Here is a 62,761-nt window from a genome sequence, read left to right as displayed (position 1 = left end):
AGATGCTAGAGCAAGATCTAGATAAAATCCGGTGCATGCTTACTCAGGTTCAATTGGGTTTACTCTCTAACAGTGGATTTAGAGAGTGCAGCCTTTAAGTAATCAGATATATCCAACATATACTATGGCTAGCCCTGGACAAACACCTGACATATAAGGGAAAAGTAATAAGATAGCTTTAGCTAAGCTGAGAAATTGCAGAAGTGTAGACCATCGTAACAGTTTAAACATCTCTAAAGGATTACTATAAAGAAGAAGAAAACCACCATTTACCATGGCGCCTGAGGAAGGAAATAAGGATTACTGTACGTACATAGCACCACATGTCCAAACTTATTCCTATAGTCAGACATTTCTTGAATAACAAGGCATTATTCTTAACTGTTCAGTGTAATCCTGAGCAGCTGGCTAAATTAGAAATCTCTTGAGTTGCAGGTGCGAGAGTAGCCGGGTTATCACCAACGACTGAATTCAAGTTGCCACAGAGCAGATTAAAGTTGGAGATCAGCCTCCGAAAAGAGATGGCTAATAGAACAAATTGCCCAAGGAAGTTGTGGACTTCATGGATATTCTTAAGTTTAATGTAAAGTCCTGCTGTCTTGACCACTTTAACACTTTGCGGCTGTGGGAAATCTGGAAGTCAACATGGACACTTTTTGCTGTAGTCACCTGCCCTGAATGTAGGTAATTCTACCATTGCAAGGATTAAGTGAGCCAGCTCTATGATTAAGTGATTGCAAATAGCTGTTGTTGTTGTTGTTTTTCAAATGAAGGCTAAGACTGTCACCTTAAAAACAAAATGGGGTGAAAGCGTATAGATCTGTAAACCTTTAGAAATATTTTGTAAATAATTTACGGTAAATAATTTGGGCACTAAATTAGATGGGGGTTTAAAATGTTCGATGCAAATATAGCAAGGCTGATATGCTTGGTTTTATGGGTTACACCAAAATCCTATACCTACTTACCTGGAAATAAGCCCCATAAAACTCAGTGGCACTTACTTCTGAATGGACATTGTTAGGAATGCACTGTTAGTTTCATTCTTATTTATTATATTTCTTAGTAGCTTTATACAAAAAAAGCAACTTAATATTATGAAATGCAACCCAATAAAATAAGCTAAAACCTGCCACCATCATTTTATTTCAACCCTGCCATATTTTGTTTTCCATCCTAAACCCTGTATCTTTCATGAGGCTGCATAATCCCTTATGCCAATAAAGATATAAAAAAAGCAAAAACAAAACAAAACACCATGATCCACAGCAGAAAGAGGGTACAGCCATAAATTTGTCAGAAAGAGTTAGATACCTGGTTGCTTCAGGTAAATTTAATCTTCAACATCCCTGCAACTTTTTGAGCTACTTTTATCCACATCAGTGTATTTGTGCCACGAAAGATCATATGCAGTGGTTAAAAAATGTACAAAAGTCCAGAAGCTGGATTCAAGTAACTGTTCCAACTAGCAGAAACTCATGCAAGGACTTCTGCTAATGCAATAGGGCTTTCTCCCCTTTCATCTTCCCATGTACCCCCCAGCACCCAATCGGCTCTGAAGGGGTTGGGAGAACTGTAAAACAAATGTGGAGAGGAGAAGGGGGTTGTTCTGTAAAGCAATTGGAGGTGCTTCTGCTGATGAAACATTTGTAACAACTTCTCAGGTCACCTAATGTTCCTATCGGACAGCCATAGTTAAGTACGGCAATTTGTTCATTTATTATTAACTGAATTTATATAGCCATCCCATAACACGAATTCTCTGGGTGGTTCAAAATAAATACAACAGTTGAAAAGCTATCACAATAAAAGCTGTTACAAATAAAAGGGACATTTTTTTTTTTAAAAAAAAAGATGAACATATTTTAAAATGAGCAGAACAATCCCAAACTCTAGATTCACTGACTAAAAGGGATTAGGACTGGAGAGAGGCATATCTCTGCCTGCTGACAGGAACTCCACTAGTGGAAAAGCTGTATCTGGCACCCCTCTAAGCTCACAGAAAACTCTTGGGGCAAATATGGTCTGCTGTTGGGGTTCCCACTGGCTCCAGCTAGTGCTAGACACAAAAAGGAGATGTTGTAAGGACAGGGCAAAGGCAGGGCAGGGATTCAGCGGCCTTGGATCCAGTGGAGAGTCCCCAGGAATGGACCCCCAATCCACACCATCCTGGAGTCAGTGAAAAAAAATGCACTGGGACAAAAGTAAGGTAAGTCCCCAACCCGCTCAGCTAGTGCAGAAGCCAGGATGACTTGGGAAGTGGGAACCAGTCCACTTGGCACCTTGCAAATACCCACTGTAAGAGGATCAGGCCATATGACGTAAGGTAGTTAAAAGGTCTGGGTGGACCAAATGGTCTTCATCTGAAAATATTTTATTTATTAGCTGAATTTATATAGTCTATAGACACGTTTATAGTTTATTTTATTTATTAGCTGAATTTTTATAGTCTATAGACACGTTTATAGTTTAGACACATTTTGCAAACGTAGTTGGGGAGACAATGATCTAAGGCAGGGGTCAGCAAACTTTTTCAGCAGGGGCCAGTCCACTGTCCCTCAGACCTTCGGGGGGGGGCCTGGACTATATTTTTTGGGGGGAATGAATGAATTCCTATGCCCCACAAATAACCCAGAGATGCATTTTAAATAAAAGGACACATTCTACTCATGTAAAAACACGCTGATTCCTGGACCATCCACGGGCCGGATTTAGAAAGCGATTGGGCCGGATCCAGGTTTTAGTTTGCCTACCCATGATCTAAGGATTTTAATTCAGGATATAATAGTCAAGGCCCCAAATATTCAGTAAAGGTGATGTGATTATTTGTGGGTCAGCAACAAGATCCTTAGGGTTTAGACACCTGCTGGGGTGCCTAAATTTCACCAATTTCCATTTCTAATGGGGATAATGAAACTATGGATAAAAACATGTTGGAAAGGTTTTAAAATGTGCATCCAGGAATGGATGAATGTGCATGTATGTCGGAATTAGATGTAGACTCATTAAGAAGATGCAACTTTCTCCGCCCTGTATGTTCTTGGCATTTAGGAAGATTTGTTTGTTTGTATTAACTCTGTGTGGTTGTTGAGACCTTTCTGTTTTCTGAAATTCAGATACAGTGAGCAAAGGGTGCACTCTCTGAACTCAGCTGCAAACGAGTATTTTTGAAAGTGCTCCTGATTCATTGGAATTTTAAAGCCGTTAATCATAAACCTGATATTTGCATATTAATACCACTGTACTTTGTGTTGATATTAGAGATAGGATGAACTGGTTCCAAAGTATTTGCCTGTGGTAGCTGTAGACAAAGGTGTATTCACAAGCATGCAGAGGGCTGAACAATTCAGAGTCCAAAGGTACTGAGCGAAAAATGAAAGCGAGCGACAGGCAGGTATGTTTGCGATAAATACAAAGAAGGTTATTGATTTGCAGGTGCTTGACTCATTTTAAATTTTTTTGAACATATCCATTTGTATGTAAAGGTAAAAAAAAAACCCCCAAACCTCTTTTACATTGTAACCACTATGCAGCTGCACCAAAAATTGGAGATCCTAAGCAGACAGAAGGCAGAATGAATTTGTTTGTAGTCTGCGTCACTTTTGCCTGCAGACATCCATAAGTCAGGATCTTCTCTGTGATGGTCTCTGGAATGGTCTCACCCTAGAAGTAAGGCACGCACCAACCGTGATGCAGTTCCAGCGCATGCTGAAAACTTTCCCTTTTATTTTTACCATGGCTTTTACAGGCTACTGATACCAGCTGTTATGGAATTTTAAGGATATTTAAAATTCCTGATTTTTAATTCCCCCCCCCATGCTTTAGAGTTTTTTTATTGTATTTATATCATATTTTGTGCAATTGTCATACACCACATTGAGATGTCTGCACAACAATCAGTATATAAATATTTACACCAATAAAGTTGTGGCCTAAATTTGCCCAGTAACCATTAACCTAATATCCGTGTCCTTGTGTCTTATTCGTCAACGAGGGGGCGGCTTCGGGGTCTTGACACGCAAATATTTACACAAATAAATGTTTCTTTTCCTTCAATTCTATTCCCTTTCCACGAAATTTTGCAAATTTAAATACCTATTGTGGCAGCGCCACTGCAACTGCCCAGCCCCAACCTTGCTGCCACCCAGTGCTGCTAGTGTCTGGAAGGTGCCCCTTTACCAGGGTACCCTGAGATATCATACCTGATCAAGGAAGTGATGCACCATCACTCACCCCCCCTCAATCTGGGAGTAAACAAAGCATTCAACCCAATACCTCATCTACCACACAAGCTACCGCTACCTCACTGGCTCACCTCATTCTACAGCTACAACCAATTCCGCAGACCCCAGTATACATCTAGCAACCAAGCCTCCTTGCCAACAGATGATAAATGCACACCATCTGATTGATATCAGTCCAAATGTAATGCCTGCATGCCGCATGACCCTACCACCCAGACGCGCCACTGCATACTGCATTGCCTGATCCACTTTCCATAGGACATGACCGATACGCGCTGGCTCCCTTGCACCATGCCAGTGCTGCTGCTATGGAGCTCCCCCCCCAATTATGGGTAAACATGGATGCACTGCCTGCAAGGAGTCAAAGTCAGAAGCCGCTACCAGGATAAGATCAATGAATGCACTCCTCATGCTGATGCTGAATGTCTGGTCACTGTGTGTGTGTGTGTGGCTGGCATGTATCACTATCCAGGGGGCCTGGCTTGCAGGCACAACCCCACTTTTCTTCACCCTATTGATGAACGTCCTGGGGAGTCTTCTGTGAACAACCCCACTCTTTGTGCCTTAATGCTGACCAATGAGAATGCACATTTGGAGGGGCACAGCAATAAATGGGACAACAGCATCTATGTTCTCATTATGTACAAAATAAGTGAACTATATTAAGTTAGAATCTTGTGGCATATTTCTCAATCACCATTTGTGCCCCCTCCAATATTTAGAACAGGAAGAAGAGCGTAAACCGTTCGTCTCCATGTTCATATTTTCCTTCTTTCCACGATCATCATCATTCTGTCAAAGGTAGTTGGATGCTAATATAGTGCCTGTGCAAGTTGTTTGTACTTAATTGATCATATTTACTGGCACAGGTGAGTCACAATATTGTAACTATATGGCATGGTGTATGCATATGAAGAAATCTTGTGTATTTTTGACCTACTTCTGGAAGCAGAGCTGGTTTGAATTGCATACCATCATGTGAAACTCACAGGTGGAATCTACTGGAGCTGAGGTCAACACTGGTCTTTCCTGCAGCAGACACAACACATAGTACTTACCTGAGCAACCCACTAGAGGCTCAAAAGTAGAATCCGCCTACCTATGGGATACATCTGGCTTATTTGTTCTAACAATTAGAACTGCACCTTGGCCTCATGACAGCAGTCAAACATCTCTGCTGCTGTTGCCATTTCCAATTGCTCCAGCTGTCCTTAATCTACCCACTGTGCCTAGTCAATTTCCTTGCCTGCAATTCAGATTCAGGTAGCTAGCCACGTTGGTCTGACGCAGTAGAAATAAATAAATAAATAAATAAATAATGTCCAGTAGCACCTTAAAGGTAAAGGTAAAGGTACCCCTGCCCGAACGGGCCAGTCTTGACAGACTGTGGGGTTTGTGCGCCCATCTCACATTTATTGGCCGGGGGCCAGCGCTGTCCGGGGACACTTCCAGGTCACGTGGCCAGCGTGACATCGCTGCTCTGGCGAGCCAGAGCCGCACACGGAACGCCGTTTACCTTCCCGCTGGTAAGCGGTACCTATTTATCTACTTGCACCCGGGGGTGCTTTCGAACTGCTAGGTGAGCAGGCGCTGGGACCGAACAGCGGGAGCGCACCCCGCCGCGGGGATTCGAACCGCCGACCTTTCGATCGGCAAGCCCTAGGCGTTGAGGCTTTAGCCCACAGTAGCACCTTAGAGACCAACTAAGTTTGTTCTGGGTATAATCTTTTGTGTGCATGCACAAAATCTGAAGAAGTATGCATCCACATGAAAACTTATACCCAGAACAAACATAGTTGGTCTCTAAGGTGCTACTGGACATTTTTTTAAATTTATCTTGCCTGCAATGTTGCATTTCATAGCAACCAGAGAAGATAGACTCCTCCATGTCCTTCATAGCCACCTAGTTGGGATTGGAGGAATGGTCACTGAGGGGAAAGGAAAACAACGATACAGACCTTGACCCATGTCAAGAGCTACAGCTAGTCTTGCTTAAAAAACACTAATGTTTTACAACCGTGATTTATGGCATTCTGTCACAAATTACAGCCCCTTGTGAGAATTGGTGTATCTCAGTATAAGAAACTGAGCAGCAGTCCTGGATCAGATATTGCATCCACCTTGAATGGATATTGATCCACCTGGATCAGATATTGCATACACTCCCTAGGTTGCCTTAAGCAAGTCAGTGCCTCTCAACCTCCTATAATCAGGACTGGTTTTGTTTGGCATCGTCTCCCCCTCTGCAGCATGAACTCCTCCCCTTCCCTCGACAGCAACAGCTGACAGGTGTGCAGCATGACAGTTTTATTCCACTGCTGTAGCTGAAGTGATGGTAGCAGTAGAAGCAAAAGGCCACTCTAGCTGTCAAGGTATGATGGTAGCAGTGCTGGCTGAAGGGGGAAATGGTGGCTATTCAGCCCTGAGAGGAGTGTCAGGCCCAGATAACTGTAGCCACCATTTTGGGTTGACAACAGGGTCAGGGGTGGGCTCTCAGCAGTTGTTTGATAGGGCTGACCTCTGATGTAGAGTCTGCTAACAAGTATTGGTAAAGATACAATAAATGACAACATAATCTGCTCAAGCAATATATGCTAGTGGTGTATTCTTGACGTGCAGGGCTGGAAATTTGGTCGGCCCTGGCGCATGTTCCCTTTGTTGGCTAGGCTGAGACAGCAACTTGTCCAAGGTCACCCGGTGAACTTTATGGCTGGTCAGTAGGGATGGGGAAGAAATTTTATTGACGTTGCATTCAAAGGTAAACTTAGAAATATGTGTATGCTGATGAATTTTCATATGGACTTGAATTTTTTAAAAACCCCAGGTTGATGTGGAAATATGGAGAACTGAACTTACAAATGGAAAAAATGGTAACTGAGAGTAACCAAAATTGACAGATTTTCCCAACCCTACTTGTCAGAGATGTGAACCCAAGACTTCCTTGCCAAAGTCTAACATCCTAACACCGTACCACCCTTTGACAAATTGCTATTCTTTGACCATCTGCTGATACAAATAAAACAAATGTCATGCTTATTTTGGGAGTATATAGCTGTACAGCAGTTTTCATTTTGGGACATATCTTGGGTATATGGGTATGGACTCTGGGTATGTGGCTATGGAGGCTGCACAGATTAGCACTTCAAATTTTACGACAACACCACTGAGAAAACCAAACCAAAACATGCTCATAGCAGCCTTGAACCACGACCAGCTGCTCTCTTATGCATGCAGTACTTGGAGTTCTATGTACGCTACTCCCACCACGCTTTAGCTGAGACCACAACAGCATGGAGAGTAGACAACAAATCAATAACATTCCAGGGATTTTAAGTTCTGAAAGCAAACGTGAATTACATTCGTGAATAGAATTGAGGAGTCCAGATTTGTAGACTAGATCTCCCACCCAATGGAGTCTAGTTTCCAGCCTCATGGGTAGACTAATGGTCAACAATGGAAAAGTTGTGTTTGGTGTCTCTGCGACAACTGAGCTACACTTTCTAATAGGGAAGCTCTGAACTCTTTTTATCCTGTGATGAGGCTATTCAGTTACATAGACCTGGCAACAGAATTTGGCATCTCTGTCTGCAGGCATGTGCAAAGGTGCAAAATTGTGCTACACCAGCCCACTCCTTTTGACTAAATGCAAAACTAAGCCCCCCCTCCAATACCCACTGTCGCTGTTCTCTCTTATTAGTTTATATCCAACCCCCAGCCATTTTCCTGAATGTGTCAGTCCCATCTATCTCTGATACTCTGTTCCTCATCCTAGTCAGGTTAAAGAGGTGCAGGAATTAAAGCTACGGTTTGCTCACACGTGGTTTCCTTCACCTGGAGCCAGTTGGCACTGCATTCTTCTGTACAAAGTCTAAAGCACAGCTACTTCTAAATCCATTTGAAGAGTCCCAATTGTGTGGAGCTTCTCATGGACCCACTGCTGCATGGCTTGGCAAAGCAATGTACAAACTGTCTCTGTTCTGAGCAGATAGCAGAGGCTGGGTAGAATCTGAAAAGCACCATGGACACCGACACAAGTCTGACACTCTGGCTGCCCCTTTGTGCATTGATTGCCACATCCACAGTCACTCCTTGTGCAGGTATGCAGTTTTCGGTTTGTGCCAAGTTTTTGTTTTGTTCTGTTTTCTACCGTGCCTTTGTGGTGTGCGCACACAGAAATAATATGGGGAAAGGGAAGGCACAGAGACAAACTCTCTAATATATGACTTAGTTCAGTGAGGGTAAGTGAACACCAGGGAGGATAAAGTTAATCCTCCAGTGCTGGAACATTTGCTTGAGCTTGCAGTCAATGCAAATCTATTCCATACTGTTCGTTTTCTGGTTATTTCCCCCACCCACCCCCAAGCCGGTTTGAGCTGTCAGAAATGATGGCCACGTTTCTGGAGTTTGCTTTTCTTTCTTCAGGTTATATTAACTGCCTGAAATAACTTGTCCTTAGCAAAAATAAAATAAAATAAATGGGATCGTCTTAAACACACACACACACACACACACACACACACACACACACACGAAACCAATGCCTCATCCATTAACAGGGCTCTTTCTCTTTTGTTCTTGGGACAGAAGTGTAACCTGGTTAGACTTGTTTTGTTTGTGTGGGAAGGTGTGAGTTGGCTGGCTGTATGCAAATGTTTGCAATCCCTGTGGGGTTTTTTAAAGTTTTATTTTAGACGATCCAATCAGAATAACAGGAAGTGACCTAAGGAATTCCACAATTGGCCAGCTAAACATTCTAAAATATGTTTTAAAATTCATATCACAAGCATCTGCCTTCACTGCTGTTTTTTGAAGTGATAGCCTGCCACCTATGTGTACCTAACATCTGGCATAACATCTGATCAGTCTTTTCGCTGCTGCAGCTAAAGGATTTCCCCAACAGAACCAGCAGCTAAATGAGGTAAGGGCTTTGAACGGCGTGCTGCTCAGCTCCTTTTAAACAAAAAACTCTGCCACTAGGGATAAAATCTAGAGGTGCACAAGTATGAACTAATCTCTGGCATAATGATGACGTTCCAACCCTTGCCTTGAAAAACGCAACTAAAATGTTTTGATCAAAGGGTGTTGAAAAGCTTTCATTAAGAGATTTTGGCTACGCACGGGCAGCTCAAATCCCATTAAAGTAAATGGGTTTAAAATATCCTAATGACGTGCAGGATTCATTGGCTCAACCAGCAGGACAGTGGGCATTTTGTTTTTGTTTAAAGTTGTTCCACTAGTGCTGCTGCTGCTGCTGCTGCTACTACTGATATCTCCTGCCTTTAGTTACAATGATTATTGTGCTATTAGCCCTGATTTAGTAAGGTAACGTAGGCTAATGTTCAGATAAAATGTAAACAATTCTATATGTTTTCAAGTATATGTTAATTTAGGACCGGGCACCCCAATTGTGGGCATGCCAGCTTCTGTAGACTGAGTTGCTCCTAATTTCTCAAGGGTTTCAAATTGTATTTGTGGGTTAGCATTGAAGTATGGACATTGTAATCAGGTCTGCTGAATATAATATTGTTGCTGATCATCCACAAATATATTGTTTGCCTGTCTGGTGAAGGAGATGTTGTAATGTTCTCACAAAACCACTGGTCTGCTTCAACTGGGCTTCTGGGTCCAGTTTCCAGATTGTTCCCTATCACCCAATTGCCATTATAACCAGGGCTACTAATAATTTCGTATCATGAAATTGTCTCACTCCTGTGCTGTGTTGATCGACAACAAATTTACGCAAGTTTTCACAACAATCTTGGTCAGTTATTATTCATTTCTTAAGTCAAATTCCACTTCTTCAGTGGCAGGTCACCATGTTGAATCCATGCTCTTATAGTAATAGGTTAACATTCTTTGGGTTTCTGAATATAAGAATAGCGTATAAACAAAGTTATGACCTTCAGAATTTTCATCTGGCTGTATTGGTGTGTTCCTTTCCATTGGCTTTCATTGACATTTAGTTTGAATAACCATGAATCAACCACGGTAGTGCTATTTAAAATATTATTTTCTACTTGCAATTCTGTAGTGGCAAACTGCACAAATTGAGGTACATATTATGTATCCTGAATAGGCGCTTTAACTTGTTCAGTAACTCCTCAGTCATATACGTGCAGTTTTTAAAAAATGCTTGATTAATCTAGAATACATTGTTTGGTGTACCAAAGAGAAAACCTGAGTACATAAAATTAAGATATAACTAACTGGCCAATATTTTAACCTAACCCACAATGGTGCTGGTGGTTAAAAAGTGTTTTATGTCAAGTGGTATAACGAAGGACATGCAGGCTTCTTGTTATAGAAATAAATAAATGCAAAAGAGTAAAATAGCTTCAGCTGTGATATGCTTTTCTTTGGGGGGGGGGGGGAAAATAACACAAAAAGATAATGTGTGCAGATACAAAGTGGAAAACAAAGATTAAAACTGAAGTAGATAGTCACTCTTTTTTATCCGGTAGAAGATGTTCTATTTCCCATTCCCTTTTTGTTCTTCTTTTGACCAGCAGCAAATGCAAATTTGGCTGTGATTGTGTGAACACTTATCTAGAAGTAAGTCTTATTTAATATAGTGAAGTTAATTACTGAGTTAATTAATAGGATGGTGGAGTAAACATAAATAAGGTTGTAATCCTAAACATGATTACAAAGGCTTAAGCTTCACTGAACACAGTTTTACTTCCAAATAAACATGCATGGATTTGCACTGTAAGGCACTGTTTACAAGCCAAACCACAGGCTTCTTTCTTTCTTTCTTTCTTTCTTTCTTTCTTTCTTTCTTTCTTTCTTTCTTTCTTTTCCTATCCTTCTTCCAATCTCAGGGTAGCGTAACTGGTTTCCCCATTTTATTTTCACTTGGATAAACAGTCATTAAAAAAAAAAGAAAGAAAAAACTGTTTTCACTGAAAATGGTCAATTAGTTTAGAATTTCAACATAACTGCACAAAACCAATAACCTTCTTTATGATAAAGTTGACATGTTTGTTAAGTAGTATTGCACAGACACACGGTTACTCCCCGCAAAGTCTTAAATTGATCACAAAGGAAGACTGATGGAGTACTGTGAAGAAAAAGCAAAGAAAGGGATTACAAGGAAATAGGAGATCATGTTATGTATGAAAAATTGCTGTGACATATGGTCTATTAATCCTGGAAAACACAATTCCCCAATATGCCCAATGATCATGCACCATCAGAGGAAATAAGCATAACATACCCTCCAATGTTCCTCAGAAAATAGGGACATTCTACTACAAAATATAATCATCAGAACACTGTGGACTTTTCTAATAGTATTTGTTTAAAAGTCAGATTGTGAACAACTAGAGACAGGAGTCTAGGGAGACATCTATGAAATCTAACTTGTCTCCAGCAAGGAGAAATATATTTCAATCAGCTGGTTGTTATGGTATTCACCCCACTCACTCCCGACAACCAGAATTGCTGCAGAAAGGGGCTTATATGGGGTGGTAAAGGCCCACATGATTTCCCCTGCCTTCATAATTGCAATTTTCGCTCAAGCACTGCGAATTCACACCATGGAGAAGCCGTTCCCAAGCCACTGGGGGTGTGTTTGTGTGTGCAGAGGTTGTCAAGTGAGGGTATCCAGAGAGGTCTTCTTGGCAACTGCTCCCCAGCTTTGGAATTTACTTTTTCCTCAGGTTCATCAAAACCTGGAATGAAGGCCACAAATTAGCAAGCTTTTAGTCGCCTCTGATATGTTTGGCACTATGTTATTGCAATTCTCCTCCATTTCCCAAGTATTACAGGTAGGGAGGCTAAGTTATGTTGAGATAGCGACACCTGAGACCACTCAGTCATCTTCATAGCTGAGCAAGAATGTGAGTTTGGCCTTTCCATATCCAGATGCAACATTAGGCCTTGTGAACTCAACTTGTCTGTTTTTGAGGAGAGGGTGAATTAAAAGGGCTTTAGGCTGCAACCTATAAAGTAAATCCAAGTGATCTCAGGGGGATTTTTTGGTATGCACTCTTAGGATTGCTCTTGCATACAGCCAGGATCTTAAGACCTTTGGAAACAAATGTGACATAATTGTACAAAGCTAGGTTTTAATGCAGCATGGGTAGAGGCCATTGAGGACTAAGCAGCCTAAGCCACAAAGCATGGGACATTGTTTAAGGATCAATTTTCATGAGGGAAAGGAGGTGAATTCGAAAGGGCACTATTATGTCTTGCAAAGAGGCACTTTTAACATGCATTTTAAAAACACACACGTATTTCAATAATGAAATGTTGTGATGCATGTATTATAATACCCAATGATCAGAACTGGGTTTTTTTTTCTAGAAAAAGAGGTGCTGGAACTCACCTCTTGTTCTCTTATAATGGCAATGGCATCCACCTGAGGTGCCGGAACTGAGTTCCAGTGAGTTCCAGCTGGAAAAAAAGCCCCGCAAATGATGATATTGCAGGAAACTTAGCACTACTCTAAAATGTGTACAATTCTCAAATAATTTTTATCACAAAAAAATAATGCTGGCATAAATCTTGAATAGACTTACACACTTGTAAATTAAATATAGCTTATTTTCTGACCTATTTTCTGGGGTCTGTAAATTTATCAGCAGAAATGGCTCCCACTCTTTCTGGGGGCCATATATCTGCTTGCTTCTGCTTGTTTTCTCTCCTGCATTCTGCTGACTACTCTGTTGACCTCTGCAAACGTGTGTGTGTGTGTGTGCGCGCGCGCACCAGCGGACAGGAGACAGAATTTGTAAAGTAGTCATAGCAATGAATTTGAAACATAACTATTTTAAGACTTCACACGTGGTGCCGAAACACGTATATAAGCTGTCCCATGACTATTTTTGGAGATGTGGTGCAGATTACTTGTACAGGATATAGAGGATATAGGGAAAAAACAAGGTTGTTGGAGGCAAATTTTGGGCTACATTACTGGATATGAAATACTGAGAAAACCAATAAATATTATTTTGAATTGTTTTGAAGGATATGTGGATGATGTGCGAATGGCCACCAACCCCCTGACTGTGGAGGGGTGGTGAAACTATCTGCTCCTCCTGCTCCTCAACATTATAAAGTTTTGTTGGATACAGCAATAACACAGTATGTCTGAGCAAAAGATAATGTGATTAGGAACAAATTGGTTGAGAAATCAGCATTTTTCATCTCTTTTTGGTGGTGATGTTAAACCATATTCTTTGCTTTCCTTGGTTTGAAGGTGCATTGTATTAATTAATTGGAAAATTACCATTTATTGTAATGGTTAAAAAAAAAATCTTTCTCTTTTTTAAAAAGAAAATGTCATCATGAACTAAGGAACTCTGAGATGTGTTGTGCTTAAGATACCATATCGGGAAGGAACACTACTTTTTGTCTTTCAAACAATAACGCCGAGAGTTTCAATAAAGAAATATTGCCATTTGATATAAAGTCCCTGAAGTACTAAAGAGCAGCTGCGTCAGGGAAAACTCTTGGAAAGCTGAATTTTCATTTTTTTTAAATAAGGCTTTTAACTTATATTGTAGAAAAGTATTTCAAGAAATGGTTAAAAATTAAAAGTTGACAGCTAAAAAATTAGCTAGGCCGTTTTTCAAAAAGAAATGTTTAAACTAGGGAATTAATTAGATAATTTCCATGAGTGCTTTCATTTGTGATGTCTTGTGAACATATGCGATCTGATGGACATACAAAAACATGTCTAGGTGAGTTTCCCTATTAATTCCAATTGACTGGTCAGCTCAATGTTATTTTTTCTTTGCAAACATTTAGCTGCCTTCTCTAAATGAACAAGGAAAGCCACAAAGGTCCCTAGATCAAGGCACACATAAATAAAGGTTATTGTAAGGTTAATTGTATTTCTAGTTCTCAGAAAGCATATATAACTCCAAGTAGTTGTGTTATTTGGTCAGCTTTTAAAGGCACAAAGTAAACATCATTAAGCAAATTAGATACACAGAAGTTGACATCATACAGTAAATGTCAACAGTGATAATAACAGCTTCATTGCTGAAGATAATACTTTTAAAAGTATAGTTCATTCCCTGCATATATGGATATAACCTAATTTAGATCTCTGTTGTACAGACTTCAATCGTGTCTGGATATATTTGCTTGATTGCATCAATATTTCAAAAAATGTCAGTTGTACCCTCATTTTAGCTTGTGAAATGCCAAATACCCCATTCCAAATTAAGGGCCACACATTTCATTCCCTATGCAAATCTGTCTCATTTGACTGCAGCTATGAAATGAGCTCAGTCCGCATCCTCAAAGGATTAGTACAAATACTTATTTGTGTCTGGGTGGGGTTAGAATTTTTCCTCTTTGATATCCTGCAGGCAAGAGGGTGGCATCTGAAGGACCACAATAATGTTCTCAAGTGGAAGAGTACCATCTGTTAATGTTTCAGCCATGGGAAACATATAATTGCAAGGTGCCTTCAAAGATGGGCAAAGGAAAAATAATTTGACAGCCTCTTCTAGACTGGATAGTTGTGAGCTGATGTGTCTTCTAGGGCATGTTGTGTGAGTAGAAGAAATGCAATTAAAGCTGCAATCCTATGCAAAGTTGGTAACCTATTGATTTCAGTGAACTCAAGTACAAACAGACTAGGGCCCACCTAAGGCATTTTGGCACATCAAGTGGACTCCAAAATGACATCCCCTTTCCTGAAAGTGAAGAAGGGGTCAAGGAATACCTACAACAGGAACAAGTGCAGAAGAAAGATTGATAACTGGATCTGCTGCCCTGGTGGACCCTTCTGCCTGAGGCGGTTGCCTTGCTTTTGTCTCATGGGTGGGCCGGTCAGAATCTGCTCATCTGTCTCCTGAAACATTTGCTTCAACTTCAATATACATAGTGGGTAATGTTGTTCTGAAATGAAACTTTTCTGCTCAACTCAGAATTTAAAAGCCATAGTACACAACTATCTGAACCGGAGTAAGAAAACAATTTACCCAGAGCTCCTAATAAATTAATTTATATAGGGGATGGGTCACAACTCAGTACAGTGGTAGAGCTCATGCAAAAAGTCTTAGATTCTGTCTAGGAGAGCTGGAAAAGACTCCTGTCTGAATCTCCAAGAGATTCTGCTGATTGGTGTAGACAATATTGAGCTATATTGATCAGCTTAGTCTGACTTGGACCGTGTTCATGGAAGACAATCTTACTGGGCTATGAGTGATTGCCGAAGAAGAAAGAAGATAAATTACCTTCCTAGCTTCTTGTTATCTAACTTTATCATGTCGCTACAGTCCTATGCAGGTAGCTACCTATTTTCCAGAACTTCTGATTGCCCAAATGTTTTGGAATGAGACACAAATGATTTGGATGTAGTCCTGCAAAGACATAGTTAAATAAAAATGAACAGCTATAAACAGAATCTAGGTAAAGGTGATGTAACTTGGACAAATGTAATTCAGACTTCTTTAGTATTATAATATATTACTACTGTATTGTGACATTCTTTCATAATTAAACCCCAAACTATATGTAGAATGCAGCATGCTTAGGTTACAGGTGCATTAAACAGGAAGTGTAGTTGAAAACATGGCTTGTCAACTAATGGAGAAATTGACTATCCTGTTTTATATAAAAAAGAGCCATTTTCCATTGGATGCAACTACTGGATTCCTAATTTAAAATAAATATGCCTTTATTTCCTCATTTGGAACAGATGACGAGTGATAATGATCTACTTTAATGTGATGGCAGGAGTGCAATTCTAAATTCTAGGATCAAGAAGCTTTCAAAGTCTATCAACTACACGTTTATAAAACTATCAGATATAGTCTCAAAAGGGACTATAAGGGATAAGGAGAAAATGCTATGCAGTTTCTTCCAAGCTTCTTGGAGGAAAAGGAATTAAGGAGTAAAACGAGTGATACCGACTTCACATATACAGTGGTACCTCGGGTTAAGTACTTAATTCGTTCCGGAGGTCTGTATTTAACTTGAAACTGTTCTTAACCTGAAGCACCACTTTAGCTAATGGGGCCTCCTGCTGCTACCGCGCCATCGGAGCACAATTTCTGTTCTCATCCTGAAGCAAAGTTCTTAATCTGAAGCAATATTTCTGGGTTAGTGGAGTCTGTAACCTGAAGTGTATGTAATCTGAAGCGTATGTAACCCGAGGTATCACTGTACACAGTTATGGTGATGGCTGCTGCTGAAACACCTCTGATCTGCTCTTTGGGGGTAAGATCTAGCAAAGCTTCCCTGTTCTCTTTTCTTCTGGAGTGTTGGAAGACTATCTGCAGCTGACCGTGAAGCCATGCAGGGGGGCTAAGGGTAACCAGAAATCCCTTTGCACATATTGATTTCTATTGTGTAAGCAGGTGGACATCATTGGATGTCATCCATATAGTCTCCATCCTAAGTGCTACATGGAGCTGTCTAGGGCTTCACTTGAAACTTTGTCTTGACCTTTATGCATACTGCTGAGGACATTGCTCAAAACAAGTGCCTCATTCTGAAATCCTGAGCAAAGTGGTGGTGTGGTGATGTTCCATATAGCATTATTATTATTATTATTATTATTATTATTATTATTATTATTATTACTCACCCATCTAACTAGGTTGCCCTAGCCACTATGGGTGGCTTCCAACAAATTAAAATAGAAAGAAGTTAGTAATAATTAAGGAAATCCTAATGAAAATATTCAACTTTTGTTACTTGAGCAAGGTTCTAGCTAGTACTTTATCTGTACTGTAGTAATAAAAAAGATTAAAGGAGTTTTATTAGCAAAAATCAATTTTAACATCATGATTCCTGAATCATGAAGCCAGAAGGCACCCTCAGCTTCTACTACAGCTGCAGCACATGGAAATTCAAAATTACACAGGAAAAGGAAAGATGATGCACTCTCCAGAGGCTTTCTTCCTACAGACCAGCATGAATACTAGCAACTAACATTTTGGTCCTGTTCTGAATAGGAAGAGATTGAATAAAATGCATACCCTTCATTCTATGAGATGTGGGGCAGTAGATGCTATCTGAGTCACAATGACTTGGGGAAATAAAGGAGAAAGCCCACAATACTTGCTGGTAACTGAATTAACCTGGTTTCTCAGCAGGTAGAGGAAAAGATGGGGGTGGGGAATGACAATATGGTAGTCTCTGCTTGGGAAAATTTCTTCTCCAGAAGAGAACAAATCTTGTCACAACAGTCCTATATGCTCAGGTTCCTAGTTTTGTGTCCTTTGTTTTCTTATGTTCTTAGCCAAAGATCCAGCCAGGAAATATTAATATGATGATTCTTAAAGTGATTCAGCTATATGTAAAACCTTTTTGTTGTTAGATGCAACCCTGAATTTGCATGAGTCCTAAATCAGCTTTGATATAAAACTGAGTTTGGGCAAGTGACTAATTTATAATACAGTATAATTGCTCTCTCATGTCATCTAAAGACCATGTAAAAATCAGCCAAGATGTTGTGGTTAGAAAATCCTATGTACCCAACATAATTGTCTCTTTTTTTATAATGTAATGGGTTTGACCAAAACATACAATTATTATTACACAACTGCATATAAATGATTCAGAATTCTGTTGAATCATCTTTGTGGTGTAACTTCAGAAAACTTTGAGAAATACAAGCATCTGACTGTATGGAGACAGGAAACATTAGCACAATCTCCCTGGCATTTGAATGCAAAGTTCAGATGTTTGAACCTTTCTTCACAGGAATGAACCTTTGTAATATTGATAATATTTAGTATTATCTGGCATAGCTATAGTGAAAACATCCCTCAAAGTATTTATGAAGGGGCAGGGTCTTTCTAAGTGTGGCAATAGTGTTCTGAAGTTCGCTCCCCCAATAATCTAGGCTGACGGTTTTTCAATTAATTTGAAACACATCCTTTGGGTGAATTGTAAATATATTTTCATTTTGCTACAAGCATATACTCTACTGACACATACACACTCTCAATTATTTTATATGTATCTATGTATCTTTTATTGCTTGTAAGTCAGCTTGAGGGCCAGTGTAACCCAAATCAAATTGATGAGGCATAATTTCTGAGATAAACCAATAAATAATTTGAGTATTTAAAAGTAAGCATATTAGTTGGAGAGTGCAATTGCACTGTGGATTTTAGAGTTGTCTGATGTTCTTTGATGATATCCTCAGCATCTTTTAGCAATCCCTAGTTTTCAGAACTAGGTTTCCTAAAATTCTGTACACCAGGTAAAATAGATACACCAGCTTATTAGATTGTGTAGTGGGGAATGCAGGGGGCTTTCAGTCCAGTGGCCTCATCCAGCCCCCTCTTGCATATAAGGAATCTTGATGCAATGGTGCAAGATGGAATTTGTTTTATGCAAAACCACTTCTGTTCACCAGTAACCTGAAACAGCATAGTAACACGGAAAACTCTGTTCAGCTATGAAGTCCTCTGGGTGGCCTCAGACAAATCACTAAGGCTACAATCCAGTACATGTACAGTGGGGCTTAAGCAATCCAACACTGAAAGAGGACAACCACTGTCTTTCTACTTAATTTATCTTACAGGGTTACTGTTAAATAGTGCTCTGAACTCTATTTGGGAAGCACAAAATATAAATATAACAAATATATATATCCCAGTAGTTGGGAGACATTGTTCCATTAACCATTCACTGGAATGCAAAAATTCACCACCAGTCTTAAGTAGTTTCCTGCCAACAGTATAACCATCTTTTAATTATTTTTTGGCTGGATTTTGTTATAATTTACTATCCTGCTTGGCCAAGAGAATCTTGCCAATACAGTGGTACCTCTGGTTATGTACTTAATTCGTTCCGGAGGTCTGTTCTTAACCTGAAACTGTTCTTAACCTGAAGCACCACTTTAGCTAATGGGGCCTCCCGCTGCTGCCGCACAATTTCTGTTCTCATGCTGAAGCAAAGTTCTTAACCCGAGGTACTATTTCTGGGTTAGCGGAGTCTGTAACCTGAAGTGTCTGTAACCCGAGGTACCACTGTAGTGCAAAGATGTGGCTCATGGCTTTGGGGCATTTAACACATGCAGTATGAATGCACATCAGAGGTGGGTTTATGGCAGGCGGCTCAAACCCTACGTCTACAGAAGCATATGCTAGAGACAGAGCTTGCCACCCTAGAAGAATTTGTTCTATGTACTGAAAAGCTCCAGTCTCATGTGCATAGAGTACATTTTGACAATCAGGCACCTGCTGAAGCCCAGACAGGAGCCCAGACAGAAGCGCTGCTTTCTTCACTTCCACTTTGTACATGCGGTCAGTTATCTCCGACATAAACACACTTACAGTAAGAATCTGGGATATGATGTCTAGATCAGTTGCTGGCGTTTCCTGGCCTGTTTTTTTCTTTCTTTTTTGCTGCTTTGCCAGCTTGGGATTTGAATGTACGTAGAGTTGCCAGTAGCACTAGTACCTTAGTATTTGGAAAGACAGGTGTTGGTGCTCATAGGGAGGAGGAAAGAATGACTGACTCCATGCTTGCCATCTGGCGGTGGCTGTTTCCTCCTGGCTTGCCCCACCCTTTGGCCCTAGGAGCGTTCCTGAGAGAGCTGGTGTTTTTCTCTGGCCTGTTGTGTCTAGGTATAAATATTCCTTTTTTTGCTGGAGTTGGCGGGGCTTGCTTTGGATCTACTTGGGACATGAAGCTCACTGTTGTCACTTGTCCTGTTGGTAAGCTTTAGGCTCACTTTTGTTGCATTTTAAATGAACTGCTAATTACTGAGTTGTTTTGTGTTATGCTGCAGTGATAATACAACTTCTGCCGTGTGTTATAATCATGTGCAATTATTATAGACTGCTTATTTCCAGTAAATCGTTTCCCCCAGTAAATCACTTTGAGCACAAATGTATTTGTGGAAAATGCAGGTATGTAGCTATGAATAATTGGCTACAGACTTTGCCCTGGAAGCCAATTGTCCCGGCTGTGGTTACGTAATGTCAAGAGAAAACACGGGGTGGAATTTAACATAGAACCAAGGAGATCATTCTATCAGTGCAAGCATTTTTGCTTGCTCTATGGAACAAACTCTCCTCTAACCCTCCAAGGCACTTGTCTAGGGGGGTCCTCCCAACCCTCCAAAATGGGTTTGGAGGGGCACACAGGGGCAGAAGACAGGGAGAATCGACATTGCATTAGCAAGAGTTCTTGTGCTGGCTTCCACTAACAGCAGAATCCAGTCCACTCTCCATTTTCTTCTTTATTCATATGTTCTAGGGAGCCTTCTCAGCCCAGCAGACCAAATCCAGAGCTCCCCAGCAGGCGATTTTTACAGGTGGATGGCGCTTCCCACCTGCCAATTACCTGACAGCAGATGGTGGGTGGGCATGGCTTGGGGGAAATGGCCCCCTACTGCTGTTCTAGGTGTGTGTGGAAAATGGAGCTTGAGGGGACTCTTTGACAATCTGTTGCCTCATCACCTGGAGCTTGTTCTGATTCTAGCTTCCTGACCACATGATTACAAACACAGATGAGTAAATGTAGGATTTACCTTCCGATTTGGGGATGCATTTGGTTATGGAGAATATAAAGTTTGTGTGTTTGTGTGTGTGTGTGTGTGTGTGTGTGCGCGCGCGCGCGCGCGCATGCGTGCAGTTTTTGAGTATCTTTAATTTAACATTTTTTCAATGCAGTCTGCTCCTCTAAATGGTTTATTCTAACTTCAGACTTGTTCATCAGACTTGGCCCCTTCCCACCAACAACTCTCTGTTGAATGACTGGGAATATTGACTGAAATATCAACAGCAAGGAATGCTTATATACAGAATAAACAAACTGAAGCCATGTCACCCTGGCATCTGTGTCAGTGGGTGGAAAAGACCTGCAGATGGGCAGCTAGCAGCCAATCTGTGCTTCATCTCATGTTCCTGTGACTTTTAAAAATCTGTGGTATGTAATTGCAAATCTATGCTCTTTGGGGTTTCATTTGGCAATTTAGTTACATATCCTTTACCACGCTACAATGGGTCTCACCTTTCTCCTCTTCTCTGATGGATTAATTCAGCCTTACCTACCTCATAGGGTTATTGTGAAGATAAAATGGGGTGGAGAGGAAATGTGTGCACGACCTTGAAGGTGGGGTATGAATGCAAAAATAAATACAAAAATAATACTAATAATAAATGCAAAGACAACTAGAGCAATCGTATCTTTGCATTTATTATTAGTATTATTTTTGCATTACCCACAATTTTGGGTAAGGCATAAGTGATAGTTCCAACCATTGACCTCAACATGAAACAATTTTAGTTCCATGTTTTACATTGCTTTGTTTTTCAGTACTTGCTGTTAGCTACATAGAGATCCATAGAAAAACCTTTTGATGGCTGGCTGGTTGGACTGTTTTCTTTTCCTTAGCCATGATTTGCATATACCTATTGTACCATGATCCTGAATTACAGAGAGCTTGAGAAGTCATTTGTTCCACAATGACTTCCCCTTTCATCACTTCCCTTTAATGCATTTGCTCATGGTATTGTCATTTAAGGGTAGTAGAGCAAAGGATATGGAGTGAATGAGGGGAAAGCTTGCTCACACTTCCTTCACAATTTGCACACTTGCTTATAGCTGGGCATTTGCTGTGTGCTGCTTGGGTTCGGGTTAATGGAAAAGAAGAATGTCACATCTCATCTTGGGAGACTGCTCTTCCTCCAATTGGACTCTGCATCTTGGAAACCATGGGATATTCACACCTAAAAGGAGAAAGCCATATACTTAGGAAAACTCTGTGGAAAAGTGCTCTCATCAAACCAGCTCAGGTTGCTGAGGCCTTTTTTTGCTTTTGTTTTTCAAATAGCCCAGCAAATCAAAGCGTGGTGTGAGTTGTTATCAGGGCTAGGCAGCAGGTGCAAAAAATAATATAGTATAATAAATAACCATGCTGCCAAAAGGTAGGGTTAATACCCTTTGGAAGGCACTGAGAAGATAACAGAGAGCCATGCCAACAACTGAATTAACGTCTCTGTTTACGGTGAATTTTACCTTGACAACCCGTTTCCAGTCTTTTGACATATAAATGCTCCATTGTATTGAATCTAGTCTAATTTAAAGCAAGAACTGTGAGAGCTATTTTCTGCAGCAGCGTTGGAGGAGAAGCATTGGGAGGGGGTGGGGAGAGGCTTCTTCCTTGAGCTGATGAGCATAAATACCTTTTCCTTTCGCTGTTGTTGTGAGCACCACTGGTTTGACACATGTGCGGTTGGAACCTGAGGAATTTTATTTGTGTGCCTGCTCCATGAGAGGTCAGGAGGGTGGCAACACGAGAATGGACCTTTTCTGCAGTGGCTCCCCGTTTGTGAAATCCTCTCCCCAGGGAGATTTCCCTCAGGCCAGGCGAAAACATTTCCTTTTAACCAGGTCTTTGGCTTCAGCTGATTAACGTTCTATGCCCTTTAAATGTGTTTTGGGGAGGATGTATTATTGGTTTTGGGACACGGGTGGCACTGTGGTCTAAACCACTGAGCCTCTTGGGCTTGCCGATCAGAAGGTTGGTGGTTCAAATCCCCACGATGGGGTGAGCTCCCATTGCTCTGTCCCAGCTCCTGCCAACCTAGCAGTTCGAAAGCACGCCAAAAAGTGTGAGTAGATAAATAGGTACTGCTCTGGTGGGTTTCAGTGTCCTGTTGCGCCAGAAGCGGCTTAGTCATGCTGGCCACATGACCCAGAAAAACTACGGACAAATGTCGGCTCCCTCGGCCTGTAAAGCGAGATGAGCGTCACAACCCCAGAGTTGTCTGCAACTGGATTTAACTGTCAGGGGTCCTTTACCTTTATTACTGGTTTTGTTTTGTTTTTATTATGTATTTTGTATTCTCACTTTGTGTTTTTATGTTGTTGTGAAGCACGCTGTAATCTTTGGATGAAGGACAGTATACAAATTTAATAAATAACAAAAAAACTTTATTCACACTTTAATCCCATTGAAATCAGTGGGACAAGCTGGCCGGAACTAACTTAAGTCCCATTGTTTTCAATAGAACTCAGGCTTGGCCAATGTCTTTTGGGTCACCCAATCTATCATTTTAAGGTTTTGTTTCTTCAGGGTGGCATTCTGCTTACCACTCGGACAAGTGCATGTGCAAAGGGGCTAACTGCAGTCATTTTTAACAGCACATTTCTTGAAGCTGCTGGTTTGATTTCTACTTACCGTATATGGGATCTGGAGATGTATTAAGAAAGATAGCGATGGCTGACGCCTTTATGCATGCACTGACTTGACACTGCCTGAAACTGCACATGTCAAGCTGCCCTCAATTTCTTTTTATATGTTGTGTCGGAACCGCAGCAGCAAAATCTTATATTGCTTTCTTGATCTTAAATAACATTTATAGAAAATGAGCAAACATCTAGCCAGCGCACTCTTTAAGTCAACACCCCCTAGAATAAGGCATTGTATTGAAGTCTGCTTCTGGAATGCCAGACTATTTGCTTAATAAAAGGAGCATGCTGCATTTGCAAGCACAAGAGCATAACAAGAGCCCTGCTGCATCAAACTGGACTTCTGTGCCTGAATGTAGGGAACGAGTGCACCAGCACTCTCCCACAATCGCTTCCCTGCTTCTGATCCTGCAGGTGACATATAGCCATCACAATTAGTACACTTCGGGTCGTATCCGGTGTAGAGGTGGGGAAGAAACTGGATTCAGTTCACATCTAAATGCGAACTTGCCAAATTTGCACTTTGTGAAACCACATGCAAACTGAAACGCAATCCTTCAAACTTTGCCATTGTCCCCATTTTTCACTGCAATTCAAAAAATGCATATGCTAGTTTAAAGTGTACATATAAATGTATACGGCAGTGAAAATAAAATTCAAAAATTGCATTAAAAATTGTGTATGGGAGAAATTTGCACTAAAATGCTGATTTTCCAAAAAATATTGCAGACCGATATGTTGAATACCGAACTTAAGACTGGGAAACAGAAAGAAACCAAAACGGACATCTTCACCCATCCCATATCTTGTGGTGAATTTGTGCTTGTGGAAATGCTTAAGGCAAGGCACCCTATATTTGCCAAATGCACTGTTCTGTGCCATATTCCTTGCTGTTCCAGTGGGTTCTCCAACTCACAGGAGAAGCTCTTGGGTGCAGGACACACAGAAGCTGCCATTAGGTAGGAGAGATCAACCAAAACCAGATGCCCTTTCTTTGCTCAGGAAAACCACCGTTGAATACAATCTATCATAAGGTTGTATGGTTTTGTCTAATCTCCTTTTAAAGTCAACCAAGCTGGTGGCCATTACTACAATTTGTGGCAGCAAATTTCATAATTCAACTAGGCATTGCATGAAGTAATTCCTTTCGTCGGTCCTTAAGTTTTTCTCATTAAGTTTTGTTGGTTAATGCTGGGTGCTAATAATATGAAAGAAGTGTGCATAATGTTATGCACCTTTATCATGTCCCGTCTTGCCCCCCGCCCCATGAGCCGAAAAGCCTCAAATGTTGTAAACTTTCCTCCAGCCCTTTGGGTTGCCCTTTTAAGCTATGAAGCAAGACAGTGCTCTCCTTCATCATGAGAATGCTTTCCAGAATATATAAAACTAGCACTAACATTCGTAACAAAGACAAAGAAGATATTCATTCTACCCAAATGCCAATATGTATAAATATTTACATGACTAGCAGCCGCTATTTGAACTGGAATGAAACTTTCCACTCCCACTACTGGGATTTTTTCCCCAATGTGAGAGGGAAATCTGGATTTGGACCAAAAGTGTGACAAAGGATGGAGGCCCCCCACTAATGGTTTTTCAGCACACATGCACCTTTTTTACTTTTAAAAATCATTCATGCAATTGCACAGTGTCTAATTTGGCCCTAAGATTTTTCTGAGTATTGTTATCTGATCTTACCATGCTCATTTGAGTAGGTGACTTGCACAAGCAGGAATCTATGTTTTTGAGCTGGCACTTATAACACCTAAGTGCTAAGCACATCTAAACTGAAGATAGCTATGGACAGCTTCAGACTTCCCTTCAGACTTACCCTACCACGGAATGAGCCCATTGGATTAATGGGAAACCACATGGGGAAACAATAGATACTTTTGACGTTTTCCTACGCCACAAGAATTTTAATCAAAATGAACAACTATGTACAATCCAGAACATGTACAATCCAGTGTACTGAGTATGATGTCATCCAGATGTTGTTGGATGACAGCTCTCATAACCCCTGACCATTGGTCATGTTGGAACACTTACAGGAAATAGTAGCATTCTATATATATTTTAGGCTAACCAACCAGTCTAGAGGAATGTTTGCTCACCTGCGTTATGAGGTAGCAAAGGCTTTGGGGTAGATTCATATAAATGTAAGACTGATAGGAAGAGAAGCTTGCTTATTCAGGAAATAGCTACCTACAGCATCATTATCAATGAAGGTATTTACTTAGCAGGCCAAACTTAACACAATTCATGATCAATCTCGCATCTATACATGCGTCATCTTTTTCAAAGGTAATCTAAGCTACTGGCCACCAGCTACGAGCCACTGGACTGAATCCCAGCCTCATCTGTGCTTTACCTGAAGAAATGCTTCTGATTGTTTTTCTTTTTCCTTATATAGTGGTACCTCAGGTTAAGTACTTAATTTGTTCTGGAGGTCCATTCTTAACCTGAAACTGTTCTTAACCTGAAGCACCACTTTAGCTAATGGGGCCTCCTGCTGCTGCCGCCGGGCCGCCGGAGCACGATTTCTGTTCTCATCCTGAAGCAAAGTTCTTAACCCATGGTACTATTTCTGGGTTAGCGGAGTCTGTAACCTGAAGTGTATGTAACCTGAAGCGTATGTAACCTGAGGTACCACTGTAATTATAAACTAAGGTGGCAGTGCATTAGTAGGTTAGGGTTACCCTGATTTTTTGCTGATTCGCTCTTTCCTCTACAGCCCACTACACCATATCCCAGGCCATTATGGAGGGTACAGTAGCTACCAGGAATGGTTTTTGGGAAGGCATGGGTGACTAGAGTGGGGAGAGAGAGGCGGGAAGTCCGCTGACCGAAATCAGGATCCAAGTCATTGGATTTTATATCCATTCCATTTAACTTTAAGGGCTTTTAAAAGGTTCTTGCAATAATAACAGCAGGTTAGTTACTGCTGCCATCAAAGATGCTAATCTTTACATATGGAACAAAGTGTTATATTTTAGAACAGTAATGTGGATTGATAGGGACCTGCTCATATTCTGTACCCCTTCTCTGGATTGCTACTGAAACTCATTCTCGGAGCACTCTGTCCTTCAAGCTCCCTCTTTTGTCCTACTGTTCTACAGTCAGCGTTCATTTATTTCTCCACGCATTCCTTCTCTGACCATCGCTAACCCTATTTGCTTTTATTAATTCATAACCTTCCAATCTTTTGCCAACTGCAATCCATCTTCCATTTCTTCACCATGGGCCATAGAGCTGGGTGCCAATGACTTGCACCCTCCTTGCAATGAGTTTTTGTTTTTTGTAGTTGTGTCTTGTGCCATCACCCTAATGCCTCACAGGATGGGAGAAGAGAGGCTGCATGGGAAGGCAAAGTACACACAGAGCTCCTACCTGCCACAATGGTCTCGTGCATCATTGCTTGCTCAAATGTGCCAAGAGTTGGTGGGTGGGGTTGCAGGACTCTGTGGTGCCCTATGACTAAGCCACGTGCAGGTGCTGTGCCTCCGGGGAAGGATCATGTCCTTTGTGTTTTATATCTTGGTCCCATGTGAGTCCGGGAGCGATCTAGTTACATTCTGTTATGGAATCCATTGTTGATGAATAAATATTCTAATATGATTATATTTATTAGGGTTGGATTACATGTGAAGTTTGGAGTGTATTTACTTTCTTTATTGTAATCCCAGCAGCATGTGGCTGAATAGGTTGGATTTGTCTATTTTCAATAATGATGGGCCAGCAGAAAGTGGCCTCTTTGAACCCTCTAGTTTGATGGGAAAAGTCGCTCAATTTATTTCTCTGGAAAAGTGGGAAATTAGAGTTGAGTAAGCCAAGTTGAGTGGCATCCAGCGAACCCCAGTAATTGTAGTTTGTAAGCCTAACGCAATTGTCGTATTGCAGAACGTATACAGTACTTTCTCCAAGCACAATTTATCATTTTATTTACTTGCTCAAATGTTTAAGGCATTAAGGCACCACCACTCCAATAGCATAAGAAAACATCTTCCTCAAGATCTCGCTCCTGGTAGCCAGTTCAAATCTCACAGGCATATATGTGAAATTAAGAGTTTTTGCTCCAACATGCATCACTTTACACTTGTTTGCATTATTAACAAGAGAAAAAAGTGCAAGTCCAAATACTCATCCTTGGGGGACTTCACTTTCTACATCTCCCCATCAGGAGAACTTTCCGTTACTGATCCACAAGAGGATCTCTTTTCCTAGTCCATGATTGTTAAACTTACTCAGGAGTATCTGGTGAGGTACCTTATTAGAAGCTTTTTGAAAGTCCAAGTGCACTATTTAAACTGATCACCTCTATCTATATGCTTGTTGGCACTCTCAGAGAACTCAAATAGGCAGAAGACATGTTCGCTCTGCTTCAGCAAGGCTTATCCTTCTATGTGCTTCGCTATTTTATCTTTAGCAGTAATTGCCAAATGTTCTTAGGGCAGTCATTTAGAGAATCTAGAAATTTTACCTCATTGTCTTGACCAGTTGATGTGAGGATAATTGAGGTTACCCAACATTGCAACATTCCCTCTTTTGGATACTTCATTCTTCAGTCTAATACAAAACAGTCTTGTAATTGCCTCAAACTCCTGTCAGATAGAATGCATACAATACAACCTGTAATCTCCTCCGAAAGCATTGCCAATCCTTCCTCAGCTCTCAGCAAAATATTAAAATTTAGGATCTGAATTCAGTGAGCTTCCTCATTAGCAATTGTTCATTTATGATGAAAAACATACATAAATAATTAAAATTACAGATCACCTTATGATGCATATATGTTGATCAGTCAACATAATGCCACATATATGCATATCTTAATTAAGAAATACATATTCAATCCTACAAAAACAAATTAGAGTTCACAAGCCATTCCAGATTTTCAGGCTGTGACATAAAATAAAATACTACAAGGGCGTCAAAAATATATTTACATAATTTAAACATACAGTTTATTAAAAGAAAACATTGCAGACCACTTATTCCTTAGCATTTTCTAAAACTAAAAGACTCAGGCAGGCTGTCATGAATGCTCTGGGAGTGAACCTGAGGGAAGGCCAGTTCCCAAGGGTCTGCCTGCCATTGGCCAGTCTGAAGGCAGGCTTGGGTCCAATTCTTGGCCAGCGAGGTGAATATTCAGGTGGCTGGGCAGCTCCAGTGACCAAAGGCCAGGCCAGACCATGGTGGGGGTTGCCAGGCCTGCAATGCTGCCAAACAATGTAAGGCTAAGACATTTTCATTCACTCAGGCCCTTATTAATTCAACTAAGCCAACGTGCTTGTGGAAGCCAGTGCAAGGACTAGTGCAACAGGGCTTCTGGGAGAACCCCAGAACAGCATGGAGGAAGAAGAGGGGAGATTGCTCTGTCTGGCAAGCAGAAATGCTTATGGTGATGGAACATTGAATTTCTCCCTCTTTTGTATCTTCATCTGCTGGGGTTATTTTGGTAGGGTGATCTGTTGTTCAACATTGGGTAGGAGGGAGATTAAAAATTACTGCTGGGCATGCCCAAGTCCCTAAAAGATATTCTGACCACAGTTTTCAAAGTTTGGCGTGTAAACCAGCAAATGGCTAAAATTCCTGCACAAGGGTGATATAATCCACTTGGCCCACACCTTTCAAAGTTGGAACATAGAGTATTGGTAGCCCACAAACTTCTCTATTCTAAAACCAGGAATTGGTGGTGCAAGCACCCAAATCAGAACAGTTTGGCCATCACAGCTAAACTACTGTTGTTGAACAAGTCAACCTTGTACACTCCCCACACGGTGATAGTATTGTTCCCCACATAACATTCCCAGTGTTTTGGTATTACACATGTCCTGATTTAGCAAGACGATCCAAATTGCCACTAATCAAAACAAGAGTAATTGATTTCAAATGTACCAAATCCATCATCATCATTGTCATCATTTGTTAACAGGGTAAATTAAACATATATAAACAATGAAACAGAAAATGGAAAACAATCTATAATGCAAAGGGTGGAACTCAACATGACTGTAATTGGACTGTTCTGTCAGTGCCAAACAGAATGAATTCCCCTCTCTTCCCCTGCATGCTGTTCTGGTGGTTGTCCTGTAATAGATAGTAATAGATAGCACACAGGGTGGAAGGAGAGGAGGAAAACCCCGTTGCACTAGTAGGAGTCTTTGCACTGATTTGCACTAGTGCACCGGGTTAGTTGAATCCAGCCCAGACTATCTAAAATGCTCCCCCAATAACATAATAATCACAGGTCTTACTCACACTAATAAAAGATGAGAACCACCATCTTCATTACCTGAGGAAAGAAAAGGTCTTAGCCTTGTGCCTAGAATGATGGTGGTAGTGCCAGGTGTGTTTCCTTGGGGACAACATTCAGCAGATCAACATTTCTGGGTAAATGTAAATAGTCTTAAGCCTATGAATTCTGAAATTTCTGTTCGACTGATGTGTGTGTGTATTGCCTGAGAAATATATTCATGTTTCTTATGGATTACTTATTTATTTCAATGCATTTCTAAACTGCTTCATAATCTTAAAATCTCTAAGTGTGTACACTATGTACAATACAAAAACAATGTCCATGAAAAACAAAGATACTACCTACAGTCAATAAATCAGTATAAAAACGTAAATGCAAATAAGGCAGATTAAGGGGATTAATAGACAAAAATCAGGGTCCAATCTTATGGGTCAGGGAAAGCCAGGATGAAAAGATAAGTCTTTACAAGACATCGAAAGCAACTGATTTTTGCTGCTTTGAGTATGCCAGAGGAAAGGCTATTCCACAAAACAAGGGCAACAGCAGGAAATGTCTGTTTTCAGGTCGCCATCCTATAATATTCTGTAGGGTGCGCTACCACAAATAGATTTTCACCAGATGATCTAAGTGATCTTACAGGTCTGTACAGAGGAAAGTGGTATTTTGGGTAACCTGGTTCTGAGTTGTTGATGTCTTCATATGTTAACAACAAGGTATCGAATGTTGCCTGGTAATTGATTATTCATAGGAATATAGGTTAGCACAATGCTAAGGGGCATTGTTGTAGTCTAAGACGAATGAAATATTGTGCCTACTGGAAATGCTTCGTAAAAAGTAGAAAATTTTATGACAGGTCTTCACAGGATATGGGCATTCATCTATCTCGGGACACAGCAATGGCGTAGCGTGGGTTGTCAGCACCCGGGGCAAGGCAATTAATTTGCGCCCCCTAACCCATGAATTTGCGCCCCCTAACCCTAACCCCCAGATGTTGCGCCCGGTGCGGCCCCCCACGCTACGCCACTGGGACACAGTGAGGGAGTGTGCCTTTGGGGGGGGTGAGGTTAATCTGTTAGAGAGTTAAATTGCCTGCTGTGGTTGTAGAGACCAATTCAGGAGAGACATATTTGGTTGCAGCTGGGTCAGAGGAAGGTGTCCAGTTGTCCTGCTGCAGATACACCATGGTGTTTCTTTCTCTGCGCTCCACCCAGCAGCCATTCCTCCTCTGGTCACTGCTATGGACGCACAACCTGTATGTCTCCAGGCACTGTGGTCGTCTGCAAGGGATTCCCACACAGAGTGCCTGGTGCCCAAAGCCAGCTCCTCATAGAGCACACATCCTTGGGGATCCTGCCATTTTCCATTCGGTGGACATGACCAAGCCAGCTAGAAGTTGCCAAGACAGGAGTGCGTACGTGTTGGGAATGTGTCCTTGGGGAGCATATCTTTGTTTGAGACTCTGTTCTGCCATGCAATGCCCGGAATCTTCCTGATGCATGTGAAGATATTAATAATCAACAATTCTTATGCAACTTCTTGCTGGGCTTTGCCTTCTCTTCTGTGGATATAGCTATTTCCAAGAACTTTCAAATGCAATGCAGCTAGCTGCCCCACCTGGCAGGATCAGGAGGGCTGCTAAGCCAGGGTTTGGACTGAAGTGCTAGTCACCATATACTGTAGTCCCATTGCTCTTCATGACTAACATTGGTTGGATTGGGGCCATTAGGTGTGAAACAAGTTAGTTGGTTATATTTCTAGTCCCGTTTTCAGGCAACTATTCTTTCCCAGGAGTTCACATTAATCAAAAATAATGAGAGACAGGCCCTGGCTTCAGGCTTATGAGCTAAAAGACAAGAAAGTAGGGAGGGAAAGATATAAAGAAGAAAGGTCAGTGTGACAATGTCAAAACAATGTTGTGGGGTTCAAACCGGAATTTTGCTTTCAGTTTGGCCCTGGTCTGGTTTTGGAAGTAGTAAAACACAGCCTAGGGAGGGGGCTTTACAGAGAGTTGGGACTACCATCACATCTGCATCCCTTCCATGCATGGTGGCCAGGGCAGAAGGCGGGGGACACACAGGTTGCTACACCAACCTGGAACTGGTGTAGTGTTTGGGACTGGATCAGGACCAGTATTGTCATGTGACAACAGCCTGCCTGGTTCAGGATCCAATGGACCCTGGGTTGGTTCTGGCCCACCATTTCCCTGCCCCTCAAAAGCACTGTTTGGGGGCTTTATACAGCTTATCAACAGTGGCACACCCACCCACCAGTTTGGGCAGAAGGAGAAGCTCTATGCCAGGTTGGTGGCTGGTAGGTCATGAGTGGAAGCTACCAGGGCTCCAAATTACCCTTCCCCTGTCCAACGCAAAGGATGTTTGTTAGTAAAACTCCACAATACTATTGACCAGTTGTTTTTATTATTATTAAAGATTTTCTTGATTTACAAAAGTGTTTACAATGTGTCTCGTATTTTTTCCATGTAACATTTTTACAAATCAGTTTCATTTGTTGAGACATTAGGTAGAAAAGGGGGAAAGAGGTGGAGGAGGGGCAAGATGGGTGGGGGTGGGGTCGGGTGGCGATGTTTCTATTTTACTTACTATATGTAGGGTTTGGTGTCAGCGTTGCTTGTGCAGGTTCTTTGCTGTTCACTTGTGTTCCTTTGGTGGTGAGAGAGGTTGGGGTTGGCCTAGGGTGTGGTTATTCATTTGTGGTTGGCTGTGGTGGTCTTTGTTTTCATGTGTGAGTGGGGTGGGTGGGTGTTTTGGATCAGGTTAGCCATATTGATTTGTATGCTGTTGGTGGATTTTTGTCGTTGTCTTGTTGGGCTGTGTATGTGATAAAGGGGAGCCATACCGGGGTGAAGGTGTCTTCTTCTATTTGTCCTCGTGTCAGTTTCAGTTTATTGGTTAATTTTTCTAGTAGGGCTGTTTCCCATACTATTTGATACCATTGGTCCATGCTGACTCCTGACAGGTCTCTCCAGTGTCTGGCTATGATGCTTCTGGCTGCTGAAAGTAGGTGGGTTATGAGTTCTTTGTGGTGTAAGTGGGCATTATTGTCTTGGAAGATGTTTAGTTAGGTCAGTTCTGGGGTAGTTTCTAATACATGCTTGGTTATTTTACTTATTTCTTGTATGTACAAATTTTAAGAAAGAGACCAGTAATTCTATAAAGCATTGAAAGCTTGTTTATAACCATCTCTAGATTCCCTGAAGGAAACTTGGGAAACAGATGCTGGTTTAACAGTTCATATGAATCAATGGTGAAAGCCTTAAGATCTATTTCAATGTCATTTTGAAATATTGTATTGTTAGACTGATCCAGTGAATGATTGCATTTAGTATGTATTCCCATGAGACTCTGGCAGAAGAATTTGGCAGTGGGTAGTAAATGTTGGTTGGTGCTGTGTGGCTCCGAGAGCTTTTCTAATTCATATGTTATGGAGCTGCTGTTAAGCCTGGAGGTTTTTCATAGATTATAGTATAATTCACAGGGTTGTATCCATGAAAAGCATACCTTTTATGCAAAAAATCTTTGAAGTATTTCCTAGAGTCTGGGATTGGGAAGATGCACACACATTATTGTTAAATCAGGCTTCTCCGTTTTTAAAAAGTCTTGTAATACTTGACATCAAATGTCTCTCTAAATATACAACATTACATTTCTGTTTTGCGTGTGTTAGCAGTCTGAGAGCAAATAGTGTTTATTAAGCATAGCAAGGTAAAACATTTTGATAACATTTAGAACACTTTCTTACATTGTCTTTCTGCTTATCTTTGGTCCAACTTTCTGTCTAGTTGGCTATTTGTTAATCAAGGTTAATCTTTAGCCTGCATTTTATGTTGACATAATATAAATGTTGTTTATTCCAGATGTCTGCATATATGATTGAAAATAAGTTTTAAAACACTTTTATAAAAGAGTGCACAGCTGTTCAGAACTTACTGTATTTATGGCCCTTTATTCCAATGTTTTAATGTTTAATGTCATCAAGAAATTATTGCACAAATTGAGGGAGCAATCCAAATTTAGGGAGCATGTGCTTTATTTGAGGTTTTAGTATATAAAGCTTTTAAACTCAGGTTTTGGAGCATCAAATAGCACAAATTACATTTTACTACTCAAAGAAAGATCGGGGGAGGAAATTCAGCTTTCTTTCTTTCTTTCTTTCTTTCTTTCTTTCTTTCTTTCTTTCTTTCTTTCTTTCCTTGTTTCCTGCTTGGCAGGGGGTTGGACTCGATGGCCCTTGTGGTCTCTTCCAACTCTATGATTCTTTCTTTCTTTCTTTCTTTCTTTCTTTCTTTCTTTCTTTCTTTCTTTCTTTCTTTCTCCCCCTTAATGTCTTTCAAATGGGAGTACCGTAAGTAAAGGTAGGTTGCTGTCTTGTTTTTTTGTTTAATTCTGCTTCCTTCCTTATTACAGCTTACTCTTTTATGGATGGGTGGCTGTAGAAACTTGATTCATGCATATGAAAATCAGGCACAGCAATGTTTTGCCAGTAGGAAGTTTTATTTCAGCCAGAAAGGGGTTGTGGCAACTTGTTCCTAACCTGGGCCGTGGCATTTGCCATTGTTTGCTTTTGATGGGATATTCTTGGTATTTGTGGAGCAAGAAGTTTGAGCTAAGTCAGCTGTTTGGTTCATTTGCAGATCATGATTTTAGAAGGAACTGGCAGAATGAGTCTTAATTCAGTCACAAGTCTTCTCCACGAGCAGCCATCCTGGACAGATGGATACCCCACATGCCATGGTAGGAAGAATTCACCCGTGGTGATCTGTGAATTGACTTGGGAGTTGTAAACGTTTATCTTGCCCTTATTCCAGGGGGGGAAACTATCCAGTCTACTTTACTGCAGTATTATTGTTTGCATTACAGTTTTACTGTATTCCTTAGAAAAAACAAAACAAGAAAATTCCACGCTACCAAAATGGAATGCAGTGTAACAAATGCAATTTATATTCTATGGTAATTTATTATACCCTATTTATTCCTGCTATTTATTTGGAAGATGATGATTATACCCTATATATCACAACATTTTTGGGGGGGCAAGAATCTCTAAGTGGCTTAGAAATTAAAAACCAAAAAACAGTAAGTAAATGATAAAAATCCATAAATTAAAAACAACAGAGTAAATGAACAGAATAACTATTATAATAATAGAATAGAATAGAATAGAATAGAATAGAATAGAATAGAATATGATATGATATGATATGATATGATATGATATGATATATGATATAATATAATATAATATAATATAATATAATAATATAATATAATATAATATAATATTATAAATTTCCTGCAAAGGAGTGTACTGTCAACAGCAGCCATGATGCATACTGCTCCCCAATAAACACCACATTCTAATCTAGCCATGACATCAGGAGAGATCATTTCTACAACTTGAAATTCTCCATTCCAATTCTGACTGTTTTAGTTAACACTGAGTGGTGGTTGTTGGCACTGAAACTCAGGATGCCACCTATGGCCAGAAGTTATTTGGGGTGAGATAAACCTCTTCATTTGGCACATGACTGAAATCTACACTAGACTTGCTCTCAAATAGGTCACATATGTAGGACAGACTCATTAAAGCCTTTCTGTCATTAAATGCTAAGCAATTAGACTAAAAGCCCCTAATTTCTGTATGTAGAAATATTTTCAGGTGTTTATTGGAGACAGCAGTTTCCATTGAGTCTGCTGTTGACTTTTTCATGAAGTTTATTTGAGATATCTATCTATCATCTATCTGTCTATTAATCATCTATCTATCCCCCTAATTTCTGTACATAGAAATATATTCAGGCTGTGAATCCATGTAGATCTAACTTTTAAAACATTTTCCTTAACTCTAAATAATCCATTTATTTATTGCATTTATATCCCACCTTTTTCTCCAAGGAACTCAAGGTAACATACATGGTTCTCCCTCTTTTTATTTAATCCCCACAATAACCCTGTCAAGTGGGTTAGGATAAGAGGCAGTGACTGGCCCAAGGTCACACCCTGTGAGTTTCATGGCAAAGTGGGCATTTGAACCATGGCCAACAGGACCTAGTCTGACACTCTAACCACTAGCTCACAACACTACCCTTAAACCTGGTCACATAAAGTAACTATTAGTCAGTTTTCTTCTGACAATTCACCATACAATTATATTTCTCCAATATATATTTTTTTGTTGTTGTTTAGTCGTTTAGTTGTGTCCGACTCTTCGTGACCCCATGGACCAGAGCACGCCAGGCACTTCTGTCCTCCACTGCCTCCCGCATATATTTTTTAACTATCTCTAAAAGAATTTCTGGTTATTTTATTTTAAAATCCTCATAACAAACTCTTATTGCCAAGTTTCCTTTTATCAGCAATGTTTCCTCTTGAAATGGATGCTTCACAGTTGTTCCAGTTTTTGAGTTGTCTGACAAAAACAGAATTTCTCAGTAAGGATATCAGATTCTGAAACTTCTTAAGATTCACTTGTAGTTTTGAATGCAAACACACCTAGGTTCCCAAGTCAGATCTTCCTCCAAAAATCACATGAAGTGTAGAAAAAAAGAGACATTTGCTTGTCCATTTTTTTTACCAATTTGGTTATGCACATGGGTGTTGCCAGATGGGGCAAATGGGACACGTTTTGCCTACCTAGAAATATACTTTGCCCCACTTCTGTCCTCCCACCCTGATTCCACCTCCCCTGGTTCTGCTACTACCTATGCATTATTTAGATTTAGAGAAGCTAGACTACTCCTTATATAAAATGTGGTATAGAATAAAACCCTTGCAAATGTGATCCTCCAGACACAATGTAAATAAGTTAAGAGAGAATACATATATTCTGAGTGTATACGTCTCCGTGCTCCTGTGTTGAGTTCCTTTCAATTTTCCCAACAACTGGGAACATATTGACTATCTTATTTTATTGCATAATAAAGAACTGAGGCCACCATCACAGTTTTTAAATAATTCAATCCTCTGGTAGTCTGTCCACTTTGAGATACTATTGCAGGCTTTAAGTGATGACTTGCTGGGAAAGAGACTGCTTGCCTACATTTCAGAAACACAGACTAACTCCAAATTGACAGTGGGATGTTTAATATTTATTCTTTCAAGCCCTGTGTGCTTGCATGCCCAGATACATGTGCATACACAGATATGCTGTTGCACAGTATTGTTTACTTTTCAGGTGGTTGTTTTTTAATATAAAAAACCCCCAATATTTCAGATATTGTTTTGTTCAGTATTGGTATACTTATTAATATTTGGATATTTAAGAAGCAGCTTAGAGTTTGGCCTTGAAGTCCAGGGGAGGGGAAACATTTCTGCAAATGTCAGACCAGATCTAAAATATGCATAATACTGACTGGCTAGCCCAAATGATCTTGCCAAGAAATGCCCCTTTGGAGCAGTCTTGCACTTCAGAAAAGTTCCTCTTTTTATTAATAAAAGCTGATGAATGAATGGATAAATCACATATATATATCCCTGTGTTTTTAATAACATTATTGTAAATCTCCTTGAGATAGATGTAAAAACCGATTCAATCTATCAATAACAATAGCTATCAAAAGGTGTGTGTCTGCCATTTCTGCTGCGAAGTCAAGAGGAAGTCAGTCAGTATGTCTTGTTCGCTAATATGCTATCTGAGATCTCTGGCTTCACCGATAGAATGCTTGTATTTAGAACAAGAGCAACAGGAACAACAAAAGTGTTTCCAAATTTCCAAAGCCTTTCATGAACCCTAGAGCAGATATCTAGACTAGCTTTTCTGCACCCGCATTGGAATTGAAAACAGAGGAGAAAATTGGGTTAGAGAGACTTGGAGAGTAGAGACTCTGTAATATTGAGCCATATATGAATTTAGGATTCTATATTGCTGGGGTATTGCCTTCTCAAGGTTGGGGTGGAGGGTATACTGCTCCTTTCCTGTCATCCCTCGAGGATAGATCACAAATAATGATGGAGGAGATGGTTTCTCCATCTTATGGCCTTTAGCCTGCAGGGTGGTTCAAGGGTCTATCTTGGTGCCCATTAATATCTACATGAAACCACTGGGTGGAGTTGCCTGGAGATACAGGGTGTGGTGTCATCAGTACACTGACAACACCCTACTCTTATCTCTCCTTCCCATCTAATCCTAGGAAGGCAGTAAAAGTTGTGAATGGGTGTCTGAGGTCTATGATGAAGTGGATGACAGTAGAAAAACAAACAAACCCTAATCCAGAGAAGATGGATGCGCTGTTGACTGGAAATATGGCTGGGCCTGGAATAGGTGCACAGTCTATTGTGAATGGGGTTTGACCCACCCTGAAACTCAGATTTGCAATAGGATGTCCTCTTGGATTTAGTGCTGCTCTGAGAGGGTGACAGCAGCCAAGAATGCTTTTTACCAGTGATAATGCCAACTGCATACTTTCTTGGATACAAACAGCCTCGTCACAGTAATTCTTGCCTAATTGCTATAGTGACATCCAGATTACTTTACTGGAATGTGGTCTACATGAGACTGCCTTTGAGGAGTCTTAAGAGTCTAAAACTTTGGAACACCAAGATCTTGCCTGGGGCAGTCCTTAGTAGACATGGAGTACCAATTGTGATACAACAATGGCTTCCAGTTGGTTTCTGGGCCCAATTCAATGTTAGCTTTGACCTTGAAAGCCCTAAATGGTTTCGGTCCATAATATCTGAAGACTAGGGGCTTTTTTGCAAGTGTATTCTACAAAATATGCCATTGATTCAATAACATGCCTTAGTGGCGGATTTAGACTGTAGTATCCACACATAACCCCACTTTATTAGTTGTTCTGCATTGCTTCCCCAACATTACTATACTGTTGCCATCTGGAGGGGCACTCTGGCACTATGGCACTATGGCACACACACACACCCAGGATAAAAACTAAACTGTAACAGCTGTAGTATCAAAAAGATAAAGGATTTCAGCAGGATGTTACGGGACATGTACTGACTGGAAACAGTATCGGTGTATCTGAAGAAGTGTGCATGCACACGAAAGCTCATACCAAGAACTAACTTAGTTGGTCTTTAAGGTGCTAATGGAAGGAATTTTTTTTATTTTGATTGGAAACAAAGCAGTGTGTCTGCCCCTCAAACCTGTGTAGGTGCAAACATTATTGAAAGTGAGATTGCATATAACTGCCCATATACCACCATGAGCACATTTTTTTTTAAAAAAAAGGCATCTGGCAAGGTCTCAAGGTTATCAACACCTGAAGTTTTCTCTCTCTCTCAGATGCCTTGTTCTCTCACCTTCTGTCATACAATGGGCAGTTACCTAGGACAGGGCCTTTTCATCAGTGGCACTAAGATTATGGAGCTGCCTTCCTAGGACTCACTTCACAGTGGATTTATAGTAACTAGATGGAAGCTGTTCAGAGGACCTTTGGGGACTTCTGCTTTTATTGTATTTTTACCACCTAAAAATACTTTTTTTGCTGCTTTTGTTGGCTTTTGTTGCTACTTAATCAGTTATAGTATTCTTTCTTCTGCTGTTTAATTATTTGCTGCTTAATGTTTGAGTTGCATCCAAACAAATTTTACTCAGAGCAGACCCATTGAGATGAATGGAGCTAAGTAAGGCATGCCTTTTAATTTCAATGGGAGAAATGCATCTCAGCTTGCCAGATAAAATAGTGTCCCTTCTCCTCCCCTTGTGTGCTGTTCGGGGGTGGGGGGAGGCAGGAAATCTGTATATAAAATAATACTAATGCCATTTTACCTACATTATTTGCTGACGATCAGTGATCAGGCAAATGACTCGAGTTTTTTCTTGCAGCATCAGGCAGTTTCTTTGGAACTCAGTGGCATGAGATACACCCTCAATACTGGACAAAGTATCAGGTCTGGGAATGGCTTCAGCACCTTTTGGACACCAACCAGCTCGATGCCACCTGCATTCCTTTCCAGGAGTTTGATATTGGTGGGGAACATCTGTGCAACATGAGTTTGCAAGATTTCACCCGAGCAGCTGGCACAGCTGGGCAGCTTCTTTACAGCAGCCTTCATCACCTGAAGTGGAATGGTAAATAAAGCACACTAAAGTATCAGGGATTCCAGACCGGATGTATACAATTCTGTAAATTACTTGTTCCTGCATGGCACATCATTATTCCCTGCAGAATTTGCTTCCAGGTCTGATGAAGTAGCAGCTGTGTTTCTTGCGGCTGAATTATGACAGTGCAGTTGGGGCTGTGGGTGTGAAAGATCGTACTGCACAAAACCTTTGCTTAGTGAGAAATTTTTATGTACTTTTTAAATGATGGGTTCAGTCATGTCCTGTTCTCCCATCACTCAAATTTTACTAGCACCCCTTCATTTTTTGAGGAGAAGCTTTCTTCAGACCAGGTGTGGGGAACCTCTCTCAGTCAGAAGACTATGTGCCTGGGTGGTGGGCAGGGCTAGAGGTAAAAGTGGTCAGAACAATGTTGGTGACTTTTACCTTTGTACAGTAGGCTACCATGCAGACACCAGGGCTTTTTGCACACAGCACACCTCTTCTCCTTCCCTCCGTTCAGACAAGAGGCATAAGCAGAGTTCAAGAGCACAGTCCAGCCAGGCAAAAACACTCAAAAAGGACGAGGAACAGAGACAGTGATTGGTGTGTCTTGGGAGGGTGTGTGGCCTGGAAAGAGTTCCGGGGACCAGATAGAGAGGACTGGAGGGCCACATTTGACTTCCGGGCCTGAGGCCATAGCAGAGGCGCTAGCTTCTCCAGAGGATCAGGGCCCCCAATGTGATGCTGTGCAACATTATCTAAATATTGAGGGGGCCAAACTCCCTAAATTAGGGGAGCCAAAAGTGCCTCGGTCCCTAGGAGTTGGCACCTTTAGGCCCTACCATTTCCATTGCTTTCTAACTTTACGTGCTTCATTGACATCCCTCCTTAAAACTTATATGTGAACTTCAAATTCAGTGTTACAGGGATAACATTAGCTTACCACTCAATTTCTGTATTGATATCTAGTATGCTAATGATCTGCAGGTTAAAATATGCCCTTCATGTTCCTTGAAACACCTTGGCATGATATCTGCATAAGTGCAGCATTCATTGAGCCAGGGAAATTCATCCTATTCCAGGTTTTACAAACCTCCAGCATCTCTTTTTTATGGTAATCAGGGCAATATCAGGTCTTTAAAATAGCTGAATATCAAGACAAAGTTTGTAGCAAGACCTTCACATAGCAAACTGAATAGTACTGAGCATGAAATCTATGCCTCAAAGACCATGCTGGCAGTCTCAGAATGGCCCCTTTAGCTGTACCAAGTAAATAGGGAGGTGCAAGCCAGGACGTGTGCAAAACCAAAGAGGATGGGCAGGGAAAACACTGAATGTTTCAGGTAAATATAAACCTATAACTTTGCAAAGGTTTTATATAGACTCCCAGCCCTTGTGAATCTGAGACTTGAAAATGTATTTTCATGAATTCAAAGTGCTGCATTAGGAAATGGTTGCTGAATGGCTGAGGGCTGTTTGCCGCACAAAAACCTCACACCCACAGGTGTGTTTGATACATGTGTTTGCTTGCGATTTTGATATGTGCATGCCAAGGAGCTGGGGGGGGGAGAATCCTGTGGGAAGACACTCTCATGCAGAAGTTATAAAGCAAGTGACTGCTTTTCGTTCTCGTTCTGCTATAAACCAGTGACTAGTAGAGCTGTCTGATAGCATTGGTTCTTCTTGTCGAAACAGACCAATTGGTTTGGTTGTGTGTGTTTAAAATCCTGCCCTTATGTATATTGAGCTGCCCTTTGCATTCTCTTGCAGGCCAGTGTGGAAGTGAAATGTACCCTTCACACAATGTCATTGTTAAGACAGAACAAACAGGTGGGTGATGCCAGCAATATTGATGTCCCAATCAACTGCAAACAACTCCAAATAGATATGAATTAAGATGATAAGAAGAAATAAAGACAGGCACATTTATCTGGAAAAGGACAGGGAAGCACATTTCGATGTTACCAAAATAATAATAATAATAATAATAATAATAATAATAATAATAATAATAATCACTAAATATAGGGGAAATAATGTGAGTCAACATTAAGCATTTTAAAAGTTTCATTGATCGCAATAGATGAGAGTCAAGCATGTTCTTGTATTTCTTGTTGAAGTCAATGGGACCTCTTGTGGAGGGACCACATAAAGAAGGGCCTCAAATTATGAGTCCGTGTTGGTTCATATGGGGAGAAGCGTTTCTTGAGGTATTGCGGTCTTGAGCCGTTGAAGGTTTTATAGGTCAAACCCAGCACTTTGAATTGGGCCTTGAAACTGATTGGCAGCCAGTATACAGTCAGGCTATGGTACAATGCTACTAACATAGTATATGTTCTTATCAGGCTTAGCTTTTTTTCAGATATCCGTTTCTTTAGTTGAGATGCCATGGCAGTGCTGGAAGTGTAAGGGAACATTTTGAGCTTCACCTTTAGAACTGAAGGAATTTGATACTAGTATTGGCAATCTAGACAGGGCAAGTTCACCCAAGTCAAAATCCAAGGTGAGTGGGGATACCACCCTCCACCAGACCTGAGGGCAATGGGCTAGGTTAGGGAATGCTGGAGATGTTGAATGGCTGACACAGCTCTGTCCTTCGGTGCACTTTGTGGCTTTCCCTTTACCGACAGATTTGTATTGACTTCAGTTGGATGTAGGTTGCTTGCCATATTTGGCATTCATTGAGTTCAGCTGTATGTGATTACCAATGGTGGCTGGTGCCAATTGGAACTGGGTCCCTCCCCCCCAAAAAAAAACAATTTAAATTTAGTTTAGTGAAGAAATAAAAAGGAAACAAAAAGTGCACACAAAGAACAAAACCCCCTGTAATTCTGTACATAATTGTCGAGCACAAAGGCATATGAGATGAAATTATCATTCTAATACATATACATTTATTTATAACTGACTATATTTTTTAATACATGTCATTTTATTTGTTCAGACACAATCTATGGCTATGAGCAATTGCAAGAGTTGCCATATTTTCTATCCATTGATTAAAGGGGACTGGTTGAGTGGAATGCAAGCAGACCAATAGTTGGTGGAGACAAAACAAATGACTGGCAGAGCCAAGTCATTGAACTTTTGTCCCCATCCTTCCTAGTCCTGTCCCCAGACAGGCAGTGCCATCCCTTGGACTAGCTCCATTCGCTCTAATGGACAAACCTCCACTGATGATGACTCTTTTTAATTTTCTGTAAAGGAAACAAACCGAAGTAGAATGCTACTGGAGATATTCTGATACCGTGCAGAACTGCAAAAATAAAAATTCTTCCAAGCCCCTCTTGGGCGAGGCTTGTTTTTAGAGAAAACAATGGGTAGATCAGGTGTCTAAACAACAAGAGGGTGTGTGCTATTTGAAGGACATAGGTTCGGGATGCCCAAACACGTAGCTGGTAAGCAGAAGATCGGCTAAATTCCTGTGTCATAATTCTTAACCTAGCCAAGAACAATGACTTAGTAAGTGATTCATTTTCAGCTGTAATCACATTCATTGCTTTAAAAGACAAACCGATCCCCAAAATCACCTAGTATTTTGAAATACAAACAAAAACAAACTTAACAGCTCCAAATAAGTAACATGTGTTTGTACAGATTGATGATACTTTTGTAACAATACCACGCTAGTATCATGCTTGTTACTTGTGCGCTACGGCTCAAAAGGAAATTTTGGAAGGTTTTCGAAACCTTTGTGTTTTTCTCTGTTGCAACAATACATTTTGCTTCTTGCGGTTCGTTGTAAGGGTGCCAGGTCAAGACTTTTGAACTTCAGGGCAACTTCAGGCTCAGTTTCAAATGTAGAACATGTGCAGAATTCTGCAGCTACAATCTCTCTTTCATTGTCAAATCACTATGAAACCATTGGGCCATATAAAATGCACTGGGAATGAATTTAAGGAAGAAAGCTTTGAGCAGGGCCATCCCTACCCTCTTGCCAAAGCAGCTGTTGTCACACTGGTGGGGGGGGGAGCATCCTCATGGGACCAGATCTGGCTGAAGGAACAGCGACCTGGACCTGGGTGTAGGAGTTATGATGATTTGCCAAGGAGAGCTAAAGTTCCTTATCTGCAAAGGGTGCCCAACAAGAAAGATCAATACACATGGAGGGCAGAATGCCTCACTCTAAACATCTAGACCACTCAGTTTGCCCCAACACTTTTTTAAAAACAAGTGAGACATTCAGTTTGTCTGAATTTGTGCTGTGTGTTCTGAATATGGAGCATTTAAAAAGCTGCTTTACCAACATTGACTCTTGTTTCTTTTTGTTTGCTTGTTTAAGATCCGTCTTTAATGGCGTCATGGAAAGAAGAGAACTATTTCTATGATAGTGGATATGGTGGCACAGTAGGTAACTAACCCAACAACCTATAAAGCATTTTCAAATGGTTCTGAGATCCTCTTTTAACAAGACATTACATCATTGTCACTCTTTCTTTTTGAATCCTTAGAATTAGTGGACAGCAAAGCGTATTGTCGAGCACAGATTGCAATCAACGCTACTAGTCACCAGCCTACTGGTAAGCATATTTAACATCTTATGATTTAGTTCAGATGCTTAAAAACCTGGGCAGAGTCAGATGGCCACCTCATGATATCTGATTTCTCCAAAACTGGAATGAATATAAACATTGCGTTGCATGTGCATAGTTCATTGCCAGTTTTGTGCATGGTTCAGTATGTTCAGTACAGACTTCAGAACAACGTGGACTGGTCTGTGATCTGAGAATTAGAATGGGAGTGACTGTCTCTGCCTTGATTCTTCCTTACTACATTACACTTTGAGTTGGTCAGAAATAGAAGACTATGAGTTGAATCACACCTGCACATTCATCACAAGTGATTTATTTATTTACTGTTCCATCCCCCTCCTTCTTCCTGCAAGGAGTTCAAGGTGGCATACATGGTTTTACCCTTTTCCATGTTATTCTCAGCCAACCTTGTGAAGTAAGTTATGGTGACTGGCCAAGGTTAACTAGTGGATGACTTAGGATTTGAACTTGTCTTGCCCTTGTCAAAGCCCAGCACTTAACCACTATGGCACAGTGTGCCCATGCTGTGGAATTTGCAGTGCTTAATGGCTTCCTTTCTTGCAGCTGTTAAGGCACAGGAGCTCTGCCAGCAGAAAAAGATGGCCGTCCTATTTTCAAATAGGCTATTAACAATGGCAGAAAAAATGCATTTGAGTGTTTAATGTCATTTTGATCTACAACAGCTGTGCAACCTGATTTATCTCAGTGCACACACTTCAAACAAGTGAGCTCAGCAATTGATCACTCTTTCCCTTTTGCTGTCCACCCATTCTCATTAAAAATGGCTGCTAGCTCTTCAAATCTTTCCTGACAGTGATGAGATTCAGTCAAGCTCCCTGTTGTGGTGTGTTTATCCACTTCCTTGTTGGGCCTAGAGAGGTAGGATGGCATGCCAAGGGCACAGCTGTAAAAACCAAAGTTGCATATTCTGAAAAAAACACCGATGTGGCTTTTTTTCCTGAATCATATGCAATTACTGTGAGCACAATTCAAAGTGTTGGTGCTGACCTTTAAAGCCTTAAATAGCCTCGGCCCAGTATACCCGAAGAAGCCTCCCCCATTATTCAGCCTGGACACTGAGGTCCTCCTCTGAGGGTCTTCTTCTGGTTCCCTCACTGCAAGAAGCGAGGTTACAGAGAAGCAGGCAGAGGGCCTTCTTGGTAGTAGTGCCCTCCCTGTGGAACACCCTCCCTTCAGATGTCAAGGAAATAAACAACTATCTGATTTTCAGAAGACATCTGAAGGCACATCTGAAGCAGAAAATATAAAAATAAGATAAATAAAAGAGAGGGACACCCACAATATGCCTAGAAATAGGGTCAGTGCCAAGTAATCAGGGTATATGCTAGCAATCCTGCCCACGAGCTGGTCATACACAAGAGGCAGCCCATGACCTCTCAGTGATGGAGACACACCCCAGCACACAATCCTCACCCTCACCCACACCAAGCAAGATGAAGCCACAACAACACCAGTCCACAAGGCCCAGATGTACAACCAGTCCTCAGGCAGGGATTATAATATCTTTATCCAGCCACTCTTTTAGGAGCATAACACATGCTCAAGAGATGGAAGATGTGATATGCAGCAAAGTGACCAACTGTGTCCTGGGAAACTCACACACCCTCCCTGGGACAAGAGTTTCAGACCCACCCAGAGAGGAAAAGAGCCTTTTGCCAATTGGCCAAGGGGAAGGACCAGGAGATGCAATAAGGAGAGTCACAAACATACGCTGACATCAGTACCTTCCAGTGTCTCGCTCTATAGGTTGGGAAGCAGGTGAGGAGAGTTTGAGGCCCATCGGAGGATGGGGAAATATGCCCCAATAACTGTTTGCATGTCTGGGAAAACAAAGCAGTTGCGTTAGGAGTGAAGGATGGAGGGAACTTCTGATACTTCAACCCACACTGCAGACACCACTAAGCAGCGATAGGCAGCAATAAGACAAATCACAGAGCATTTGTCTTCCCTGCACCTGATTTCAACAGTCAGTCCTCAGCGCCAGGAGCACAGAGGTTGCAAGAAGACTCTTAGGTGGGAAGAACACCTACTGTTTTCCATTCTTGAGTTCTTTGGCTCAAACCCAGAGTGCACTCTCGTAAAAGGAAAAGGAGAGGCCCTCCCACATTGAGGCACATTGAGCCAACAAATTCAGGAGCAAATAGCCTGGTTCCTCCATGTTCCAAGCAACCCCTTTTGCCTACCACTCCTTCTGGTAGGTAAATACAACCCCATGCCACACACTGTATGAGTTATGATCTCCCCATGGCAGTGTGCTATAATTAGGTATTGAGTCTTCTGTTCAGGCCATTGATGTGGGCACAGCTATTTTTGAATCCCTGCCCTTTTTTGACTGAAGTCAATGGGGGTGGGGTAATTTCCTGCCCCAGGTCTGGAGATAGTAATTTGTGCTGCCAACAGATCTATGGGCATCAATTGAAGAGGTATAGGACCTGGAGCAAGGGTGCTTTCTCCCTTGTGCTGTGCACAAACTTCATGCAACTCTACCCTTGTTTTAGCTACATTACAGGCATCTCTTCAACCACAGAGCAGCTCTGCCAACCAGGATATTCTGCAGGAAGGAATCACAGGCATTCCACTGGTGCAGAGGTTTTCAACCTTTTTGGGTCTACAGCTCCCTTGACCAACTACATTCTTGGGGCTCAGGAGCCCTGTTATATCACCCCTTGCCTACAGAGCCAACAGCCCCTCACCACTTTTTGAACACCCTCCCATGTGGAGTGTTCCCTCATCCTCCTCTCCCCACTCCTTGGGAGTCCTCTGGGCAGCTACTGGTCTCTGAGCTGCCCACCCTGCCCCAAAGAGAGGTGCCTCCTCACACTGCCCCACAGGGGCCTGGGAAACACCCCCTGGCTAGCCCCAGAGGCACCATTCACCTGGGGAGCTTGCAGGCAGGGCTGCTGTAAGAAGCAGCCATGAAAGTCTTTGGGAGGCAGAGATGTGAGAGACCATCAGAGGAGGGAGGGAAGGAAGGAAGGAAGGAAGGAAGGAAAGAGGGACAGAGGCCAGCGTGGCCCATGGCACCCTGACCATCATTCAAGGCACCCCAGGGTGCCATGGCAAACTGGTTGAAAACCACTGCTCTGGTGTATCTGCCATGATGGCAACATAGCTGCCATTCTGCTGGCACAGCAGGGCTTCTACCGGATCCAAAAGCCTCTTTAGCGAGCAGAACTCCAGTATAGGATTGTGCCCTAATTTCAATAGAATAAAATAACTAGATAATTCAAGAGTAGTGAGGATTTCTTTTCCCTAGGAGAGTAAATTTAAATTCCTCGGAGTCTCATTCTCAGGGCAAAATTCCCAATGGATTTCGGTTTTAAGACTGGTGTGCTTCCATAAAGGCAGGACTGTCAAGCCTTAATTAGATTTTGGGACTTTCCCACAAGCTCAGCAAATTGTACAAGAGGATGGTGTTCTCTGAACTTGACAGTGCAGAAGGAAGCACAAATGTAATTAGCTGGTTTTCAGCTGTGGCTACAGATTTCCAGCAGAACCTAATGGAAGGCCATTTTCCTGGAGTGCTTATCAGTGTTGCAACAAAAAAATGTTCGGACAAGTTTGTGCAGAAAATCCTGGCAGTTACTGTAAGTCATCTGCACATGCAAATAGCTAATTTCCACTGGTGACTGTTTATACATGTGTGTAGGTGGAAGAACACGTGTGGGCTTTAAGCTTCTCTGGCACTGATCTCCTGCAAGGCAGACACAACACAGGTTCCTGGCACTCGGTGATGTGCCACTGATAAATAGAAACAGATTGCCACTAGTAGATTAGGCAAGCAAGCCTTCAGCTTCTTTGGCTTGTTTTTAAAGTAGTGAGTGTTCAGCATACTAAGTGTGCTAAGTGATGAACAGAGAGAATTTCTACCTTTCATTACTCTGGAACTTCTAGTGCTCAGAAATCCAATTTCCCTCCCTCCTCCCTCCAGCATACTGTTGCATCAGTAAGGGGAAGGCGGACTTGTCCATGTCCGACTGGCAACAATTCCTAACAACATTGTCTCTTATTCCCCTGAGACCTGTTGATTGTCCCACTTCCTGAAAAATAGGGATGGCTGGATTTGTCAATTTTGCTTTCTCCATTTTCTAGTCGGTTCTCCACACTCCACATCAAATTCTTTTAACTGATTTTTTTTTACTGTGAATTTCTCTTATTCAAAACATTTTTGTATGAGGTTTTGACTAATATACAGTTTTGCAAAGTGATTGCCTCTCTTTGTATGTTCTTTTCACTAGTATAGGCACTTCCACGCATGCTTTGCCCTAGTGTAATCATTTTTGTACACATTAGTTGGCTGGGAAACTGCATTGCAAAATTCGGGGACAATGCAAATTTCAAAGGGTGGTTGTGTTTCAGTCCATGTATTGTTTCAGACATTGCAAATGAGGTAGGTCTGCCTGTAACTGTGAACTAAACCCAATTTCTCCACCAATCCATACTCAGAAACACACCATTATGTGCTCAGGTTGGTTGAGCTCAGTGCTTTTCTTCTAGGGGGGGGGAGTGCCAGTACTGTGTACCCTTCAGTACCCCCAGGAAAAAGCACTGGTGAGCTAAAGGGGAAAGGTGCCTTGTCCTGTGGCTCACAGCTGAGGCTGAGTAGCTGGGAGGCAATTGTGAAATGGTGGAGTTTGAGATAGAGGGTATTGAGCCAGGCAGTGTCTGGAACAGCCTAAGAGAGACCATATATGTGAAAGGTTGGTGTCTGGAGTTGACTGCCTTTGGGTAGATTGCAGAAGGAGGACAGCACATTGGGGTGGTATTTTGGAGTGTCAGAGTCTTGGAGACTTTGCTCTGCTGGGGACAGCAAGAGAGACAGCAGCTAGAACATATTATTGTTCTTGATACTATATTGAATACATAATTTCCATATTTTACATTGCATATTTGTTGTTTTGTTGTGTGAGTTGCTTTGAGTGTTATTTTAATCACCCGGGATATTAAATCTAATCTAATCTAGGCTGGATTCACACAGCACTTTCTTCTATTTCCCCAGGGTTTTCCTAACTGTGAATTTCTGCATTATATTTGAGCTAACAAATGAAGTAAAAGCCACTTTCATAAATCTAGTGGAATGTAGTGGGAGATTAGCACTCATTTTTGTGTTAATTCCTTCTGAGGAAAAAATCTATTTGCAGCTCCATTGACCCAGAAAACTACAGGGGTAAAATGCTGAAATTTGGGGTGCTGTACTCGCATACAGTTCCTGCTGTCTTTATGGGGGAATGATGGGGAAACAGAAACACACATGTTTGGAAAAGATGAGGGAGTAGCAAAGCTGTCCAATGTCCACTAGTATGAATGAAATTTAGTTTAGCATGCCAGTATATCAGTCAAGAAGCCACAGTTCCATAATGCAACAGGTACCACAGTGCGAAAGGCACATTAAAAAAACAGGACAGAAGAGCTGACCTTATAATCAGGAAAACTAATACAATATTTTCCATCCACCCCTGCTATTTCACCACTACCCACACTTTGCATTAGATCAGTTACCAGAAAATAACGAAGGAGGAAGTCTTTAATATAATTTCTGGAAATAATGGGCTTAGAGAGGATACAACAAAGGGTGTGGCAGGCCTAGCATTAGTGTGTCATTTAATTTCAGTTTGGTCTGAGATAAGTTTTCCTCCCTCACTTGCAATATTAGAACTTGGAGTTATTCCTCAATCAAGTTGACTGGCAGTGGGTTCAAGTGTGAGAAACAGAAGTATTGCTTCACCCAGTGTGTCCTTCACTTCTGGAGTTCACTAATGTGGTGATAACCATAAACTTAGAAAGGCATATACATATACATATACATATACATATACATATACATATACATATATATGTGTGTGTGTGTGTGTGTGTGTGTGTGTGTGTGAGGTTTGTTTGTTTAGTATGAAGGTCTGGAGAGGTTTACAGGATTCTTTGGGGTCAGGAACCAAGAACGCGAGGCCTGGGAGTGGAAGACTTTGCATGAGCATGCCTGGCACCAGCAGTCAGTCAAGCATTAGCCAAGGGCCCCAGTGATCAAAAGGGCCCTTCAGTGGCCTGACCTGGCTGTGCCATCTTATTGCCCTCATTGCTTGCCCCTGGGGTATCTGTTTTTGCCTTGGGCAGGTAGCTCTATTGCTTTTGAACAGGAGCCAACCTTGGTTCTTATATGTGGTAGATGCCTGCCATTTTAATTTACCTCAGATGCAATGACCCAACCTTTAGATTCAGGGCCAATGTGTTTTGGGTCAATTAAAATGGTGGGCTGCTACTATGGATAGGAGCCAAATGAATCTACCCTATTCTTTTGATTGTATTAGTTTTAAACTGATTTTAATATTGTATTTATAAAATGTATGTAACCTGCTCTGGGGCCTTGTGGTGAAGGGTAGGTAAGAAATCAAATTAACCTGCACCATTATGCTAAAATGCTGTCTGGATTGTTGCTGCAGAAAAAAGTCAAGTTGCATAGTGTGTGTGTTGCCAAGCAGGGGAGGGGGCATCCATGGTGAGGACCCTCTGAAATTTGCTGCTGTTCTAGAGTATGAGTCTACCTGTCCCCCTACCCACTTTAGCCCTTGTGTATCCAGGCTGAACACCTGGGGAGGTGAATATCCAACAAAGGAAGCCTAACATTGTCTATATGTTTTCCCCTCGCTGTCTTGGTGCTAATCATTATCATTTCTGCACCCTTCCACCTCTGCCAATTCAGCTTTCAAAAGGCAAAGGGTTCAAAGAAAGGGACTGGGAAGAGGGACAGGAAGATTGTGCCTCTTTAATGAATTACTAGTTATTTTATGCTCCTTTCTGGTGTTCAAGCAAAGCACCTGGCTCCTGTTCTGAATGCTCCAGCTACTTCTTCACTTGACTGCTACAATACACTATCCATTGAACTGTTATAAAATGCAGTTTGGAAACCTCAAAATGCAGCAGTTCTGCTTTTAGCTGGAACCAAATAGCAAGCTCACATAGATCTTGTGTGACCTTTACTAGCTGCCAGTTTGTTCCTGGGCTCAATCCAAGTTGTTGGTTTTGACCTTTAAAGCCCAAAATGGTCTGAGCCTGGGTTAATCTGGGAGTTTCTCTCTCCATATATTAGTTAGAGAATTATATGTTAGATGGGGAACTGTGGTACTTTACATATTATTGAATTCCAGCTCTCGCCAGCCACTGTTAGCTGAGCCTGTGGCCAAGGGTGATGAGAGCTGTAGTCCAGTAAAATCTTCTGGAAGGCCACAGCTTCTTCATCCCTGACTTGGATCATCTGGATAATTTTTCCCCTTGTTGCGGCACTAATATGCATTTTAATTTGCCCCCTCCTCCCAGTGTTTAAAAAATAACCAGTGACAAGGGCCACAGACTGAGGATTGCAATTGAAAGAAATGTAATAGTTTATTGATACACTTGTGTTTATTGATAGGGAGAGGAATATTAAATAAATAATATTATGAACTTAAATAATTGCATAACAAACAAAAAGGAAAAGTCAATCAAGGCAGGACAATGTAATAGACAACACAAGGCTATGTAAATAAACAATAATAAAGACAGATGATGGCTTGGATTGTGAAAATTCCGCTCGGTGAAATTCATTGGACCTATTTAATGGATGCATTTAAGGACTCTGGGAAAACATTTTTGTTCTTTGAGCCTTTTGTGATTTTGGAAAGTGATAATTTTATTAGGTTTATGCTGCTTTATTTTCAAACAGATTAGAAGGTTTGGCACTGAATGAAAATGTACTTTTATGCTATATTTCTTCATCTTGCAAGCTACTTTGAGAACAGAATATAAACAATACATTTTTGTGTAGATAAGGCTTATCATGTGATTGTTTCTAGAAACAGGGTCATGAGTGTGTGTGCCAGAACAGGTGGAAGAACTGACCTACCCCCCTTTTCTGTTACAGAAGATGCTTCAGGGCTGAAAAAAACACAAGACCACCTTCCAAAATCTCACAGCAAGAAACACAGTAAGTTAGCTACTACAGAACTATTGCCCGGTAAGGTGGGGCTGAGCAAATATTTACTGACATAACCGATAGTGAAGAGAACCAGAGCCAACAGAAAAGGAATTGCACACAAAATGCCCACTGTAAACTTCATTAGAATTTAAATGTCTGAGAAAAAACCTGAAGGTCCTACTCTATTATACTCTTTTAAGCATTATCTCCTAGGGATAAATGGCAACATGATAGCCTTGGCTATGAACATCCCCTTCACCTTCACTGTCCAGTCCAGGGGTCTGCAACCTTTAAGACAAAAAGAGCCACTTGGACCCGTTTTCGAAGAAAAAAAAACTGGGAGCCGCAAAACTCGTCACTATACAAATAACTTTTTTGTCACTTTTTAAAAATTATTTCTTTGTTTGACCCCTCAGAATTACTCCTCCTCATAGAAATAAACGTTAAATTAACAAGTTACCTTTTTTGTGTGTGTTCTTCACTCCCCTTCAATGCAGTGACCAGCGTACATGCCCCTTACAATGTAGTGGGCGGGCGGGCGGGCGGGAAGGTGACGTCGGGACGGTGCGTGACTAACGCACACACCGCCCCATGCAACGTCACAGCCAGTACAGCGCCCGCCACAGTGGGGAGTGTCGGGGCGCACAATGCGCCTCCTCCCCTCGCTAGTATCCGCCCCAGAGCCGTGGCAAAGGTGTAAAAGAGCCACATGCGGCTCCGGAGCCGTGGGTTGCAGACCCCTGGTCCAGTCAAAGTGAGGAATGTACTTTAAGACATTTGTTTGAATGTTGTAGTTTGCCAGCTATGCAACTTTAACCTTCTCCCACTGTATCTGGAGATGAGTTAGGTGGTTAGACAACTACAATGCTCAAAAAAGCACACAACTGCTCTTTTTATCTGTTCCTATTCCCATGAGGATGACCATTCAGAGTCTGGTACTAATTTGGGAGTTCTTCTCAGAATGTCCCATTTGAACTGGGCTCAGTTGCATATTTTCCCTTCATTCAAAGCAGACAAGAGTACAGGAAATAACACTGAACGTAACTGATTTGCAGAAAACACTCTACGATCTGAAATTAGAGACAAAAACAAAAATGAGTTAGGTATTTGTCCTTAGTGAGAACCTCAATATTACAAATAAACTTGTAGGAGATGGCTTGTTAGCCAAGATGTCATTCTTTCATAGAAATGTAAACTTTGTAGTGGTAGTCATGGATTGAATCTTTCATTGATTAAACATTTGCCATTGGTGGGGATGGAGGAGATAAACTGCATGTTGTTCTCTTCTGCTTTTCAAACTGTCCTCAGCTAAACAGTTAGTGGGGGGTGTTTCAGGGAAATGTGGCTTGGTTGAGAAAAATCAAGCACTCTCTTTCCTCTTGTCAATTATCCACTGCAAATTGCTTCCCTCTAAGTAAGCTTTCAGAGGCAGAAGGAAGAGCCTTTGGGCTTCTTTATATACAGCTGCAGTGTAGCATGTCTTTTGCCTGACACCAAATGATGCTTCCTGTGGTCAGAAAATTTTCTAACTCTCCTAGATCGATATGCTTGTCTAAGGACAATATACCATCTAATTTTTCACCTGTTCAGAGAACTATTGGTTATTTCTATACACAGCATAAGGGATGATCTCCTATTAGGAACTGGGGGGGGGGGGAGGATTATCCCCATGTAGTAGTTGTTGCTGTGGATAACTTTTCATTGTATTTCATTTTATTTTAGCTCCTCGAGGGACTCACTTGTGGGAATTTATCCGAGACATTCTCCTGCATCCGGAGAAGAATCCAGGCTTGATAAAATGGGAGGACCGGTCTGAAGGCATCTTCAGATTCTTAAAATCTGAGGCAGTAGCTCAGCTGTGGGGAAAGAAGAAAAACAATAGCAGCATGACTTATGAGAAACTCAGCCGTGCCATGAGGTAGGTTAACAAGAAGGGAGAAAGTGTGGGCACAGAGTAACTGTGCTTAGTTTGGAATCCTACGGTGTGATCAATGTATTTGATATAGAGCAGGAGAGTTGAGCACGTGGCCCTCCTATATTTTGTCCAAGGCCCATTGGCCCAGCAAGACCAATGGTCCTGGATTTTGGTAGTTATAAGCCAACATTTGGAGGGCACTGCTTCCTCATCCTTGATATAGGAGTTCCGATGAAATATAAGTAACCACACCAACTGATATTTGAAAAACTGTGATGCATGATATTGCAAAATGTTGCATGTAGCCTTTTATTGGCCTAGTGGCTATCACAGAGAATTGTCACAATTCCAACCAAGTTAGGAATACTTAAATCTCTGTGAGTTAATTGGTTTCATTGATTTAAAGTATGCCTAATTTCATATTGATTTCATATTGAGCTATGTTACTTTGAGCCTCCGTGTTCAGTAAACTAATGAGTCAATATTTGTTGGGGCAGGGGGATTACACTTGCCTGTTCCTGCTCTGACCTTCACTGGAAAGTGGGTGGTGGGTCTGCCACAGTAGCTTGTGGATGGAGTTTGGGGTTTCTAGACCCTGTTGCACTCCTGATCACATCATGCAGTGGGTTCTGAATCCCCTATGAATCAGCCTTCAAATAAGCTCACCTATTTTCTGTTTGGGGAAGAGGAATAACTTAATTTGCCAAATCCAATTTTAATTTGAGTTCAGGGGGAAATTCACCAACCATTCATTAGACAGTTCTGATATATCCAACTTCATTGCTCCTTTTTAACAGATACTATTACAAAAGAGAAATTCTTGAACGTGTAGATGGTCGGAGACTAGTATATAAATTTGGAAAGAACGCTCGTGGCTGGAGAGAAAATGAGAACTAAGGATCCACTTTAAAAACAACTGTACAAATTTTCACCAACAGGAACTTGTCATGGATGTAAATATTTCAGAGACTATTTTCTTCTATTTATGTACAAAAAATTGAGGGAGGACGGGCAGAAATCTACTTCTAATGGGAAGAAGGAACACTATGGTTTATTGATGTTGAAGTTATTTTATTTGGCATATGTCTTTCTATGGGGAAAGATGTACACAGTTTTCTGTGACCTATGATATAATGCTGTATGGTTGTGTTTGGGGATGTGTTTTCCTTTCTTGTGAAGACTTTAAAAAATGTATTCCAAGAGAAATGTGATTTATGACAATACTGTGAGAGAAGAATGTACTAAGATGAACTCACAGGGCATTACTTTTTACTTCAGAGCCTGAAAATAAGGACTATTGCTTTCTGCATGTAAGAGAAATTAGGATGCATCTATATATTGCCCTTCCTCAACCTGGAGCCTTCCAGATATTGTGACAAATGGTCAGTAACAAGGGGAGTTGTAGTCTAAAACAACTGGAAGGTGTGAGGTTATGAAAGGTTGATCTATATCCTTTATCACAGTGCCAGGATCATATGAAAAGATCTGGCCACTCAAATCTTGTGTCTGTTTTAGAGGTAGCTGAGTAAAACTGTGGAATATGATGACTGTGGGATATTATTTCTGTAGTCAATGTGCCCTTGCCCTGTCTTGGTCTCCGTTCTTGACCCTCAATTTAAGAGATGGATTCATGTTCCTGGATGAAAGACTATTTGTTCAAATAACTGTCCTGGAACATGAGATTCCATGATCTCAGTAAAAGGGTATTCTTTTGTTCTGTGAACCACCCTGAGGCCTCTGGGTATAGGGTGGTATATAAACTCAATTATTATTATTAATAATAATTTTGTGTTTTTTTAGTGGAATTTGATTACCAGTTTTATGAATGCTTAGCTAGCTTATTAAAAAAAACAACCCAAAAACTTATGGTGACAGCCTTCCCCAACCTGGTACAAGTTGTTGAAATGCAACTCCCATCACTCCTGCCAATTGACTATGCTGGCAGGGGCTGATGGGAGTTGGAGTCCAACAATACCTGGACAGCACCACATTGAAGAAGTGGTTGGCTGTTAACTTGAGACACGTTTGAGTATCTTAGGCAATCACTGTGCCAAAATCTCTGTGAAAAAGTCAACTTTTTGGTCAGATGTAATCCTCATACAGAGAAGGGCTGTAGTTCTGTGGGGGAGCACATTCTTTCCATGCAAACAATCTTAGGTTCAATTTCCAGAATCTTCCAGTAGGGTTGAGAGGCTGCTGCCTGAAGCCTTGGTGGTGCCAGTCATTGTAGACAATACTGAGCCAAAATAAAAAAAATTCCTTCCAGTAGCACCTTAAAGACCAACTAAGTTAGTTCTTGGTATGAGCTTTCGTGTGCATGCATACTTCTTCAGATACACTGAAACAGAAGTTGCCAGATCCTTCTATATAGTGAGAAGGTGGGGAGGGGTATTACTCAGAAGGGTGGTGGGAATGGGAGATAGGCAGATAGCTGAGATGAGCCTGTTGACGACTCTTAACGACTGTAATGGGTCTTACAGGAAAAGGCAAGGGGTGAGAAGGTGAGAAATACTGAGCCAAATAATCTGACTCTGTATATAGTACCTTCTTACGTTTCGACTTAATATGGGTTTAATTCCTGCTCAGATGTAAGAGTAAGAGCAGGATAGAAATGTATCCATATACAAATACATATATATCAAAATCTAACAATGGTCTGATGGAGATTTGGGGCCTGCCAAATGTTTCTGAGCTCTGGCAGTCACAGCCAGCATGGCTAATTGCCAGAGATTGTGGAACTTGTGGTATGGCAAAATCTGGAAGGGGCAAGATTATCTACTCCTTGCCTAATACAAACTGTTCATCAAGCACTCAAAAATTCTGTTTCTGGCTGCTATATATACATGTTGGCCTAGTTCTCACTCAGGTGAGATCTTGACTGCACCACATTCCATAGTTGAATTCTCCTCCATTCAAAGGCCACTCCTTCCATCTGACATCTCAAGGAGAAAACTGACGTCTCAAGGAGAAGCCTAGGGTAGAACCTTACATCTAATTTCTTTTTGTAACGATTCTTTGTTTTTCTTTTTTTATGGAAGACCATTCCGTCACATGAGCACTTACAGGCACTGTGAAATGATATGGTCTAGACACAGATTTACCCTATCAGGGGAAATTAGGCAATTGTTGCAAGTGCTTAACTTAAAAATGGTCACTTTGGGCTCATTTATATTTGCCCACATGATTTAAATCCAAACTGGAGTCTTAATTTCAAAGTTTCCTTTTAAAGTTCTTAGATGGCAGGTGATCGCTCGTTTTCTAGGTATATAATGGAAGAATAAAGCAACAGAGCACAGCACAAAACTGTCAAGGCTACTGGGGGACTTGGTCAGGTTTTTGCAGAAGCAACCAAGTCTTCTACAGCCTTAAAGGTCAATGAGTTGATTATGGCGTAAGCTTTTGTGCCTCCCTCTTTGGTCTTTGCAGAAAAACACACATAGGCATGTCAGCGAGACAACACCTTTTCCTGCTCAGTTATTGCCAAAGCTGTCACCATCAGTTATAGTTATGTGACATTTTTTACTTTACATAAGGCGGGTGGAGGCAGGTTCATCTTATTTACAAATGAAATCATAGGACTCCAGCCGTCAAAGCAAGCCTTTTCTTCTTGTGTCTTTTTCTTGACTTAACATTTGTTCTGTCTCTGAATCAGATTCCACCACCCCAGCTTGCTTCCTATTGCCATTGTTAACTTCATGGGTCCCCGCATCTAACCAATTATCTGATCCTGCATAAATGTTAGGCGATGGGTTGGATTTGTCACTGTTGGGAATTACCAGTATGGAGTGTTTCTGAGCCAAAAGGTTATACACATTTATAGCCAATCTATAGTCCTAATGAATGAAACACACTGAATGGATAATTTTGTACTTCTAATTTATCAGTGCTTGGGAATAAAAGAATAGCACTACACGATGGCCCAGATCACACACAAAGCTAAGCAAACTATGGCAAAGCGTTGCCCTGCTTCCCGGAGCTAAGCCATGGTTTAGCTTCGCATTACGTCTGAATCTGAGCTCATAATTTGTTTCCCCCAACAAATCATGAATGTGGGGTCAAGAACAAACCTTGGCAATATTCGTGGCTTGTTTGGAGCTTGACAAACCATGAGCCTGGGGTCAGACATAATGCCAAACCCAAGCCATACCTTAGCTTTGGGATAGCATAGCGGCAGGAGGACTTGGGGAGGAGAAAAGTATCTGTACTTCCAGTCATTCATAACTAGCCTTGGCTTGGATAACGTTACGTGGAAACTGTATGTGCCTTCTTCTGTAATATGTAATATGAGAAGGTAATTAAAAGAATTTCTGTGCCACATACAAAATGGCTGACAGTTGTGTTAGTATTTAATTATTGTGTTGGCTCGAATTCAAGCCCTCAGCTGGTTAAATTAGCTGTAGTCCTTTCTGGTTTCTTATTCTGTCCCACACCTTTCTTGCTTTGGAATTCTTGGAAGTAATCCACATTGACTAATGCAGCTATTTCACTGTCACATAGATCTTGTGGTAACTACTTATAATTATGCCATCATGTAAAAATACTTCTTTGATGACAATTTTACGGGAGCTAGACTGTCCCAGCAGCTCCTCAGTTTGCAGAGATATTGTAATTAGGTGTGAACCTTTAGGACATAAGACTACATATTTGCATCAGTAAAATAGTTGTTCTCTCGTCCCAGCAATCCCTAGGAACCAAAATTCTATGAGAGGGTCTAGTGATTTATCTCAGCACCCCCTTCCCGCACTATGCAACAGGGGTGGAGAACCTGTGGCCGTCCAGATGTTGTTGGACTACAACTCCTATCATCCCTGATTATGTCCATGCTGCGTGGGCAAGTGAAGTCCAACTGCACCTGGAAAGCATAGGTTCCCTATCCCGGCTATACAGGAGTCTTTGGTAGAAACTAACATAAAACCAGCATAAATTTGTAGTGTAGAGAAGATGAGGAACAGTTCTTCCTCTTAAAATGAGCAGGAACTGCGGGAATAGTCTCTTTCTGAGTTCATAAACAACGTTCATTAGATTATTTCTCAATCCTATAATATCAATCCACTATACTGAATAATAGTATCAGATATTTCCCGCTATTGTTCAGGACTTCATTTGATTTCAGGACTCTATAGATTTGGAAACAGAAGTAACATAAGATTTACTCTGCTATAAACAGAGACAATAGATTTATTAACTGCCACAGATCTTGCCAATTACATGCGGTCCCAGCCAAAAATGAACTTTTTACCATCTCTAACCAACAGGATGTTTATATGAATGTTTATATCATAAAGGCATTTCTGAGATTGCTGTTCTTATATGGTATGTTGGCAAGCAATGGAGTGATGATTTTTTAAAAAACAAAACAAAAACAAAAGGTTTATATATATATATATATAATATTACTCTGGTAAGATTTGTATATATTTTTTTATTTTAGCATATTTTTAATATGCATAAAGTTCTATAAAGGTGTTTCTATATTTATATTGGTTGCAAGCAAATCACATGGTCAAAGAATTTGTTGTGCGATCTGTCTGTGTTGTTTGCTACCTAAACAAGCTTTCTTAGCACATATTTTTTGTTTACAGTGCAGTCTGATTCTGTGCTTGTTTATTCACAAATAAGTTTCACCTTGTTCAGTGCTCCTCAGTACATGCGCATAGGATTGTAGCTACAATGAGCTTTTTAAAAGATACTTACTGGGAGCTGCTGAATGTCAAGTTAAATGTTGGGACATTTATATGCTTAGCATTCCAGCTTTCATGTTGCTGAATAATCTCAGTTTGTTGCTCCATCTTTGCTGTCTAAATGTTTTCCAACAGGACAATACTTTGGGTATTTTTGCTTCAAATGTCAGATTACAGAAGTGCCATAAAATGCTTAACACTGATTTCTGTTTATGAATGCTAATTAAAACAATGCTTTTCTTTGCTTCCTGTGGTTTTTTTTAATAAATAATTTGAATTTCCCTCATGGCAGTTGCTTGAGAAAGAAATAATATAGTCTTGATAAGGCAAGATGTGAAGTAGGAAATTAGAGTCATGGCAGTTTGAGGCATCTCTGTATTTAGAGAGTTTAGAGGGCTTCAGTTGGAATCTAACAAAACAGAATGAATAAAGATGGGCATTTATTCACAAGTGGGCAATGTTAGCATTTTGGAAGAGGAAATAAATTATCTTTTATTTTATCTGTCACATATTCCTGACAGAAATGATTCCTATGTTTCAGTTAAAAAGTTTCTTTTAAATTATGACTCATACCGATTTCTGTTCACAATCTCTCTGGGCACAGTTCAGAAAACAACATAAGCCTTCACTGGTGAACATTGGTCCAGCAAAATTAATAACCACATTTCTATTGACATCAGTAGACACAATGACATTCTCCCAGCTCTCAGTTCATCATATCTATTTCACATCATGTTCTCTCATCAGCATAACTAAATCTCATCTGTTTTAATTAGCAACACCTCTTTAATATCAGAGTCCTCTAGCATAACATATGCAATTCTTGAGACTGGTAAGATCTCATCAGACCATCCAGCACTAGATGATTCACCTGTTATACTTGCCAGATTACTTTAATAGCTTTGCAATGGATATGTAAAATATTATGAAGCTTCCATGTTGAAATTACCTTCAGGCTAAAAAGCATCTGGGACTTATTTGTCTCATGCCCAGATAGACCTCTCAACAACAAGGCAAATTCTGCAAGACAAATGTATTGATGATAGATAGATAGATAGATAGATAGATAGATAGATATAGATAGATAGATAGATAGATAGATGATAGATAGATGATAGATGCATAGATATACCCATAGAACCTTCCCTATAATTTGTAAATATGAGCTAAGGAGAAATTGATTAGTCTAACTACCTCCAGCTTCTTGATTTGAATAGGGAACAGCCATTCAGAAAAAATAGGCAAACATTTCTGAGGATTTTGGTCAAACCTGTTTGGGCTGCTGTGAACTATCCTAGCATTCTAATGATCCATCTGACATCCAAAGCTTGCATAGTTCTTCAGAGCAACATGTGCAGAGCTAATTGTTGAGATGGGAGGGCAAACAAGGAAGAACCAGGAGAGACCCTTTTGCAATTCCCATCCCATCCAAACTGATTGCATTGGGTCAGTTTTGACTACAGTCCTATGCAAGACATGAGAGAGCACAGGACTTCATTCTCAGCAAATATGCATTGCATCCCATGCTGTTCTAGAATCCCCAACACTGCTGATGCCGCCACCTCTGCTTCTTCCATATGGCTGTGCTGGCTGGGGCTTATGAGAGTTGTAGTCCAGAGCAGCTTGGGGCAACAGGTTGGAGGAGGCTGGCCGAATGCTACAAATGTATTTCAAGTAAGAAACATCACTGCCAACTAGTTCTTCAGAAAGATACAGCAACACCACAGATAACACTGCAATGCAACAGGTTAGCCACAGCATAATCTAAATCTCCCCCATTCAAGCTGAGGTTCAGAAAAAATGGCAGGTATGGAAGTAACTGTGCTTCTGATTAGACAGTTTAGCTCAATGTGCAGGAATAGTGGCAAAAAGAATACTACCATATTCCCTGTCTTTCACAGCAAGAGCAGGGAAAGATTCCTGCAGTGCAAGGAGAAGAATGCATATTGTTGGTGAAGCAGCAGCAATTGGTACAATTCCTTGCCCCAATGGATGTTGTCCCATCAGACATGTGATATCACTCTCTTATGAGCTGTAACAGAGCAGATCTTGGATTGGCCTGTGTTAGGTATCTAGTAATAAGACTTACAAGATCTGGTGGTTTCATAATTATAAGGTATAAGGTTCATTATGTGGTACCTAAAGCCACTCAAGGTGCAACTTCCAAAGTCAAAGAGCAATTACAGCTATGCTGAGTTTTCAGATAGACCTGATAGAGGCAAGTGTATTTTAACTAACATGGGTAGATGTGTTGTAATAGATATTCACCTGTTGACTTCATCCTCTGTTGTTGTGTTGTTGTTGTTTTTAAATTGCATTGTGCTCATCCTGAATGGCACATCACCACATCAATCACTCAAAGAGCTTGGATGCCAATGAAAAGAAACCACAAGGAAAATGGATAATTGCAATACTTGCAACATCTTGGCTATAGTAGTTCAAAACAATGACTCTGCTGGCATTCGTCCTGTAGCTTAGGGATGAACTAAAGTAGATGAAAAACACTGAATTTCTGTAATAGCTCTTAACCGCTTTGGCAATTAAAGTTGGAAGGATTTTCTCATAGCAGAAGCAATAAGTGACTTCAAGCTACATAAACGCTATGCTAAATTCATGAAAGCAGTAAGCATGAAAAAGGACTGCTTTTTCCGCTCTGTTGGTGTTGCCAAATCCACAGCCAATAGAGATAAAATGGGGCATCACAGAATCTAGAAACTGTATCTTCATGAAGAGTCAGGCAGCAGATCCCAGCCTTGCTGTAGTGAAGTTCTGCTGTGGTTTTCTTTAGCCATTCTCCAAAATTAATGGGAAAAGAAAATTGTATTTGAAAATGATGGTGATGAAAAAACATGATGCAGTAACAAACAATAAGCCCCTACCACACACACACACACACACACACACACACACACTTGAAAAGGTCTGGGAGAAGAGGGATGTTTTTGCAAGAAAGTCAATTCACTTTGCATTCATAGGTGAACTGCTGTAATCTGGGCTTTCCAAAACAGCGCAAGAACTAAAA

At 41.0% G+C, this 62,761-nt stretch overlaps 1 protein-coding gene across 1 annotated transcript; it reads left to right on the top strand.

Annotated features, from left to right (window-relative positions):
• Positions 1-9,025: 9,025 nt before the first annotated feature.
• Positions 9,026-59,983, top strand: EHF (ETS homologous factor). Its single transcript, XM_082226702.1, has 10 exons — positions 9,026-9,162; positions 34,277-34,376; positions 39,427-39,672; positions 41,416-41,475; positions 43,928-43,996; positions 44,097-44,165; positions 52,090-52,152; positions 53,866-54,061; positions 54,856-56,284; positions 56,560-59,983. The coding sequence occupies exons 2-9, from the start codon at positions 34,280-34,282 to the stop codon at positions 54,953-54,955; spliced, it is 900 nt and encodes a 299-aa protein (XP_082082828.1). The 5' UTR covers positions 9,026-9,162; positions 34,277-34,279; the 3' UTR covers positions 54,956-56,284; positions 56,560-59,983.
• Positions 59,984-62,761: the final 2,778 nt, after the last annotated feature.

Source organism: Podarcis vaucheri (genome assembly GCF_965113315.1).
Source record: "Podarcis vaucheri genome assembly, chromosome: 1".
Lineage (NCBI taxonomy): Eukaryota > Metazoa > Chordata > Lepidosauria > Squamata > Lacertidae > Podarcis > Podarcis vaucheri.
The sequence above is the reverse complement of the archived record's forward strand: the minus strand, read 5'-3'. Positions and strand labels throughout refer to the sequence as shown.

Coding starts and splice junctions, on each gene's coding strand:
- EHF (XM_082226702.1), top strand. CDS start 34,280: ATGATTTTAGAAGGAACTGGCAGAATGAGTCTTAATTCAGTCACAAGT. Junction 34,377..39,426: donor TGGATACCCCACATGCCATG/GTAGGAAGAATT, acceptor TTTTTCTTGCAG/CATCAGGCAGTTTCTTTGGA. Junction 52,153..53,865: donor ATCTCACAGCAAGAAACACA/GTAAGTTAGCTA, acceptor ATTTTATTTTAG/CTCCTCGAGGGACTCACTTG.